Here is a 72089-nt window from a genome sequence, read left to right on the forward strand (position 1 = left end):
AATCTTGCTAAAATCTTTTATAAACCGCCTATAAAATCCCGTGTGACCCAAAAATGATCTAATATCTTTAACACAAGCAGGATAAGGCAAAGAAGATATAACCTCAATCTTAGCTTTATCAACTTCAATTCCCTTTTTAGAAATCAAATGTCCTAACACTATCCCTTCATTGACCATAAAATGACACTTTTCGAAGTTTAAAATCAAATTCTTTTCAATGCATCTTTTTAAAACTTTTTCAAGACTAGCAAGACAATCATCAAAAGAACCACCATAAACAATAAAATCATCCATAAAGACTTCCATACATTCCTCTAAGAAATCACAGAATATAGCCATCATACAACATTGGAAAGTCCCTGGAGCATTACATAACCCAAAAGGCATCCTACGATAGGCAAAGGTACCAAAAGGACATGTGAAAGTAGTTTTATCTTGGTCCTTTGGTGCAATAGGTACTTAAAAGTGAATAGTCCTCATACGGATGTTTCATTGCTTTATACATGTTAAAAGAAACTTTATTATCACCCACCTCCATAGTTATGGTGCCCTCTTTCATGCTAATCATGGTATTAGCAGTCCTTAAGAAAGGTCGACCAAGGATGAGTGTAGTATCATTCACACGTTCAGAAGACATGTCAAGCACATAAAAATCAGCAGGAAACACCAATCCCTTAACTTAGACTAAACTGTCTTCAATAATGCCTTCAGGATACCTAATAGTCCTATCAGCTAGTTGGAGCACAACAGTGGTAGACTTAAGAGTCTTGACTCCTAGAGATGTGTATACGGACTTAGGCATGACATTAATGGCTGCACCTAGATCTAACAAGGCTCCCCCTATAGTAACCTTTCCTATAGTGTAAGGGATAGTGAAAGATCCAGGGTCTTGACACTTTACAGGAATTTAGGGTTTAAACAAAGCAGACACATTAGAGGGTAATTGGACTCTTTCATTAGGTTTAAATCTCCTCTTTTGAGTACATAATTCTTTTAAGACCTTAGCATACTTAGGAATCTTTTTAATCAGGTCAAGCAAGGGTATATTCACTTCTACCTTCCTAAATGTCTCAAGCAACTCATGATCTTGCCTCTCCTTACCCATTTTCACATTTTTCAAATAAGCATTAGGGAAAGGTAGTTCATTGATGTTTACCTCCTTACCTTCCTTGCTTGAGGCTCCATGATTGCTTGGCTCAGATTCCACAGTTATCCCCTTACCATCATGTTCTTTTAAGGTTTCTTTCAGCTTTCAGACTGCTTCTCCTTTGAAGGTACTTGTGGCAGCTCATCACACAAGATCTCCTCATCTATAACTTCATCCTCCTCTTCTTTGAATTTCACTTGCTTGCCACTCCTAAGGGTAATAGCATTCAAGCCCTCAGGATTGATAATAGTGTTCGAGGGGATTGCGCCACTGCTCCTTGCTTGTTGCTCACTCATGTTGTTGGATAACTGAGTTACATAGGAGTTAATGTTCTCAGATTTAGTCTCCCATTGCTCCATCCTCTTTTCCAAAGCACTAAATCTAACATCATTCTTGGATGAGTCTTGTTGAATTAGTGAAGCTAAGGAGTTGAACTGAGTAGCGTTAGCAGCCCTTTCTTCCTTCATTAAGGCCATTATATTTTGTAGGAGTTGATTAGTTTCATCCTTAGGTGGGACAATTAGGGCTTGAGATTGGTTTTGGAACTGGTTTGAAGATGGACCAGCTCCTCCACTCTTCTGAAATCTGTTTGGAGGTCTACTATCATCATTCCTCTAGCCCAATCGAGGGTTTGCCTTCCATCCCTCGTTGTAAGTATTGGAGTAGGGGTCCCACTTTTGATTTGGACGGCCTTGGAAGACTGCAGACACTTCCTCATAGCGGTCTAGATAAACGCTAGAAATATGTATGACTGATCCACATGTTTCACAACTAGGCGCTGTAATGTCCATAGGAGCGGATGGGCAATGCACACTCATATTCTTCAATTCAGCAGTGATCAAAGACAATTAAGATGTCACTTTACTTCCCAAAGAATCTACTTTTGATTCTAAAACGTCCATTCTCCTACTATGCACCGAAGCAGCTCCCACCTCATGCACTCCTTTAGTATCTCTCACACCATGTTGTTGATGATTCAGGGCCATCTTCTTTATCAAATCCCAAGCCTCCTCAGCAGTGGAGTCTATCAAAGATCCTCCCGATGCAGCATCCAATATACCCTTCTCTTGGTTCTTCAACCCATCATAGAAGTACTGCACCAATTGTTCATCCGGAATTTGATGATGTGGGCATCTTAAAAGTAGGTCCTGAAATCTATTCCAGTAATCATAGAGAGATTCTTCATAGTCTTGCTTGGTAGAATAAATCTCCTTTCTCATTGATGAAGTACAAGAAGCCGAAAAGTATTTCTCTAAAAATGCCTTCCTTAAGTTCCCCTAACTGTGGTATGCATCAGCTACATGTCTTAGGAGGCTCATGTACCATTCCCTAGCTTTTCCTTCCAAGGATAGATAAAAAACCTTCCATAGCACTTGGTCCAATGATGCTCCCACAGGCTTCATACTTTGACAAATCATAGAAAGAGATTGCAGATGGAGGTATGGGTCTTCTCCTGTCAAGCCATGAAATTTGGGAAGAGAGTTAATCAATAAACCTTTAATCTCAAAGTTAACTTTAAAATTTGGACAAGCCACAGTAAAAGGGTCAAAATTTACATCAGAAGTTGTGGCTTCCCTAATTGTTCTTCTCCTAGGGTTTCCATTATTTTCTCTTACTCTCTCTTATTCTCCATTCCCTCCATTGCCTCCATTCCTCACTTGATTAGCAATGGGGTTAGGATTAGGTTGGTTAGGTGGTAAATCAACCATTATCTCTTGATCAATAGGCTCACTCTCACTACTAGATAGGCTAGATTCCACAGAAATATTCTCTTGCTCAATCACCAACTCACTTGTCCCTTCAATTCTTTTCTCTCTTCTTATCTCTCTGAGTCTTCTCTCAATCTCAGGATTATAGGGCACAAGTTTTGTTTTCCGTGGCATGCAAGATAAAAGTCACAAGAGAAAGAGCAAACAAAATTGACTTGCAGCACTGAAAGAGAGCCTTTCTTATCGTTCGCCTTGGGGTTCTCAATCAAAAATAAATCCAAGCTAAGCAGTATAATGCAAACTCGGGTCGTTTCACTTTTGGGAGCCTTTATTAATTACCTAAGCTAGACTAAATGTCATGCAATGCAATGAAATGGGGTTTTGGGTTTTTAAGATTAAAATGAATGGAGCCTAAACTATATGCAATGAAACAAAACTAAGATACTATATTTTTGATGTTTTAAGATAATAATGATGGAATGGAAATGAATGATAGGAAGTCTCTTGAAAATGGTTTTGATAGCAATCATAGTTCACTTAAAATATTGGGAATTTCACAAATCATTAGGTTTTCTTAATAAGAACCTCATTAACTCAATGAGTCCAAAGCTTACATTAATGAACTCATTAATGTAAACTTTGTTTAGCTTCCCTAATGTGTAAATTGGAATGATAATGCAATTGGCTTAATGAAACACACAATCAACTCAATACCCAACACAACTATGCAAGATAGGTGAGAATCATGAGAGAGACATTAAGCATATATGCAACTACATATATTTAAGCTCATAATTCAACATCCATCAATCCAAAATACAAAAGATAACCAGTAACCACTGATTACAGAATTAATCAAAGTATCTAACTAAGAAATTACAATTCCTAAACCTAGGAAATCATAAATGCCTAGCTAAAAACTGAAGATTAAAACTAAACTCCCCTTTGAAGCTCAAGAACTCATGCTACACACTATTCTTCAAGAGTTGATAAACCCTAGCCCTCCATAGCTTCAAGAAAAGCTCCAACTGAAGTGAATCCGTTGGCCATGGTAGCTGGGAGTGGAAGGAAATGAGATGAAATAAAGAAAAGGTGAAGGAAATGGATGAGGAAGAAGATGGAGAGGCAAGAGGATGGGAGAATAGAGGTGTTGTAGGAGATGGAATGGAGTGTATGGTCGAAAATAGGGTTTCTAAGGGTTTTAGGGGTCCATCTAGGTCGGATCATATGATTAGAAGCTCTATTTTCGCGTTCTGATCCGGATCTGGCGTTGCTGATACGAAGAGTTCGCCGCGGCGAAGCATGCCCGAGACGAGCTCCGCCTAATCTTGTGATTTCGCCGCGGCGAAGCTGTAAGTTGGCCGCGGCGAACTCTGCCCGAGAGACTACTGGTGAGATTTCAATTTGGCGCCGCGGCGAACTCTATTAGTGCTGATACTCTGATCTTGTGTTGTGTCATCCTTTGGTCTTTGATCTTGGCTCCAATTCTCAATTGTCCTACAATAAAAAGCAACAATTTGAAGCATCAATTGTCCTAGAAATCAACTGAATACAATTAATAACCAATTATGACAATTTTAACCTAAAAAAGACACTAACTCAAAGCAAGGACTCTTAATCTAAATTAAGCACAATTATCATCAAAAGGAGCCAAAATCTATGATAAATACCCTTAAAATGATATGAAATAACATAGAATAATTGGGCTAAATCAAGCACACAAAGTCAACTAAAAGCATGCAATGTGATGAATGCAAGTGTATGGATAAGTATGCAAGTGTATGGGTGAGTATGAGAGTATATGGGTGAGTATGAGTATGTATGCACAGAAAAAGAAGCAAAAAGTGTAAGTTTTAAAATTTTCCAGAAGAGTTCGCCACGGCGAAAGCAGAGGTTGGCCGCGGCGAAGGTTGACAGAGGTGACCAGATATCTGATTGTAGGGAGTTGGCTGCGGCGAAAGCAAATGTTTGCCGCGGCGAAGGTATCCTGAGAGGAATCCTTTGGTTTTTCAAATAGTTGGCCACGGCGAAGGAGAAAGTTGGCCGCGGCAAAGTGTTACAGAACGCTTATCAGATACTGGACTCTACTGATGCAACGAGAGACATGCTGAAAATCAAGAAAATCAGTATATTTGTTTGTATTTCCAAAAATCTTGATGCTATGCAAGATGAAAACCTATACTATGAACAAATATGCAACTAAACTACCTAAGATGCTACCCAAAAAGATCAAAACTTCAATTGACAATCAATTAGCACAAGCTAACCTAGAGAACCAATTTCTTGGCTCCCCGGTAACGGCACCACTTGAAGAGAGCCTTTTGTCGTTCGCTTTGGGGTTCTCACTCAAAAATAATTCCAAGCTATGCAATATAATGCAAACTCGGGTCGTTTCTCGCTTGGGAGCCTAAATTAATTACCTAAGTTAGATTAAATGCTATGCAAAGTAATGAAAAGGGGCTTTTGGGTTTTTAACATTTAAATGAAATGCCTAAACTGAATGCACTGAAAACAAACCTAAGATACTATGTTTTTGGAGTTTTTAAGATAATAATGATGTAATGGAAATGATTGATAGGAAATCTCTTGAAACTGGTTTTGATGCAACCATAGTTCACTTAAATTTTGGGAGTTTCACAAATCATTAGGTTTTCTTAATAAGAACCTCATTAACTCAATGAGTCCAAAGCCTTCATTAATGAACTCATTAATGAAAACTTTGTTTAGCTTCCCTAATGTGTAAATTTGGAATGATCATGCAATTAGCTTAATGTAACACACAATCAACTCAGTACCCAAACACAACCATGCAAGATAGGAGAGAATAATGAGAGTTATAATAAGCATATATGCAACTACATATATTTAAGCTCATAGTTCAACATCAATCAATCCAAATTACAAATGATAATCAGTAACCACTGATTACAGAATTAATCAAAGTGCCTAACTAAGACTTTACAACTCCTATACCTAGGAAATTATAAACACATAGCTAGAAACTAAAGATTAAAACTAAAACTCCCCTTTGAAGCTTGGGAACTCATTCTACTCCACCATCTTCAAGAGTTGAAAAGCTTAGCTCATCATAGCCTTGGAATCAGCTCCAACCAAAGGTAGATCTTCAGCCATAACAGTAAGGATATGAAGGAAATGAAAATGGATGAAGAAGAAATACAGGAAAAATTGGAAGGTAAAGGAGATGGAGATGGAGGATTAGGGTTTTTGTGGGAGAGATGAGAGAAGATGATGATAGAAACGTAGGTGGTGGCTGAATAATAAGGGTCTGACCTCACCATACCCAAAATAGGGTTTCTAACTCGAAAATTACGTGTATGGGTCGGTTCCTAGGGGTGGGTAGGGCAGAATTTCCCGAAATGGTCAGGTCTGAAATTTACTGATACAAGGGGTTCGCCGCGGTGAACCATGGCAGAGAGCTTTGCTTCGACAGACGATGTTCGCCACGACAAAAGCAGAAGTGTGCCGCGGCAAACTGAGGCAGAGGATCCTCTCTTGCTTCTTGTGCCTTGAGTTCTTCAATTCTGGCCCCAATCTCTAGTGTCCTACAATAAAAAGCAACAAATTGAAGTATCAATTGTCCTAGAAATCAATTGAATACAATTAATAACCAATTATGACAATTTTATCCTCAAAAAGACACTAACTTAAAGTAAGGACTCTTAATCTAAATTAAGCACAATTATCATTAAAAAGGGCCAGAAAATACCACAAAATCATGGATAATGTAATGAAAAGATAATAATATCTTGAGCTTAATCAATAGGCATCCCGAACGTCAGAATCCCCGAGCCACCAACAATTCGAATACCACAGGTAACACCTCTTACTACTTGACTTAAACATAATCGGTAGATCCGGGCAAGGGATTGGAAAATTTTAAAGTTATTTTCTGCTACATGTCTTTCAATTCCTTACAAAGATGCCCTCCAAAAAATTGACATTGTCCACTGGTGCTTTTTCTGTCTATCTTATATCCTCTATGATCTGTATCTGAGTATCCCATTAGATATTCTGCTCCCCTTTTTGGATACCAGATTCCTAAATTCTGAGTTCCTACAAGATATCTGAGAATTCTCTTGACAGCTTCTTCATGTGACTCTTTTGGAGCTGATTGATATCTTGCGCACATTCCCACACTGAATTGAATATCTAGTCTACTAGCAGTGAGATATAGTAATGAGCCGATCATTCCTTTGTATCTAGTCAGATTCATGTCCTTGCTGTCTTCATCTGCATCTAGCGAGATGGTTGAGCTCATAGGAGTCTTTACACTTTTGGCATTTTCTAATCCATATTTCTTTAATAACTCCTTCAAATATTTCGTCTGGGATATAAATATGCCGTTTTTCTTCTGCTTGATTTGTAATCCCAGAAAGAAATTTAGCTCTCCCATCATTGACATTTTGAATTCTCCCTGCATTAGCTTAGCAAACTCTCGGTAAAGATCTTTATTAGTAGCACAAAAAATAATATCGTCCACATAAATTTGAACAATCAAAAGATCTTTCTTATTTCTTTTAATAAAAAGTGTGGCATCCACTTTGCCTCATTCAAATCCTTTTTCTATCAGAAAATTGCTAAGTCATTCATACCATGCTCTAGGAGCTTGCTTTAAACCATACAAAGCTTTTTTCAGTTTGTAAACGTGATCAGGAAAGTTTGAATCTTCAAAGCCAGGAGGTTGTTTGATAAAAACTTCTTCTAAAATATATCCGTTCAAAAATGCACTTTTAACATCCATTTGATAGAGTTTGAAATCTTTAATGCAACCAAAGGCTAAGAGTACTCGTACAGCTTCCAGTCTGGCTACTGGAGCATATGTTTTTTCATAATCAATACCTTCTTCTTGATTATAACCTTTAGCAACCAATCTGGCTTTGTTTCTGACGATTTGTGCAAACTCATCGAGCTTATTTTTGAATACCCATTTGGTGCCTATGACCGGATGATCATTAGGTCTAGGTACCAATTCCCAAACTTGATTTCTCTCAAATTGGTTAAGCTCTTCCTACATTGCAACTATCCAGAATTCGTCAGATAGTGCCTCGTCAACATTGGTAGGTTCAATGTGAGATATGAATGCAGAGAAACGCACTTCATTGAACACTTATCTCCGGGTTTTGACCCCTTAATTGACTTTACCAATGACTTGTTCCAGTGGATGATCTCGGTTATGTCTCCAAGCCTTAGGCTGCTCTAAATTTTCTTGTGAAGAGGGTTCATTTAGATCATTCCTATTTTCTGAAAAGGTTTCTGAGGATAATTTGTTTGAAGACTTGTTCAAATCCAGTTTTTGAAAATTTTGAACGATCTCAGTATCATCATCTAGGGGTTTTGAAATTGGTTCGGTTTCAGCAAACACAACATGAATTGATTCCTCAATTGTAAAAGTACATTTGTTGAAAACCTTATAAGCTTTACTAGGATTAGAGTAACCAAGAAATAGACCTTCATCAGCTTTAGGATCGAATTTACCCAAGTTTTCTTTGTTGTTGTTGTGAATGTAGCACTTACTCCCTAAGATCCTTAAATGAGCCAAGTTAAGTACCTGCATTCAGAGAGTTAACGAACAATATTCGATCATATTATCGATAAATGGTTGATCGATAATGTGATCGATAAATGATGACAAAATCAAAGTGCAGAACGAGTAAAGTGTATTACTATTTATCGGAGTCTTTATCGATAACTGATTTATCGATCATGTGATTGATAAATACACCTCAGATTTGGTTGTCTTATTTGTTTTATGTTTGATTAATCTACATTATCAATCAAGTGATCAATAATTCACAGTAAACTTCTATAACCTCTACGTTAACAATGATCGATCATTTTATCGATCAGTGGATTATCGAACAGCTTATCGATCAAAATATCAGTTATGTTACCTGTTTACACTGTCAATTTACCTGACAGCTTATCGATAAACACTTGATCGATCAGATGATCGATCAACACACTGAACCACTTTTATCTTACTTTGTTATCATCAAAACCATAATCCTAACATCCAAAAATAAGCTACTTTTGCATATAAGTCAATTACAAAAGCAGCACATCCAAACAATGAATTTTACTCAAATAAGCCAGTAACCTTAGTTACACACTTTCCCAGGCGCTTTTGGCTTCTCCAATAACAATCCAAACATGCCCCAAATGGTTGTAAGGTTGTACTAATTTATAAAATTAGTCTGGCAACCAAAAGGCCAGTGGAATGGCCTTAATAAACTAAAAAGCCGATTATGCCGGTAAAAGGGCATTTTAGTAAATGATTTTTATGCAAGGCTTAAAGGAAGTGTTATGACTTGAGAAAATTCATAGATATAACCTAGAGTTAAAGAGAATTTATGGAGTATACAGAAGAATTTTCTGAGCTCCGAAAGGCCATAAAGAAAGTCAAAGAAACGTGGGCTAAATAAAGTAGGAGGAAACTTAGGGAACAAGTTTGATCCAATGGCTATGATCTAATCTCCCTTCTCCTCCACCACTTTTATGACACCTAGCACCTTCTAGAAGAATGAGGTAAGGATGACGCAAGAAGATGATGCAATGATGATGTAAAAGTCAACTTAAAGTTCCGAAAGTGCCCTTACCCTTTCTATTAGCCACCAAGGGCATTTTGGTGCATTCAAGCCAAAGTTTTGTCTATAAATACCCCACCTTGGAAGAGCATTTTGGTACCCAATTGTAGAGGAAAACTCTGCTAAAATTTAGAGAGAGAAACATAGAGGTGAAGGCCAAGAGGAAGGAACAAGATTCAAGCTTCAAGATCAAGGTATGTGATGGTTATAGCATCTACCTTGATGCCTATTTTGAATAAGTTACTCTTTGTATCTGATTCTGAAATTTGGCATGATTAAAGTACACTCTGTAATCTTTAAATCCATGGGTAGAACGCCTCATTTGGATATGTGTACGATTTATGGTGATTTTTCAAAGTTAGGGTTTGAAATCTGCAGACAGTGTTTAACCTTTGGGAGAGTAACAAATTCCGTACAATTCTTGTACTGTTCAGCATAGAATTGGTTCCTAAAACTATTTTTACTTTAAAGAGAACTTAAGGAAATTTCAGTGAGACTCAGAACCACTAAGTTCTGATTTTTTTAGAATTAATTATGAATTTTCAAAGTTGAGCAAAAATTCTGGAATTTCTGTGTGGACAGTACCCGTGACGCAAAATTTTTAGATTTGATCTTCTTGAATCTAAGACCATCTAAAGTGGTCGTAATTGACAAGAAATGGATCTTAAGGATGGGAAATGATGAGATTTAAAAGCTAGAAAGAAAACCCTAAAACCAAGAGAAAGGGTTGAGGTTCAAGAGAGCTAGTTTTGAACATTATGTAATCTCTTGGTCCTAATAGATTGTGTGATCATTATGACTATGTTTAGGACCTTGAAACATCTAAGAGGATGTTTGGTGATGTTGACCGAATGCCCACATGGTTGGAAAGTCAAGGGAGTCAAAGGAAAAGTAAGAGGAAAGCTTGAGGTGCAAGGTAATGAACTTACCTATTGTCATTGTGTGATGTTGTATGGTTGTGCGTTGCTGTGTACATGTTATTTAAATGTTATTGTGACATGTTTTAGCTACTATAATTGCTAATTCATGATGAGTAGATTATGTCTCCATGGCCATGCATTAAGAAGTTAGCTTGGAGCATGCTAATATGTCACTAATTAACAAGAGAATAAACAAGTTGTGTGTAGTGCATTAGCCTCCATTTAGCATGGTTAATATGGTATTGTTTGCTATTGAGATTCCCCTGAATCTCACCCCTCCCTAACCAACCATTTAGGTTAATCAATGATGGGCAATAATGGCACAAGAAGCAAGGAGAAGAAAGTGGAGAATTCTTGATGTTAATGAATAAGGTTAATGCTCAATGTGTAATTCTCTTATTTTGTAAATTATGTGTATGCATGCCAAGGATGCCATGTGTAACGTCCTGAGTTTTTATCGAGTTTTAATAGCCTCTTTTTAGTTAATTTTGAGGTTAGATTAGTGATTTAACCTTGATCTTAGTGTTTGGTTTGGGATTAAAGTGAGTTGGAGGAGTAGGTGAACAAATCCTTAGAAGGGTTTGTTCGCCGCAGCGAAGCCAGAGGGATTGCGTGGCAAAGTTATTCAAGTGACCGAGGTTTCTCTCTCGGGAAGGTCTCACCACGGTGAAGTTAGGGCATGCCGTGGCGAAGGTTTTTTGGGCGAGCGAGAGTTTCCTCTCGAGAAGCTTTCGCCACTGCGAATATTAGAGTTCACCGCGGCGAAGTCAGGTTTTCAGGCGAGTAATCCCTCTCGGGATTAGTTCACCACGACGAAGGGGGTCGAATCTATATAGTCACGGGGAGGTCAAATGTGCGAAAAATAGAAAATATGAAGGAAGAGAGAGAGGCTCTACTAGGGTTTTGAATTTTTGGCTTCGAGGGGGCATTTCTAAGGGTCCATTGCCTCAAGTAAGTGATTTTAACGTCTAATCTACTTTCTTTCTTGGAATTTTAAGGATTTATGGTAAAACCCTAGAGTTTTCTAGGTTATGATGGAATTGCGGGTTTTGACCGATTGTTTTGAGTTTAATTGATTGCTTTAGGTTAGTCTAAGTATCTAATTGGTGTAGTTTTCTTGGATTTGAAGAACTTTGAGTTTTTGAAGTTAGGGTTTTTGGAAATGGGAGGTTTGTGATTGAGGATGATAATGTAGAGGTTGATTTTGAGTTTTATGAATTGGGTTATGTTAAGGAGGGTTAAATTGGATGCTTAATCGGTTTAGAATGTTGTTAAGACTTCGATTGTTCAAATGGGATGTTTGGGTGTTAAAATTCCTATAGTGGGTCCTTGAGGTTATGAATTTTAATTGATGTTTGGAAAGGGATTAAGGTTTTAATGGATTTTCATGACCTTGGGAATGTTGCCTTGATGGTTATACCCTTTTGAATTGGGTAGAGTTTTGGTTGGAGCTAGGAATTTTGTGTCCCCAAGTGTTGTTTTGGGCCACATTATTAGTTTGAAAGCTAATACGTGGTGGTTGTGTGTTTGTCTGCTTGTGTAGAGCTATTTTGAGTCTTTAGTACACAGGACATCGTGATGGTTTGTTATTCCTTGCTCAGGCAAGAGGTAACCACTTTCCAATCCTTTGTACATGATTTTGTGGTATTGTGAGTGGATTTATGTTTTGTGCTCCGAGTAACAAATTGTGTTCAAATTTGTATGTTGTATATCAAAGGAAAACCATCTTATGGGGTTTCAATTGATATTGAATGAATCCTGAACTTGTGAAAGATATGTCACTGAAAGAAGTTAATCATGAAATGATCATTTACTCTTTGATTACGGTTTGAGCATGATGCATGAATTGGGAATTGGTGAGAGATTGGTTGTTACTACCACGTGGTAAGGCCTCCATTAATGCATGATGGTTGGCTCTTTACGTCCCCCATAGTGAAGGATAGGCCTTTTGGCTCATTATGTCCCCCAGAGTGAGAGATAGGCCTTTATGACTCCTTACATCCCCCATAGTGAGGGATAGGCCGGGTTCGGCTCTTGAAAATCCCCTAAAGTGAGGGATATGGTTGATGGGATTGCATTATTGCACTTGCATGATTTGTTGTGGCTATCGTGTATAATATTATTTATTGTACCTTGAATTGGAAAGGTTGGTTACTGGGACGTTTGTCTCACCTCATGGTTTACAATGTTTTCAAGTGAAGGTTCTAGGCGTGTGCCATCGGGAAGAGATGCAGAGGCTTGAGCTTGGTTAGCTTTAAGCCTCTAGCCTTTGTATATGTATGGCTAGTTGTATATTGCCACATTTTGGGTCCTCTGGAAATATTTTGATTGTTGGGTTTATTGTAAACTGGAGGAAGTGTTATCTCTTCTTTTTTGGTTGGCCAGAGGCCATTTCTAGTGTCTTATGGAACTTTGATTTACTTTACGGGAAACCATTTGGATGGGCTGATGTTGATGTCTTTTGTTACCCGGGCCGGAGGCTCGAAGGCCTAGTGGATGTTATTGAACGATTTAGTTGCATGCAACGGAGTTTGGGTTTGACTCGAGTTTGAATGTTAATTTCTAAAATTACGCAAATTTCTTTCTACTATGGTAGTTTATTGTAATAGCTTTCCTTTTCTACCATAGTAGTAATTTTATGACGAGTTTATAATGTTTTGAGGTTAAGAGTTTTACACCATGTATTTAATTATAATGCTTATGGCATGTATTAAAATGTATGAGAATGAATGGGAAAGAGTAAGCCCATGTTATGTATGCCAAAGAAATAAAAAAGAATTAAAGTAAAGAGATGTTAAGAGATAAAACGTAGGTCCTGGAGCAGTGATTTTGTAGCTCCAGTTTGACCTATCAAATGAATGAGTTAAGCCATGAGCTTTCGCAGACTTATATTAGACATCCCAAGCTTTAAAATGAGAGGTAGATCACCTCAATTCGACATGGACATAAGGAGATACGAATTTCCAAAGTTGAGGCACAGAATCTGGAAGTTCCAGATTTTACCAAATGAATAGTAATCTTTATTGATTAAACTGTACAAATTGGGCAAGGATAAGTCCAATTGGATGTTTTTTCCTTAAAGAGCTTTCAAAGATCTTTACGTAGAATTTTAGAATACCTTAATACGATTTTTATGGAATTAGTTATGAATTTTTGAAGTTTGACCTGTAATCTGGAACTTAAATAGTGAATAGTAACCCGAGTAATTATGTTGAAATTTTAAATCCACGAGCTTATGTCGTGATCTACTTGAACCATAACGCTTACGAATGTGTACTCTAAGGGGTTAAAGGCAGGACATTTCATTTAAAATGGAAAATGGTGTAGGATAAACCTAAAGAACAAGTGTTGGAAGCATTAGAATCCAAGTTGTAATTTTTGGATAATGAACCCTTTTGGTTTGGCCAAGCTAAAATTGGAAGAAGGAATTTTCTTTCCTTAAATCCAAGTACATATTTGGATTCTACATGAAAAATCATGTAGGAATGAACTAAGAAAGAATTTTGAAGGCTTAAGGAAACAAAGCTCAAAAATTAAAGATCAAAGGTTAAAGCTTTAAAAGGCAAGGGTTTAATTGAGTTTTGTTATTGATTTTTGATATGATTTGGTTGGTAATGTTGCTGCCCCTTTCATGGTTTTGATGTTAGGGTTTATTAATTGTGGAGAAGAGGAAGAAGATCAAAGAATCATAGAAGCTTTTGGATTAATGTAGTGGGATTTAATTAGCCACTGATGTTAACTTTGCATTGTTATTTATGGCATGAATGCTTGCTATTATATGGTTGAACTATGATGTTTGTGACATGATTGCTCCTTGCATTTTGTTGCCTTGGCTATTGCATGTTGACGTTGCCTATTTGATTGAGCTCAAGATATTATTATCTTTTCATCTCATTATCCATGATTTTGTGACACTTTCTGGCCCTTTTTAATGATAATTGTGCTTAATTTAGAGTTAGAGTCCTTACTTTAAGTTAGTGTCATTTTGAGGATTAAATTGTCATAATTGGTTGTTAATTGGATTCAATTGATTTCTAGGACAATTGATACTTCAATTTGTTGCTTTTTTATTGTAGGACACTAAAGATTGGGGTCCGAATTGAAGAACTCAAGGCAAAAAGAAGCAGGAAAGGACCCTCTGCCTAAGTTCGCCGCGGCAAACGTCTTCCTTCACCGCGGCGAAAATCATCTGTTGAAGCAAGGCTCTCTGCCATGTTTCGCCGCGGTGAACCTCTCGTAGCAGCAATTCTCAGACCCGACCATTTCGGGAAATTTTAACCTACCCATCCCCAGAAACCGACCCATGCACGTAAGTTTCGGCTTAGAAACCCTATTTTGGGTATGATGAGAGGAGGGAATCTGATATTCAGCCTCCACCTACGTCTCTTTCATCTTCTTCTCTCATCTCCACCTCAGAAACCCTAATTCCATTTCCATTTCTTCCATCTGCTGCTGCCATGGCTGAAGAACAATACCTAGTTGGAGTTGATTCAAGAGTTATGACGAGCTAAGCTTCTCAACTCTTGAATATGGTGGAAGAAGCATGAGTTCCAAGAGCTTCAAAGGGGAGTTAGCTTCATCTACAAGTTCTAGTTCTTTATTTATGAATTTCTAGGTCTTAGGATATGTAAATTTGGGCTGAACTATTTTGATTATGGTTGTAATCAATTCTGGATGATTATTTTGTGTATTGGATTAGTTAATGTTGAATTTGAGCTTCAATATATGTGGTTACATATATGTTTCTATGCAATTCTTTTGATACTCTCTGTCTTGCATGGTATTGTGTGATTGTTGAGTTGATCTAGGCTTGCATTTAACCAAGTGCATTAATTAATCTTAATACACACACTAAGTGAGCTTAATAGGATCTTATGAAATGGGTGCCATTGATTAAGATCCTAGACTTAAAGAGTTCTTTAAGGTTTTTCATTTAGAAAACTTAGTGATTTCTACTCCCAAAATTATTTTGAACTATGATTGCTTCAAAGCTGTATTCAAGAGATTACATATCATTAACTTCACTACATTACTATTATCTTAGAAAAATCCAAAAACATAGTAACTTAGATTTGAATTAATTGCATTTAGTTTTGGCATTTCATTAATTGTTAAAAACCCAAAAACCCCCTTTTTCATTACTCTGCATAGCATTAGTTTAACCTAGATATCTAACTAAGGCTCCAAAAAGAGAACGACCCGAGTTTGCATTACTGCATAGCTTGGATAAATTTTTGAGCGAAAACCTCTAAGCGAACGATAAGAAAGGCTCTCTTTCACTATTATAAAAAGATTAGTTCTCCTATAATAGCTAATGTTAAAGTGCTTTATAATAATACATGGTGATGTTTTGGTTGATTGATCTTGTTACTGTGATTTCATTGAAATCTCATCCCCCATATGTACCCTACCATTTTAGGGGCTGAATCACAAAAAGGGAAGTTGCAAATTCAAAGGTAATTGTGGTGGTGAACCATAAGGAAACAATTATATTTTGGTTTTGTAAATCTATAATGATGGGATGCTATATGTCATATCCAGTAATATGGTAATTAGGAATAAGGATATTCCTAAACATTTAAGGGCCAAAAAGAATAAGAAGAAATAGAAGATTTATGGTGGAAAATAATTATTATGATTTTCCAAGTCAATTATGTAAAGTTTGAGTAATTAAGAAAAATTGGTCAAAAATAATTATGAAAACATATTTCCAGGTCTCAGAAAATTAAGAAAAAATAAGAACAATGTTCCTTGAGAATTATATGAGGTTATATAATTGGTTTTATGACCAAATTACCCTTGAAAAGGTTATAAAGGAATTTAAGGGTGATTTAGGCTAATTTGAGGCCTTTTATTTGGAAAATTCCAAATAAATATTTAGAAGGAAAATAAAATTCCAAGAAAATTTCTATGATGTCCTAAGGAATTATAAGAGATTATGGGATTAAAAGGTGACCCTCAGATATCCAAGAATTTTTCTAATTATTTAGAGAAGTGAAAAAATCAATAATGAGAAGGAAAATAGTTTTCCTTTTTATTCAATTAATGGAAAATTGAGTTTGAGCTAAAGAGGGCATCTTGGGAAGAAAAAAATGAGAAGAATAAATTATGGATCTGATAGAAAATAATTATAGAGACTAGAGTGCTGTAATTATATAAAAGAAATTAAACTCGGAGTAAAAGTGCACCGATAAAGTGAAGACTAGAGTCTTGCACTTTACTTGGCTCACAAGTTGCCACTTGTCAAGCCATCAATAGAGAGGATTTAAAGTTGCCAAGTGTCAAGCCTTGATTAGAGGAGGAATTCTTAGGTACTCTGGGAGTACCAACTAATCTAAACACAACCCAATAGAAACATTCCAGCTCATAATTTTAATCACATGTTAGCTTACTCATTTTTATTAATTTTTCGTTTTAAAAAGTAAAATTGCCTTAGGAATGTTGATTTCCGCTACTGCCCTCTTTCTCTCTCTTTCTCAAACTGTCCTTCCTCCCATCTCCTCCCTTTTTTTACAGATATCGCTAGTGGAGATTTCAAAACTGAGGAGAGCAAGGAAGAAGGGTTGGGAAATGATCAAGTTCGAGTTTGATTTGTCTAGGAAGATTCAAAATCTGCAGCTGGGAAACTTTGGCTACTGTCTTCGATAACCATCTGGATGGGAAAAGAGCATAGACCATTAGCGATGGAGAGTAAAATCTTCTTCATGTCGGCTTGAACTCGCCCTCGTCGACGGTGCCGTTGCCGTGGACGACAAACTTCTTGAAGATGGAGTTGTAGAGATGAGACTAAAGAAGTTTTAACTTGGGGAACCGAGACTATCATTCCTCTCATATTACTACTACCCTACTCATATACTATTTCTCCTTACCATGCTTGAGAACCTGTTCTATTTCTTAAAGAATGGAAGGATATGGGTTTTGCTCAATGCCATATCTTGCCTTGCATTACTAAAGAATGAACATGGAAGCAAGAAAAAAAAATCTATCAATGGGTTCAAATGTGTAACGTTTTCGTCGTCGCTGGTGGAGAATTGCCGGCGGCGGCGTGGTATGATGAGAAAATGAGAGGAGGAAGGGAGAGTTTAAGAAGGAATGAAGGGAAAGGGATTAGAGAGAAAGGGGTAGTAATGGAAACCAAGTTAGTTCTTTTTTTTAAAACAAGAAATAATGGAAATGAAGAGGATGACATGTAGATTAAAATTATATGAGCTGGCTCATTTCTAATGGGTAGAGTTTAAATTACCTAGTACTCTCGGAGTACCTAAGAATTCCTCTGATTAGAGAGGATCTTGACTTTTGAGATTAATTTCCTTTGGCATTAAGATAATTAAGAGAGAGGTTTTAAGACTAAATAGGGAGGTGACACATGGCATAGCAATTAATTGTGGTAGTTGGGTGGTTGAGATATTTGTTTGAGCTTTTAATGAGCTCTTCCTCCCCTAAATTCAGATGTGAGGTTTGGCCAAGAAGGAAAATGAGAGAGCAAGAGTGATCTTTGAGTGAGTTCAAAGAGAAAGCAAGCAACTTAGATCAAGAAAGCTTGGAGTTAAGGTTAGTAGTTGATATTATGTTGTTCCTTGCTTGATTCTCTTGATTTTGATGGTTGAAAGATTTCATTCTTGCCTCTTGTTGGTGCTGGCCGAATTGGTTAATGTTAGGGGAGCGAAGTTTTGAAGTTAAATATAGCTAGAACACTATGATTTCAGATAGTTTCAAGTGGTTCCAAGTAGTTATATGTTGTTTTGAAAAGCTTTTCTTGGTTGAATCTTGAGGAGTAGGGTTCGGCCACTTCAGGAACTATGAGTGAGGATGAGATTTTCAAAGTTTGGATGCTTCCATGATGTTCAAAACGGGGAATGGTATAGGATAAACATGAAGAACAAGTGTTGGAAGCATTAAAATCAAAGTTGTGATTTGTGGAAAAACCTATACCCCTATTCAATAAACTTGGTTATTGAGGAAGGAATTTTCTTTTCTTAAATCCAAGCCCATATTTGGATTCTACATTAAAAATCATGTAGGAATGGGTTAAGAGAGAATTTTTAGGGTTAAGGAAACAAACTCTAAAAATTCAAAGAATAAAGATGGAAGCTTTAAGGGGTTTAGGAGTTACTTGGGCTATGTTGTTAATTTTTATGTGAAATGGTTGGTAATCTTGCTGCCCTTTTGTGATTTATCATGTTAGGGTTCATTAATTGTGAAGAAGAAGAAGAAGGTCAAAGAATCAAAGAGCATTAGATTAAGATAATGGGATTTAATTAACCATTAATGTTAACTTTGCATTGTTATTTATGGCATGAATGCTTGCTATTATATGTTTGAACTATGATGTTTGTGATATGTTGCTCCTTGCATTTGTTGCCATGGCCTTGCATGTTGAGGTTGCCTATTTATAAGAAGATTAGTTCTTCTATGATAGCTAATGTGAAATGCTTTATAATGATGCATGTTGATGTTTTGGTTGATTGATCTTGCTATTAGGATTTCATTGAAATCTCATCCCCCATATGTAACCTAACATTTTAGGGGCTGAATCATCAAAAGGGAGGCTGCAAATCCAAGGATAAATATGGTGATGAACCATGAGGAAACAATTACATTATGGTTATGTATAAGTATGAATGTTGGTGCTATAATCCCTAAGTAGGACGCCAAATTAGAGCCACATTTTTATTAAGTTCCTGAACGAATTTCTACACAAAATTTGGTAATTTTGAAGTTCATATCATGAGCTTCAAATCAATGGGCAGCACGTTAAAATTAGCCAACTATACAATTTTTAGTGATTTTTCAAAGTTAAGGTTCAAAATCTGGAAAAAGATTTTTACTAAAAGGATAGAGGTGGTTTTCACAAAAACCTGACACTTTCTGAAATGGAAGTGTTCATAAGATTATTTTTTCCTGAAATAGCATTCAAAGGGCTTTCTACAAAAATTTTGAACTATTCCATTTTGAGTTTTCTAGATTAAGTTATGATTTTTCGAAGTTGGACCAGAAAACTAGATTTTACCAAATGAATAGTAAAAATCCAAAAAGTAGCGTCCTCAACGTCCTAAATGAGATTTTTGAGCCCAAGACCATCCAATGTGGTCTAAAATGCCTCAAAATAAATTCTAAACCATACTAGAAGTAAGGTGTAACATTTTTAGTATCAGAGCGAAGGTTCTGGCATAGGATAGAACGTTCTACTTAGATAATATGTCAGTTGAAGGAAAATGTGACTATTCATTCATTGGATAGTTTTGGTCCCTATGATATAGGAAAGGAGTAGAATGACTTGTTGTGGCTACAATAGTGACTCAGAGGGTTCAATTAACTAGAGGAGACAAGGAGAACGTTTCCCTCAATGGTTTGATGAGGACGAGGACTACATCCTTATAGTAGACTTCTACTATTATACCTTATAGGAGAGTAACCCTCCGCCCAACATAGCCACAATTGCTTCTAATGACCCTCAGAGGATTGAGGTCATTGAAATATCTAATGATAACGGAGCTGGACTTAATGAAGTGAAACTACTTCTAATCATGAAAGAATTCCACACCATAGAGGACTTAGCTAGGGATTTTAGGGAGAGAGGCTGGTACCTTAAGCTCGATGAGAACCAGTATGCCCACTTGTACCTGAGATATCTGGAGGATATCTAAAAGCTCTACTATTATGTGACTAGGGAAGATGCTACCCTAGAGATGATGGACTGGACATTAGCATTACTTAAAGTACTCCCTAGGACTCGGCTTTGGAAAAATGGTGTGAGAGACATTTGTAATCACATGGATAGTACTAGCTTTAATGACCTCATAGATGCCCTCAATATCTCTATAAGGAATATCTTTTCTTGAAGTTAAGATATGAAAGACTAGATCCTAACAATGACAGACATGCTCCCCATTCACACCCTTATGGCAGAATGAGTTTTGTCACCTGGATTAGTTATTGGGATCTAATGTTGAGGATTGGATCCAGAGCCTTGAGGACTTCGCTATTTCCCATTTTGTGTAGTCAGTTGAACCTTCGTAGTACTGATGTAGGACTTGTTTTGGTACAACTAACCATAATAGGTTAGTCTAGCATATTGATTGCTACGTATGTTTTCAAGATGGCTATGTATGTTTGAACTATATTGCTATGACTGGTGATTAATGCTTGAATGATGCATGATAAATGCATATGTTGTTAAATGAAATCCAAGTATGTTGCTTATTTGTTGTTTCTTTGTTACGCTATTCGTTTAGTGAGAGCGATGGTTAGAACTCAACGAAACCCTTCGCCAGAGAGACCCTCAGGACATGACACAAGGGTCCCTCTCGATCTATTACAGTTAATTCTGGATCGCTTAGAACGGCAGCAGAAGACCACCAAGGAATTGAGGGCGGCACAAGCTTGCTAGGAACAAGAAAGAGACGCCGCCATAGCTATAACGGTAGCAACGGCAGTGGCTAACCTCAATAGGAGGCAGCTAGAAGAAGAAATTTTCGCAGCTCAAGCATCAGAACTGTTTCCTAGACCAGCAATACCGACAGTTGACCCTGATAGCATCCAGTAATGGATGACCCATTTTTGCAAGCACAATCCGCGATTGACGTCCAAGCAGCAGAAGACTGGATTAACCGCTTAGAAAAGATTTTCAAAGTTTTGGACTGTCTGACTAAGTGGAGAGCCCAAATGGCGATCTACAAGGTAGAAAAGGACGCCGACGATTGGTGGAAGAACACCGAACTCATTCTTAATGTTTGGAACATGAAAGTGACATGGGAAGTATTCCTGGAGCAGTTTTACGAGAAGTACTTCCCGAGGTCAATCAGGGACAAAAAGGAAACGGAATTCTTAACCGTGAACCAGAAGGATAGCGAGCCATTTGACGAGTATTTAGTTAAGTTTATCTGTCTCTCTTACTACTCCAGTTATATGTGTTACTGGGATGATGAGAAGTGGATGACTGAGAAAATGATCAGAGGACTGAGGCAGTCCTTAAGGGAGATGATTGCTCCTAAGCAGTTTGAGTATTTCAACAATGCAGTTAAGGCCTGTCGAATTACAGAGAACAACTTGAACCATCATTTGATAGTTAAGTCTACTCCCAAGTCGAAGAAGGGAGATCAGGGTGGCACCTCTTCTAATGCGAACAGGAAGAGGAAGAGGTCATAGGACAATCGAAAGAGTAAGAAAGGAGGTAAGCCCCCAAATGGCAAGGAATGCCCAACCTGCGGTTAGAATCACGGTGACAGACCGTGCATGGCTGGGCGAAACAATTGCTATACTTATGGCAAGCCCGGACACTTCTCAAGAGAATGCCCACAGAATACAGGGAAGGCAAGGCCGCGTACCCAAGGATGAGTATTTGCCATCACAGGGGAAGAAACCTGGAAGTCACCGGAAATGATCTAAGGTCCGATCATTATTAACAACTCCCCAGTGATTGCAATGTTTAATTTGGGTGCTAGTCATTTTCTTGTCTTGTATATTTGCTCTAAAAGACCTGGCTTGATTATGAATACGTTGCCATATAACATGCATGTGTCCACCCTAATACACTATGGGGTAGTAGATCTGATATGTATGCCTCCTATGAAATTGATGTGGTAATTGGATTGAATTAGTTGTCGTCCCATAATGGCAAGGATAAAACCCTGATCCTACCCCTAAGAGAAATAGAGTTAAATCTGGAAGTCAAGTTAAACTTCGTAACGGAAGCCCAGACGGGCAATGGTACGATGAATGAAGCTAAGTAAGACTAGCAGACGTTAAGAGAAAAGTATGTTTTGTTATGATGAGCCAAGGGAATTGGTGGTGATGAGCGAATACAGAAGTGATTACCAGAGAAGGTGGTTACTCTCATCATTACAAACAAAGATCCTGTCACGATGAACAAACACAATAACTCTCAGATGTTGAGGTGGTATCTCAACGAGACATAATGACTCTCAGAGGTCGTAGGAAGTAAGATTAGTAAAGGTCAGAAAGAGAGAGGCAGCCACTATTTAGGGTTATCAGATTCCCTCTCAAGAGGAAGAGTAATGATGAGGAGTTGAACAAGATAGTTATGGGTTGAATCTATACACCACTAAGAAGATGTAGTAGCCACCTAAGCTGGATAAACTCTTACAGCCTCGTTAGGGCTGGCGTACCATGATAGAGTAGCTACCTCAAGTCCGGGAATAGACAAATAGGAACTTGGGGATAGTGAAGTCAAGATGGATAGCCCTAGTGAAATTTCTTAAGAATTAATAAGAAGGAAAAGAGACAGATAGCTGTGTAGTGAACTAGCTTAAGAGGTTGGCATGTTCCCATTGATGTTAAGAGATACTTAGTCACTTGGGGTTTAGGTTGAGAGGCACCTTTTGTTAAAGGATAAGGTCTTGGCTAGGAGTCTTCTTAGAGAAAGTGGGAATTGGTCCTCCGAGTCAGAATTGATGTTGTTCTTGATGGAGCAAGATACCCTATCCGAGCGGGAAAGGGAAGCAGCCGAGGCAAGGCAAGCAAAGTGACTTCACCCAATGGAAGCATGACTAGCTAAGAACAAAGCTAGGCTTCGATGTACCTGAGCTTAGCAAAGTACTAGAGCAAGTAGAAAGAAGAAGAACCTTATAAGTCCTCTCCCTATGACTTCCAGAATCAACTGCGAACAGAAAGAGAGGCTCCGTCTTGTAGGGATAAGATGTCCGGATGGCATGCTACGGACATAGCAACCAGTAAGAGCTTGCACTCCTTACATTAAAGACCAGGCATTATGCATATTAGAGTATGCTCATACTAAAAAGTAAAGTAGAAGATAGAGCAGTTGCATAAGTCCTCTCTCTGTACAGTTCTAAAATAGTAAGAGACGGTAAGAGCAGCTGGAAGAGTAAGAGAACTCCTAAGACAGATTGGCTTAGGCGCCTAAAGAGACAAATAGTTGGCCTGGGGAATTGATATGAGGCCTAAGAGAATGGTATTAGTTTTGGAATAGTTTTGGGAAATTATCAGTTAGGTGACCAATTGAGTGGAGGTGACTTACTTAGTCCTATGGTCTAAAGTCTCTTAGAGATCTGGTACCTCTTTGGGAAGATGAAAACTAGGGATAAGTTAAAGATATGGAAACCTCCTTCAGTTGTAAACTAGTACTGAGAGAGTACCTATGACCTCCTTCCAGATAACCTTATCATTAATTAGGCTAAGCTTAATTTCTTTCCGATTAACATATGAAAGCCAAAGTTAGAAGAATTAGAGCAGTAAGACCTGAACAAGAGGTATTCAAGCTTGCTCCAGAAATGGGAAAAACCCTTTGTGATACAGAGATAGACTAAGTATTGACGGGCAGATCCTTAAGATGAGGCTAGAGTCAAGAAGGAACTAAGACAGTAGAGTACTAGGGTTAAGCCTATTAGAATCAGCGCCTCAAATTCCCATCAGCACTGTTCAGTTAAGCGCGCTCGACCAAGAGTAGCCCAAACAAGGTGACCCTGAGAAGTAATGTAAGAGGGTGCAAAAGCCAGAAATGTTAGCCATTTTGGTAAGAATGCACTAAGTCCAGCGAAAGTAGAAGATAAAGTTAATAAAGCTATTAAGCTACTTAGTGTCCCAAGCAGTATTGTTTCGAATTGAGACTTGAGACTTACTCAAGGTTTTAGAGGTCCTTACTGAAAGAAATGGACACTACTCCTAGACTTAGTACAGCCCACCATCCATAGATGGATGGACAGGCAAAGAGAACGATACAGATGTTAGGAGATATGCTATAAGAATATGTGCTTGATTCGGCGGTAATTAGGATACATATTTACCGTTAACTAAATTTGCTTAAAATGATAGTTTTCATTCAAGTATCCAAATGGCGCCATACGAAACACTCTACGGGAGGAAGTGTATATCTCCATTGTGCCAACAGAGGTCGATGAAAGAAGTATGTATGGTCCTGATAAAGTGAATCAGACTTCCCAGCAAATTAAAGCTACTCAGTAAAGACTCCTAATGGTTCAAAGTAGACAAAAGAGCTACGCAAATACTAGAAGGAGACCATTAGAGTTGAGATTGAGGACCATGTTTTCCCTTAAAGTGTCACCAATGACAGAAGTTGGTCGATCCATAAAGATTAAGAAATTGAGTCCGAAATATGTTGGACCATTTCAAATTTTGTCCAAGGTTAGACCAGTAGCTTATAAGTGGCCCTTCTCCTAAATTTGAGTCAAATTCATGATATCTTCTATGTCTCCCAATTGAAGTATAATCCAGACCCGACACATGTCATAAGATATGATGACATTGTGCTCTGAGACAATCTGTCTTTTAAGATAGACCAGAGTGAATCATTGATCAAAAGGTCAAACAGCTGAGGAATAAGACAATTTTGCAGGTCAAAGTAGTCTGGGAAGAAGCTATATAGGAGACGGAGACTGAAATGAAGGGAAAGTGTCCCGAGCGTTTCCATTAAGATACGCTTTAAATTTTAAGGATGAAATTTATTTTGGGGGGAGAAATGTCACATCTAGTAATATGGCAATCAGAAATAAGGATATTCCTAAACATTTAAGGGCCAAAAAAGATAAGGAGAAATAGAAGATTTATGGTGGAAAATAATTATTATGATTTTCCAAGTCAATTATGTAAAGTTTGACTAATTAAGGAAAATTGGTAAAAATAATTATGAAAAAATATTTCCAAGTCTTAGAAAATTAAGAAAAAATAAGGACAATGTTCCTTGAGAATTATATGAGGTTATATAATTGGTTTTATGACCAAATTACCCTTGAAAAAGTTATAAAGGAATTTAAGGATGATTTAGGCTAATTTGAGGCCTTTTATTTAGAAAATTCCAAATAAGTATTTGGAAGGAGAATAAAATTCTAAAAAAATTCCTATGATATTCTAAGGAATTATAAGAGATTATGGGATTAAAAGGTAACCCTCAGATATCTAAAATTTTTCCTAATTATTTGGAGAAGTGGAAAAATCAATATGAGAAGGAAAATAGTTTTCCTTTTTATTCAATTAATGAAAAATTAAGTTTGAGCTAAAGAGGGCATTTTGGGAAGAGAAAAATGAGAAGAACAAATTATGGATCTGATAGAAAATAATTACAGAGACTAGAGTATTGTAATTATACAAAAGAAATTAAACTCGGAGTAAAAGTGCACCGGTAAAGTGAAGACTAGAGTCTTGCACTTTACTTGGCTCACAAGTTACCACTTGTAGAGCCACCAATGGAGAGGATTTAAAGTTGCTAAGTGTCAAGTCTTGATTAGAGAGGATCTTGACTTTTGAGATTAATTTCATTTGGTACTAAGATAATTAAGAGAGAGGTTTCAAGACTAAATAGGGAGGTGACACATGGCATAGCAATTAATTGTGGTAGTTGGGTAGTTGAGATATTTGTTTGAGCTTTTAATGAGCTCTTCCTCCCCTAAATTCAGATATGAGGTTCGACCAAGAAGGAAAATGAGAGAGCAAGAGTGATCTTTGAGTGAGTTCAAGGAGAAAGCAAGCAACTTGGATCAAGAAAGCTTGGAGTTAAGGTTAATAGTTGATATTATGTTGTTCCTTACTTGATTCTCTTGAGTTTGCTGGTTGAAAAATTTCATTCTTGCCTCTTGTTGTTTTGACAAGTTTTTCTAGGTTGAATCTTGAGGATTAGGGTTCAGCCACTTCAAGAACTATGAGCTAGGATGAGATTTTCAAAGTTTGGATGCTTCCATGATGCTCAAAACGGGGAATGGTATAGGATAAACCTAAAGAACAAGTGTTGGAAGCATTAAAATCAAAGTTGTGATTTTTGGAAAAACCTATACCCCTATTCGGCCAACTTGGTTCTTAAGGAAGGAATTTTCTTTGCTTAAATCCAAGCCTATATTTGGATTCTACATGAAAAATCATGTAGGAATAGGTCAAGAGAGAATTTTTAGGGTTAAGGAAACAAATTCTAAAAATTCAAAGAACAAAGATGGAAGCTTTGAGGGGTTTAGGAGTTACTTGGGCTATGTTGTTAATTTTTATGTGAAATGGTTGGTAATCTTGCAGCCATTTTGTGATTTATCATGTTAGGGTTCGTTAATTATGGAAAAGGGGAAGAAGGTCAAAGAATCAAAGAGCACTGGATTAAGGTAGTGGGATTTAATTAGCCAGTAATGTTAACTTTGCATTGTTATTGATGGCATGAATGCTTGCTATTATATGGTTGAGCTAAGATATTTGTAATACGGTTGCTCCTTGCATTTGTTGCCATGGCCTTGCATGTTGAGGTTGCCTATTTATAAGAAGATTAGTTCTCCTATGATAGCTAATGTGAAATGCTTTATAATGATGCATGTTGATGTTTTGGTTGATTGATCTTGCTACTGGGATTTCATTGAAATCTCATCCCCCATATGTAACCTAACATTTTAGGAGCTGAATTATCAAAAGGGAGGCTGCAAATCCAAGGATAAATATGGTGATGAACCATGAGGAAACGATTACATTATGGTTATGTATAAGTATGAATGTTGGTGCTGTAATCCCTAAGGAGGATGCCAAATTAGAGCCACATTTTTATTAAGTTCCTGAACAAATTTCTTCACATAATTTGGTATGTTTAAAGTTCACATCATGAGCTTCAAAGCAATAGGCAACACGTTAAAAATATTTTTGGTGATTTTTCAAAGTTAAGGTTCAAAATTTGAAAAAAGATTTTTACCAAAAGGACAGAGGTGGTTTTCACATAACCCTGATACTTTCTCAAATGGAAGTGGTTCATAAGATTATTTTTCCTTGAAAGAGCATTCAAAGAGCTTTCTACAGAATTTTGAACTACTCCATTTCGAGTTTTCTAGATTAAGTTATGATTTTTCGGAGTCGGACCAGAAACTGAATTTTTACCAAATGAATAGTAAAAATCTAAAAAGTAGCATCCTCAACGTCCTAAATGAGATTTTTGAGCCAAGACCATCCAATGTGGTCTAAAATGCCTCAGAATAAATTCTAAACCGTGCTAGAAGTAAGGTGTAACACTGTAACCCTAAGTAGGACGCTAACTTGGAGCTATATTTTGATTATGTTCCTGAATGAATTTCTTGATGACATTTGGTATGCTTAAAGTTCACATCATGAGCTTCAATTTGATAGGAAGTACGTTAAAAATGGCCAACTGTGTGATTTTTGGTGATTTTTCAAAGTTAAGGTTCAAAATCTAAAAAAAGGGTTTTTACCAAATGATAGAGTTGACTTTCACAACAATCTGGGACTTTCTCATAAGGAATTAATTTCCAAGATTATTTTTTCTTGAAGGAGCATTCAAAGAGCTTTCCACAAAATTTTGAACCACTTTGTTTTGATTTTTCTAGATTAAGTTATGATTTTCCGAAGTTGGGCTAGAAATCTGGAACATACAAAATGAACAATAAAAATCCGAAAAGTAGCGTCCTCAACGTCCTAAATGAGATATTTGAGCCCAAGACCATCCAATGTAGTCTAAAATGGTTCCAAATAAACTCTAAGTCATTCTAGTAGTAAGGTGTAATAGGCCAACATCATTTCAAGGGAAGGAATGTGTTTTTGTTAAATCTGATTTGATATTTGGATTCTACATGAAAAATTATGTAGTAATAGACCAAGAGATTGATGGAAACAAAGGAAATAATTATGTCAAAAATCAAGAAAAAAAGGATTTAATTGAATTCAAGGTTGAACATTAATGTTTATGCTTGGATTATTGATAATTTGGAATGTGTCTATGCATAAATTGATAGGCATTGTGCAAGAGAATAAGGAGGAACCCAAAGGAATCAAAGAGGCTGAAAATCTTTGACTAAAAAGAGGTAGCATGGAATTCACAATTTTTATTGTTAACTTGCCTGGTTACATAATATGATTACTTGAATATATGCTATGTTGTATTTGAGATTATTTGATGAAAATGACATGTTAGTTTATTGCATTGTATGCCTTGGCAACATGCATTAACATGTTATTTATGAGTGGATTGTGATGATATTTGCATGGCATAGAATATTTATGAATCTATTTGTGACCTACCTTGCATGTTTGACATTATTAATGTAATTTCTTGCTACTGAAATTTCTATGAAATCTCATTCCTTTATGTTCAAATATTCACCAACTAGGAGTTAGATCAAGGAAGGAGAAAGGAAAGGAAATCACCTTGGAAGATGATTGAATTTAATGCCCTTGAAATTATATTTTGGGATTAATTAGTGAGTTCTGGATACCAGTGAGTATTTTTTTTCTAAAGATGATGTTAAGAACTTTAAGTAGAACTTAGAACCATCTTATTTTGATTTTTTCAAAATTAGTTATGAATTTTCAAAGTTTGGCCTTTACAAGGGTTACTAAGAATAGTAACATGAATTTAAGAAAACTTAAGGTCCAAATTTTTCCAACTTAAGGCCACAAGAAATGATCCAAAATAGTTCCAATTGAGTTAAAATGAGGTTTAAAAGTAAGGTGTGACAGGAGGTGCAAGAATTAATTTTACAATATTTATTACTAAAATCTTATCGGTAAAGCCCTATTTCGGAGAAAATTTAAAATAAATAGTTAGAGGTTGAGATAAATTTTGAAAATTTTCAGGGAGCTTACCTATATTAAAAAGGAGTTTTTGATAGAGTGAAATGAATTTTTGGAGGTCCAAAACTGTTTTTGAAAATAGTAACTAAAATAGTGAGCTTTGGTTAGAAATTGATAATTGTGATTGGGCCACACTTCTTTCTTTTTAAATCAGATTTGGGCTTCATATTGGGCTAAGAGGGCCAAGAAATTTTGTTCAAGTCATGGCCCAACAATTAAAGAGGATTAAGCCCAATTCAAGCTCAAAAACCAAAGGAAAAATCAAGAAGGACACTTGTTTTGATCTGAAAATTTGAGGCATTTGATGAAAAATCAAGATTTTGGCGCCATAATGAAGAGGGAGAGGGTCAGATTTTTTGCTCTATAAATGCCCCCTAGATAGACACTAAATTCAGCCAAAATTGGAAAATAGTGGGGAAATTTTGTCCAAGTGAATTCTCAACTCCAAATAGCACCTAACACCCTCCAAATTCAATGAAAATTATCAAGTTTCAAGCTAGGATCCATTAAGGTATGTCTAAACTTATTTTTTATTAGATTGAAGGGTGGTTTTGATTGAAATTTCATGACAAACTCTAAGGTGCCATGCTGTGGAATTTTGGCCTGATTGAGGAAGCATTAGGAAAGGATATAAACCATGAATATGAACTTGGAATTACATGTCTAATTGATGTTTGGATTGGGTTTTGGAAGAAAATCAAAGTTAGGGTTTATATAGACCCTATTCGGCCACTATGGTTTCTTGAAGTTAGGGATTGTTTCAATGTGATTTGATGATTCCAATAATTTTAAAAGGTGCTTTTGCGTAGGGAAAAATCAAGGAAAAGTATTTAAAATCATTGGAATCAAAAATAAAAATTTTGAAATTCAATACTAACCCATTCGGCCAAGTCAAGATGAAAGGGAGTGAATGTGATTTTGTTAAATCTGATTTGATATTTGGATTTTACATGAAAAATTACATAGGAATGGCCCAAGAGATTGATTGAAACAAATAGGAAGTAATTATGTCAAAAATCAAGGAAAAAAAGGGGGTTTAATTGAGTTTATTATCAAGCATTAGTGTTTATGCTTAGATTATTGGTAATTTGGAAAATGTTTGTGCTTGGAATGATAGGCACTTTGCAAGAAATCAAGGAAGAGCATAATATTGCCAAAGAGGCTGAATTGATTAAGCAATCAAAAGGTGGCATTGAACTTATAATTTGATTGCTTTCTTGCTTGTTTAAATTTGTTTATGTGGTTTGATTCATGTTGCCATGATGTGATTGAGCAAATTATATGATTATGCATGGAATGCTATATTAAACATGCCTTGGCAATATGTATGGAAGAATGGTATAATGGCTTGTATGATTGCTCTCTTTCCATGGCAATTAATTTGTACATGAAAAGATGCATGAACATGTTATTTGTCACACCTTACTATCGGATCCATTTAGGGTTTAATTAAAACTATTTTAGACCACATTGGATGGTCTTGGGCTCAAAAATCTATGAAAAACACTAATTTTCGGATTTTTACTGTTCATCGGGGTAAAAATCCAGTTTTCTGGCCCAACTTCAAAAATTCATAACTTAATCTAGAAAAATCAAAATGGAGTGGTTCAAAATTCTAATTAAATTTCTTTAAGTTCTCTTTCAAGGAAAAATAATCTTATGATCCAATTCCTTAGGAAAAAGCATCAGGTTTTTCTGAAATTCACCTTTGTCTATTTGGCAAAAATCCTTTCCCAGATTTTGAACCTTAATTTTGAAAAATCATTAAAAATTGTATACGTGACCATTTTTAACGTGCTGCCTATCAATTTGAAGATCAGGACGTCAATTCTAAGCATACTAAATTTCGTGCAGGAATTCATTCGATAACTAAATAAAACGTGGCTCTAAACTGACGTCCTGCTTAGGGATTACAGCACCAACCATTGATATTTATACATAACCAAATGTCCACGAATTTTATGGCAAAACACCATACTTTAGCCTCCAATCTATAGCTTGCTCATAGTAGTTTCAGGCCCTAAAATGTTAGATTATACTTGGGGGATAAGATTTTAAGAAATCCCAGTAGCAAGATCAATCAACCAAAACATTAACATGCATCAATTACAAGCATTCCAACCATTTGCTATTAATAGGGAACTACTTTACCTCATACAAGTAGCACTCTAATATGAAATAGCCAAGGCACATAAAGCAAGGAGTATAGCTACACAATCATCATCATCATCATCATTTAGTTCAACCACATAATAACACATGAAATTGCATAGCAATCAATGCAACATTCAACATTAAGGTCAATTAAATCTTACTACCTTAATCCAATGCTCTTTGATTTTCTTGTTCTTCCTTCTTGCTTCCACAAATTCCAAACCCTAACATGGCAATCCACAAAAAGGGCAACAACAATCATCAACCATTCCTCATAAAAGCCAATAACATAACTCAAATAACTCCTAAACCCTTTAAAGCTTTCATCTTTGTTCTTGAGTTTTTAGAGTTGGTTTCCTTAAATCTTAAAAATTTCCTCTTGACTCCTTCCTACATAATTTTTCATGTAGATTCCAAATATCTACTTAGATTTAACAAAATAAAATCCCTTCTTTCAGCTTCAGCTTGGCCGAACCATTAGGGTTCAAAATCCAAAAATTGCAACTTTGATTCTATGGCTTCCAACACTTGTTCTTTAGGTTTACCCTAAACCATTTTTCATTTTGAACACAATGGAAGCCTCAAAACTTTGAAAAACATATCCTAGGGTTCATATCTAGCTTTGGTCAAAAATAACACTCAAGGAAATAACCATGAAAAATGCTTCAAAACTAACTATAATCACTTGCAAACACTAGAATCTAACTTGTGTTGTTGTGTCTTAGCAAGTGTGAGGAACGAAACTCCCTTCCCCTTTTATTATTCAGTTTGGCCAACCATTAGAGAGAGAGGGGACAGATTTTTCAACCATAAAAGAATAGGAAACAAGGCAAGAACACATCTAGAACTAAGAACTCACCTTGAATCCTTGATTGAATGACCAAAGTTGATGCCTTTCTCTTGGTTTTCCTTCAAAGCTCTTCCTTTTTCCTCTCTAACTCTCCTTGGCCAAAACTTGGATCAGATTAAGGGGAGGAGAAGCTCATTCAATGCACACAAAATATCCCATCTACCAACATTAATGAGAAGCCAAGTGTCAAGTGCCTACTTAGTCTTGCATTTTTCCTTTTAATTAACTTAATGACAATTGAAATTAATTTCAAAAGTCAAGATCCTCTCCATTGATAGCTTGACACTTGGAAAGCTCTAATTACCATCCATCAAAGGCTTGACAAGTGGCAACTTATAGGCCAAGTAAAGTGCAAGACTTAGCTTCTTGCTTTATCGGTGCACTTTTACTCCGGGTTTAACTTCTTTTCTATAATTACAGTACTCTGGCCTCGGTAATTATTTTCTATTAGATCCATAAATTATTCTCCTCATTTTTATCTTCCCAAATTTCCCTCTTTGTCTCAAATTTAATTTCCCAATAATTAAATAAAAAGAAAAAACTAATTTCCTTTCCTTTAGTGATTTTTCCACTTCTTAGGGGAATTGGAAAAAATCCTGGATACTTGAGGGTCTTCTTTTAATTTCATAATCTCTTATAATTCCTTGGGATATCATAGAAATTTTCTTGGGATTTTATCCTCCTTAAAAATATTTATTTGGAATTTTCCAAATAAAGGACCTTAAACTAGCTTAAATCGCCCTTAAATTTTTTTGTAATTTCTCTAAGGGTAATTTGGTCATAAAACCAATTTTATAATCCCATATAATTCTCAAGGAACATTTTCCTTATTTTTCCTTAATTTTCCAAGACTTGGCAATATTTTTCCATAATTATTTTTGACCAATTTTCCTTAATTAGTCAAATTTCCATAAATGGGCTTGGAAAATTATAATAATCATTTTCCACCAAAATTCTTCTATTTCTCCTTGTCACTTTTGATCCTTAATTATTTAGGAATATTCCTTATTCCTAATTATCATATTACCGAATGTGACATTATTCACATGATACCATAGCACATTTTTACATAGCATGATTGCATGATAATTATGGTTCATTGCTATTGAGATTTCCATGAAATCTCATTCTTTTATGTTCAAATATTCATCAATTAGGGTTAGATCAAGCAAAGACAAAGGGAAGGAGATCATTTTGGGAGAGAATTGACTGTTATGCCTCTTTGAAACAATGTTTGTAACTCTTATGAATTATTGTAATTATGATGGATGTTTGTATTAATGATAAAAAAATGATACGTATGTGAATATTCGATCAAGGAATCATGTCTTAATATGGCCTAAGTGACTAGAATGGTTATATGGATTGAAAGGGAAAGAATAACCAAGAATGGTAATTTAGGAGGATAAAAGTTGACTTTTTGAACGTGAAGTTTGACCAATAAAATTTTGTGTAGTTTTTTCAGTCTTGAGCTGAAAGTTGGCAAGATTATAGATCTTATTCTTAGCTTTAAAAAAAGTGGTACTTTATTAAATTTGGAGTTTTGTACAAAAAGTTATGCCCTTCCAAAGTTGGACATAAATCCTGAAAAATTGAAAAATGACTATATGAACAGTACCATTTTGCACGAAATCTGGGATTAATTGGTGAATTCTGAATGCTAATGAGTATTTTTCTCTTAACGATGGCACTAAGAGCTTTAAGTAGAATTTAGAACCACGTCATTTTGATTTTTCTAAAATTAGTTATGAATTTTCAAAGTTTGGCCTTTATTAGGGTTATAATGAATAGTAACATGAATTTATGAAATCTTAAAGTTCAAAATTTTCCAACTTAAGGCCATAAGAAATGGTTCTAAATAGTTCCAATTGAGGTAAAATAAAGTCTAAAAGTAAGGTGTGATAACGGTTTAAGCGAATCATGAAATAAGCTTGTAGATTGAAAATTTATATTTTGTTCTCGGGTTACTATTTACTGTTTAAATTTCATATTACAAGTCCGTTTTCAAAAATTCATAACTAATTCTATGAAAATTGTACTGAGTTGGTTCAAAATGTACACATCCAACTAAAGCAAACTACCCATGCTTTTAAAGCTTGGAATGTGTACTATATGATCACTAAAATTCGTGATCAGATTCTATTACATCCCACCAAATTTAACCGTGGGAATGTGAATAATAAACTAGACAAGGGGTCAAATGGTAAAATAGACTCAGAGGTGAAACAACTTTTTAGTTGAGATCTAACTTGTTAGTAGCAATTTCACCCAAAAGGAGGGTGAATTGGGTGATATATAAAAATTTAACGTAATAAAATAAATGACCAAATAAAACAATGGAGATAAGTTTAGAAGGATTTCACTAAGGATGAACAGAAGAAGAATGACACAAGAGTTTATACTAGTTCGGTCACAACCACTTGACCTACATCCAGTCCTCAGAGTGCCTTTGAGTTTTTCACTAAATCGCCAAGATTGAACGGGCTCTTGGTGCCTCAGTACAACAATTGAGTCACTCTCAATCACTCTCCCTTACTACCTGTAAGGTTACAATCCTCTCAAGAGTCCACACTCTTGAGTCACTCACAGATTTGAGTAAACAGAATTTCAAACTCTCTCATAGAGTATATATGATAAACACTGAAGTTCAGAATGCAAAAACAGAGTAATAAATGTGAGGATTGATTTGCACAGATGGTAGCTCGGTTCATTCAATACTTCATTCAATGTTCTTTACACCATTTATAGTTGGAGACTTTTAGTTTTCCGTTAAACACAAGAGCTTGTAGCCGTTGGAGTATCGATTGCTTGTGTTCAGCAGTTATAACAATTGGTCATAATAAATGCTTCTGACAAAGTAGGTTGAACTTATAATATATCCGTTGTGCTTCATAATCTGTAAAAGTTTCTTGGTAAAAGTGTAAGTTTTCTTCTCAAGTAATTAGGAATGAATATCAGAAGAAATGATGATTCTTGGATTTAATGCAATAAATGAAAATCATAGAATCAACGATCAGACTATCATAAAGTAGAAAGAATCAACTGATCGAAGTCTTGATCGATAAGGTTGTCAATTAATCGAAAGGGAATCAGACTTAAAAGAAGTGAACATTTATCAAAGTCATTATGGATTAACTATTTATGGAACAAATGTTCGATAAATGATAAAGTATAGTCAACACGAAGATATATATGATAACCAGCCAAGAATCTTGCAAACTTAAGACATGTGCTTTTTCAGTTTTTATAAGAATATAAGATAATTTAAGAAGGCTGAGAAAGGCTTGAAGATAAGATATAAATATACTTCCTGAAAGACCATTTGTAAAGAACAGTTTAAAAGAAATATGTTTGCAATTTATGGAATAGCTGTTTGATAAATCATTTATCGAACAGATTATCGATAATTTAAGTAACTGTGTAAAGGTACTTTGAACTATGTTAATATGAAACGTTATCAATAAAAATTTGATCGAACAAGTTATCTCTAAAATAGTTCAAAAGGACTCAAATCCCAGAAAAACATGACATTGATCAATTAAGTGATCGATAATTAAATTATCAATTAAATGATCGATCATTGTCAGTGGAAACATGATTTTTAAAAGGAGACTTGATCGAATAGCTGATCGAACAACCAAAGAAGTTTTGTGAAGCAATGTTAGAACAACTTATCGATAAGTGGTTGATCGACGAGGTGATTGATAAACTATAAATTAGGGTTATTCACGGGACGGATCAAGACCGGGACAGGCCCGTCCCGGTTCCGTCCTGATAAACAGTAATGGGACAGAAAATCCATCCCGTGTCCCGGCCCATCCCGGGGTTGTCCCGGTCCCGATCGGGACGAGACGAATATGGGACGGGACCGGGACGTCCCGAAGTTTTTTTTTATATTTATTTTTTAAAATTGTTTTAATAAAACCTGATTTTTTTAATTATATTTTTTGGGTTTAAACCTTATAAAAACATCTTTTTTATTTTCTTTTTATTTGTTTGGGCACTCTTAAACAAAACCTCAAAATATTACATATAATAGTCATTAAAAACTCTAAACAAAAGCTTTTAACACAATAAAAACTTGCTAAAAATTCTAATCATCAATAATCTCAAATCATTAACAAATATAAAAACTATAAATAAATATATCCATAGTTCCATACAATAGTATCAAATCTTAAAAAAAAATATGAAAAAAATGATATTATATAAATAGGATAAAAAATTAAAAAAAAAGGAACCGGGACGGGACGACTCCTTTTTTGTCCCGTCCTGAAAAATTTTGGGACGGATCCGTCCCGTCCCAATAAGACCGGGACCGGAACGGGCCGACTGGGATGTGCCGGCCTTGAACACCCCTACTATAAATCATTTCAAACAGTAAGTGAGTCAAAGAGATTTACCAATTATCTAGGTCATTATTGATTACCTCTTAATCAATGAAGTGATCGATTAACCCTTTGTCAAAAGTGAAGAAGTTAACCTCTCTTAACTGACAGCTTATCGATTATTGAATTATCCATCAAGTGATCTATAACTTCCTGAAAGCCCTTATATTGAAACAGTTTTATAGATGATCGAACAAGTGATTTGACCAAGTTTTACTATATTAATTTATGTCTAATTGTATGTTTTTAGAGGAATTAATTGTTTTAAAATGCATGTTTTGATATGAATTGTAATAATTTATAACTATGAGTTTGATTTCTTATTAAGCACTTTGTAAGGGTAAAATTGTCAAATTGTGCATCATTTTAATCAATCGTCATCTACAAAATTGAATTGGATATTACATGTTAAACCTTACTATCGAATCAACTTAGGATTCACTTAGAATCATTTTAGATCACATTGGATGGCCTTGGGCTCATATTTATCCCAAAAACACTGATTTTCGGATTTTTATTGTTCATTGGGTAAAAATCCAGTTTTCTGGCCCAACTTCAAAAATTCATAACTTAATTTAGAAAAGTTGAAATGGAGTGGTTCAAAATTATATAAAAAGATATTTGAATGCTTTTTCAAGAAAAATTGTGAACCAATTCTATTTGAAAAAGTGTTAGGTTTTTGTGGAAGTCAGCTCTGTCCATTTGGCAAAAACCCTTTTTCAGGATTCTGAACCTTAACTTTGAAAAATCATTAAAAATAGTATAGTTGGCCATTTTTAACTTTCTGCCTATTGATTTGAAGCTCATGACGTGAACTTTAAGCATACCAAATTTTGTGAAGAAATTCGTTCGGGAAATTAATCAAAACATGGCTCTAATTTGGTGTCCTGCTTAGGGATTACAGCACTAACCATACATACTTATACATAACCAAATATAAATGTTTCCTCATGGTTCATCACCATATTTATCCTTGAATTGGAAGCCTCCCTTTTGATGATTTATTCCCTAAAATATTAGGTTACATATGGGGAATGAGATTTCAATGAAATCCCAGTAGTAAGACCAATCAACCAAAACATCAACATGCATCAATTACAAGCACTCCAACCTTTTGCTATTAATAGGGAACTACTTTACCTCATACATATAGTAACATGCAATAGTCAAGGTACATAAAGCAAGGAGTATAGCTACATAATCATCATCATCATCATCATCATTTAGCTCAACCACATAATAACACATGAAATTGCATAGCAATCAATGCAACACTCTACATTAAGGTTAATTAAATCTTACTACCTTATTCCAAATGCTCTTGATTCTTTGACCTTTTCTTGCTTCCACAAATGCCAAACCCTAACATGGCAATCCATAAAAAGGGCAGCAAGAATCATCAACCATTCCACATAAAAATCAACAACGTGACTCAAGGAGAACCTTTGTCCCTTAAAGCTTCCACCTTTGTTCTTTAAATTTTAGAGTTTGGTTTCCATAAACCCTGAAAATTCCTTCTTGACTCAATCCTACATGATTTTTCATGTAGATTCCAAATATCTACTTAGATTTAAGAAAATAAAACTCCCTCTTCCAGTTTCAGTTTGGCCGAACCACTATGGTTCATTTTCTAAAAATTACAACTTTAGCTCTAATGCTTCCAACCTTTGTTCTTTATATTTATCCTACACCATTTTCCATTTTGGAACACAATGGAAGCTTCAAAACTTTGAAAAAAAAATCCTAAGGTTCAGTTTTGGTCTTGGCCGAACAGTACCGTTTGAGAAGCATCAAAGAAATCTCTTCAAATCAACATCCAATCACTTGAAACCATCTTAAATCAGTGTTCTAACTATGTTTTGCAACAAAACTTCCCTCCCCTAACATTAACCAATTCGGCCAGCACCAAACAAAGAGAAAAACCAGAAATTTCAACCATTCAACTCTAAGAGAATCAAGCAAGGAATGACATAGAATCATCTACTAACCTTAACTCCAAGCTTACTTACCCAAAGTGGTTGATTTCTTCTTGTTTCCACTTCAAACTCTCTTTTTTCTCTCTTCTTTCTTCCTTGGCCAAATGGTGATCTGAAAATGAGGGGAGGAGTGTGTTGATCAAGGCCAAAAATATCTTACCAACTAACATTAATGAGATGCCATGTGTCACTTACCCATTTAATCTTGTAACCTCTCACTTAATTAACTTAATGCCAATTAAAATTAATTTCAAAAGTCAAGATCCTCTCCATTGGTGGCTTAACACTTGGCAACTTTAAATCCTCTCTATTGGTGGCTTGACAAGTGGCAACTTGTGAGCCAAGTAAAGTGCAAGACTCTAATCTACACTTTATCAGTGTACTTTTACTTCGGGTTTAACTTCTTTTCTATAATTACAGTACTCTAGCCTCTGTAATTATTTTTTGTCAAATCCATAAATTATTCTCCTCATTTTTCTCTTTCTAAAATGCCCTCTTTATCTCAAACTCAATTTTCCATTAACTAAATAAAAAGAAAAACTATTTTCCTTCTCATTATTGATTTTTCCACTTGTCCAAATAATTAGGAAAAATCTTGGATATTTGAGGGTCTCTTTTTAATCCCATAATTTCTTATAATTCCTTGGGATATCATAGGAATTTTCTTGGGATTTTATTCTCCTTCCTAATATTTATTTGGAATTTTCCAAATAAAAAGCCTTAAACTAGCTTAAATCACCCTTAAATTCCTTTGTAATTTCTCTAAGGGTAATTTGGTCATAAAACCAATTTTATAATCCCACATAACTCTCAAGGAACATTTTTCTTATTTTTCCTTACTTTTCCAAGACTTGGTAATATTTTTTCATAGTTATTTTTGACCAATTTTCCTTAATTAGTCAAACTTTTCATAATCGACTTGGAAAACTATAATAATTATTTTCCACCATAAATATTCTATTTCTCCTTATCCTTTTTGGCCCTTGAATATTTAAAAATATTCTTATTCCTAATTGCCATATTACTGGATGTGACATTACAAGTGCTTAATTTGATTTTCATGTCAAGGGTCAAGTGAAAAATATCTCTCCAAAGGACCTAAGTTTAAGGAAATTGCAGTTAAGGCCTAACAGATTGCAGGAATTCCAGGAAAGGGCCAACTAAATGCAGTTGTTCATTTTGATTGGTTGGTCACGACGAAAGGGAAGTTTAGTCGTGACGAAAAGGACGTTGACACAAAATCAGGTTTTAAACCTCAGATTGCGATTTTGGGAAGAGGAATGCATGAGCCAACTGCCATTCATAGTCTAGACACTCCCATTTTCGTCTCCTAGGGTTATTCAAGGGTTCTTGATGTTCCCCCACTGATTCCTACCCAATTCCACCTCATTCCATCAGTTTTCTACATCATTCATCATCCACCTTCATCTGCTTTGGCTGGTGTTGTGATTTCAGAGCTTGGAGGAGCTGTTTCTGAAATCATAAGAGGCTAGAACATTTTGCTTTGAGGAGTTTTGATGAAGACCTAAGCTTGGGACTTATTTGGGGAGTTTTACTTCATCTTTCCCATTACTTTAATAGCATTTCAGTTGTTCTTGGTTAGAATTTATGTGTTGTTGTTAAAGCTGAACTTCAATGATATGATCTTTTCATTTTGGATTAGATTCTGAGCATTTATGCCTTGGTATTTGTATTGTAATGAGAATTCTATATTTAATCTTGTGAATTTGATTGGTGTTCAATCGAAATTTGATTTTGATTAAGTGTGGTGCCTTGCTAGCATAATTGGTTATTGTGTTCAAGTTGTTATTACCATTGCATCAATCTCACCAAGTGTGCATTTGTGAGGGTGGTTACTTTTGTTGTGAATCTTTGGGTCAAAGGTTTCTTTAGCACACTAATTTCCCTAAGTTTGGAAGGTTTTCTAAACTAGCTAAGTTTGGTTTTCAAGTAAACTCCAACCATAATTTGAAGTGATGAAGGCTTAATCAATTCTCCAAGGAGCATTCTTATCAATTAAGTTTACAAACTATCCATTTGATTGCTTTCTTTCATTACTATTTTAATTCATTTCAAAAAGACCAAAAAGACTTCATCTTATTTACATCTAGATTTCATTGCAACTCAATTTAGTTTTATAACCCCCCAATTTTATCCTTTTCATATGGTTTTGTCACTTAAATTACATAGGAACATTTCAGGCTTCTCAAAGTAAACACGACTCGGATTGTGCCACTGTTGTGCATTCCTATCCTGAACTAAATTGTTTTAAGAGCCCATAACGACTAAGGCTTCATCAACAGGTGATCGATAAACCTATTTATCTAGCAAGTTATCTAACAAAGTGAATTATTTAACACGTGATCGATAAAACTTAACAGTTTTTGAACTCAAAACGTATAATCAATTATCTTACACATATTCGATTAACCAATGATCAAACACTTGATCGATTAATATAACAATTATGTAGAGAAACTTAATTACTCTTTTTATTATCATCAAAACCTTAAATCTAACATTGTCCCCTTTTTTGATGATGAAAAAACATGAGACAAAAAACATGACTTAATTCACAGAAAAATTAATTAATTATTAGAATAGATTTCGCAGAATAGAATCAGGAACTAAAAAACTGAACTAATAAACTTGGAAACTAAATAACTAGTAAATAACTAATATTTATTCATGAAAGAAGTTAATATTTAAGCAACAAAATAGAAGTTAAACAACAAAATAGAAAAACAATACAGAAATTAAAACTAATCTAAGTCAGAATTCTTCTCCCCTTTCTTATCAACATCAGATGGGAAAGAGGAAGAACTAGGAAGAAAGGGGGTGGTAAAAGGAATAGGAAGAGGAGGCAGTTGAGGAATGGGAGAGAGAGCTTGAGAGATAGGTGGGAGTGGTTCAGGTTGAGGTTGAGGCTGAGGATCTGAGATGATGGCAAGAGAGGTAGAGGAAGGAAGAATGGGTGAGTCAGAAGGGGAAGTGGAGAAAATGGTGATTGGAGTTGGATCTGAGGTGGGTGTTGGTTCAGTGAATGGGGTAAGGTTGTATGAGAAAACAGGTCCTCACAAGTGAATGAGGTTTTAGGTGCAGAAAAGTTGGTAGAGAGTAAGGTAACCAGGCTCCTGAGCTCCTTAAGTTCCCTGTCTACTGCGTTAAATCTTAGGGAGACTTCATTTTCTAATACTGCCATAGCCTGTTAACAAAGATCCAAAACAGTGTACAGTCCTTCAAATTTCTTATCAGAAATTTCTCTATATTCCTTGGCAGTGGCATATGGTCTTTTCTCAAACCCCTGAAGCTCACTTTGAAATAGTCCTTGGATGGTGTTTCCATAAAGGAAGGTACAGATGTTTGAGTAGGGTCTGCAGAGGACTGGGCTTCATCTTGACCTCTTAAGACACTAGCAGCTGGCTGTTTCTCTTTCCCTTTATCTGCCTTCTTTTGTGCTGGGTAGAAGGGTATTGGAATCCTCATCTTATTTAATTGAGTGATTCCAAAGATGGGTATTTGCTCTTTGGTTTCTCCAGGCTCCAGATGTACAATGTTATGCACCTGGAGAAAGTATGAAGCCAGTTGGGGATAAGGAATAGGGGTAGACTTGGATTTAAAGAATGTAAAATTCTTCACCTCACTATAAATTAACCCACCAGTATTGATCTTCTCCGCACTTATAATCCTTGCCAGTAGGATATAATTATCTTGAATTAGATGAGAGAAGCTCCTAGACTTATTCACCATACTTCTGGAGTAAATATAGTAGATTATTCTATAATAATCGCACATTTAACTCAGTGGAAAGCTTAGTTCTCTAGGGTATGCATAACTCTGTATTAGGATCTTGTAAGCCTTCACTGCATTCATATCAAGCCCTTTGACATGATCTTGAGTTCCTAGAAGCTCATTTATTTTAGCTGGGTCCAAAGTGATGGTTTTGCCTCTAAGTTTAGTAGATATGCAGCTCCTTACCATATTGCCCTCTTCATCATATTCTTCTATTACCTCCATGTTGCAGTAGAATCTCCTGGCTACTTCAGGACAGTAATACTCTCTGATGCTTAACCAATTAGAGTAGTATTCCATTAGGTCAGATAGATCCAATTGAGTTTTCTCATTGGTTTTCAAACTATTTAAGTCTACAGACACCACTGGGCAGAACTTTCTAGTGGCAAAATCTGTCTTATATATATTTATCCATATTGACATCCTTGTCCAGTTTTCCAATCATAAATTCTCTAAAAGATTAAGGAGGGTTACCCTGAGTAGGAGTTTGACGAGATACCCCTTCACTGGCCCTCTATTTCTTCTGTCTCGGCTGCTTGGGTACCCAAATTTTCAAAGCCATGTCCACAGCTTTTTGAACTGATACTTCTTCATTAGACTCAGTTTCTGATTCTTCAGAAACCGCAGGAAGCTTGGATTTAGACTAAGTTTGCCTTTTACTCAGTATTAGCTGAGACGAGCTCTGTGTGTCTCTTTCTCTGATCTTGAGTATCCCACTTCTCTATGGTTTTTCTTGCCTAACCTTCAGTCTATACTTTGTCTTAGTAGTCGAAGGTGTAGTCTCTTTGCATTGGACTTGTTTTTCAGAACTTTCTTCTCAACTAGAACCTGGTTGTTTGACTCTGGCCATTTTCGGTGTAGTATGGAATTGCACAGAAATGTTCAGGTTATTTTTTAGCAAGAAAGGAATTGAGTGATCGAAAAAAGTGTTAGAAAAGTGATTTTAGAAGGAATTTAAAGAGAAATTTTAAAGGAATAGGAGTGATTTTGACCGTTGCTAAAAACAAGGACAACGATTATCGAGTTAGGATTCTATAACTGACGAGGGAATTTCAAATCCCTACACTTAAAACACTAAGAATTATCGATCAGGTTATTGATTAAGGCATGATCGATTAGTTGATCGATAATATTGAAGAACAATAAGAACACTATGAACAGTTATGGAACACATTATCAAACAAGCATTAATCAAACAAGTGATCGATAAGTTACAGTTAGAAACTATACCTACTCATGTTGATCGATAAATCAATGATCAATCAAGTGATCGATCAACCTTACCTTTTAAGCTGCTTTCCTCTATTCACGAGCTTTTGTCTCAGATGATGGATCATGTGCTTGATAATTTGGATTATCAAACACGTTATCCATAATTTGCTAATTTTCATTCTCCGTGGGTTTCTACATGCTTTAGTAATCGATAATTTGATCCATAAATGCTATTATCGATTAGGTGATCGATAAATAGAGCATTTCTCAAAACATAATTATCAATATCTTTATCGAATATTCTCTCCTTTGTTTACCTTTGTTTTTCAGCATCAAAACAGAGTTTCCTGCAAAACAAATTTCTATCCACTCCGATGCTTAAGTTAGCTTTCTAATCATTAAAACATTAAATTTAAATACTCAAAATAAAGAGATAATGTAGGATTTCTTACAACTCATTGGGATGTACAATTCCCAATTCTCTTATGAAGTAATTGAACTTCTATTGGTCTAGGGGCTTTGTAAAGATATCTGCGATTTGATATTTAGTAGCAATGAATTCTACCTTCACGTCTTTCTTTTGAACATGATCCTGAATAAAGTGATGTCGAACATCAATATGCTTGGTTTAGGCATGATGAACAGGATTCTTCGATAGACTGATTGTGCTCGTGTTGTCACATAGGATTGGGATCTCCTTTAATTTGATTCCCAAATCTTGCAATTGCTGTTTTAACCATAGTATCTGAGCACAACAGCTTGTAGTGGCAACATATTCTGATTCTGTAGAAGATATGGCCACAGTGTTTTGTTTCTTGCTTGACCATGAAACCAGACAGCCTCCGAGGAATTGGCATTGTCCACTAGTGCTTTTTCTGCCTGTTTTGTAACCTCCATGATCAGCATCTGAGTATCCCATTAGATATTCTGCTCCTCTCTTTGGATACCATATTCCCAGATTAGGTGTTCCAACAAGATATCTAAGTATTCTCTTGACGGCTTCTTAATGTGATTTCTTGGGAGCTAATTGATATCTGGCACACATCCCTATGCTGAATGAATATCTAGTCTGTTTGCTGTAAGGTAGAGTAGTGATCCAATTATTCCTCTATACTTAGTCAAATTCACATCTTTGCCCTTCTCGTCCGCATCTAGAGATATAGTCGAGCTTATTGGAGTATTCACACTCTTTGCCTATTCCAAACCATATTTCTTTAGAAGTTCCTTCAGATACTTCATTTGGGATATGAATATCCCATTCTTTCTTTATTTGATTTGTAATCCGAGGAAGAAATTCAATTCTCCCATCATTGACATTTCAAACTCTCCTTGCATTAACTTAGCAAATTCTTGGCAAAGATTTTTCATTAGTAGCACCGAATATAATATCATCTACATAAATTTGACATATTAAGAGTTCCTTCTTATTTCTTTTGATAAAGAGTATTGCATCAACCTTGACTCTTTCAAAACCTTTTTCTATCAAGAAATTGTTAAGACGTTCATACCAAGCTCTAGGTGCCTGTTTCAATCCATATAAAGCCTTTTTCAATTTGTAGACATGATCCAGAAGATTTGGATCTTCAAATCCAGGAGGTTGTTCAATGAAAACTTTTTCCATAATATAACATTTTAAAAAGGCACTTTTAACATCCATTTGATACAATTTAAAATCCTTTATACAGGCAAAGGCTAAGAGTACTCGCATGGCTTCCAATCTAGCTACTGGAGCATATGTTTCCTCGTAATCAATACCTTCTTTATTGAGCTTATTCTTGAATACCTATTTGGGGCCTATGACTAGGTGGTCATTAGGTCGAGGTACTAAGGTCCAAACTTGATTCCTCTCAAATTGGTTTAGCTCTTCTTGCATTGCTGCTATCCAAAATTTATCGGATAGAGCTTCATCAACATTGGTTGGTTCAATATTTGAGATAAATGTAGAAAAATGCACTTATTGAACACTTGTCTCTGGGTTTTGACCCCTTCATTGACTTCACCAATGACTTGTTCTGGAGGGTGGTCTTTGTTATGTCTCCAAGCCTTAGGTTAATCTAGATTATCTTGAGAAAACGTTTCAATTGGATCATCTTTATTTTCATCATTTTCTATAGAAGGCATTTTGTTGAAAGACTTGTTTAGACTCAATTTTTCAAACTCTGAACAATCTCATTGTCATCATCTAGAGGTTTTGAAATCAACTTAGTTTTAGCAAAGACAATGTGAATTGATTCTTCAATAGTAAAAGTTATTTTATTAAAAACTCTATAGACTTTACTACGGTTAAAGTAACCCAAAAATAAACCTTCATCAGCTTTAGGATTAAATTTACCAAGATTTTCTTTGTTGTTGTTGTGGATGTAGCATTTACTTCCAAAGATCTTTAGATGAGCCAGTGATGCAACCCTGTCGTTGGACTGTCAAATAAAACTAGGCTAAATGCAATATAGTAGTACTAACCTAGATGTCGATCTCTTGAGGAGACTATGGATGTCTTAGTAATCTATCACAAATATCAAATTAACCAAGTATGATGTATGAAGTATTGTATAACCAGTAACTATAACAAAATGTAAGCAAAACTATTTAAACTCTTTGTAATTTCTGTATTGAATGAATGAAGTAAATGCAATGTATGAATTATCCTTAATGGTCAAGTCCACCAATCATCCTAATTCCTCTCTTGATTGAGTTCAGTTTCTTTATTAGACTCGGTTTATGGAGACCTTCTACAAACAGTGAATTCAATGAGCTAGAACCCTAGCTCATCAAACTCACCTAAATGCCTAATATGGATTATGTTCTGTAAAAGGTATTTTACTCTCTTAATTAACAATGTTAGCACCCTAATTGGTCAATCAAGAGATTCAAACACTTGAGAAGAAAGAATTAATATAACAGAAGGAAATATCAATTCAGTTAATCAATTTAAGTGCAGAATACAATCCAAATCTCAGTCTCAATGTAAAACAACCAAATGACACCTCTTTACAATCACAAATCACAGATCTAAACCATAGAAACTGCAATCTATGAATGTAAAGAGTAAAACTAAGATTAAGGTAGAAGAAACTCCCAATTGCAGCTCCAGGAACTTAGATTGGCTTCATTGAATACCAAGGAATGAAGATCTAAACTCTCATGACTGAAATCACAGCTTCACCAAGCTCTGCAACTTCCACGGCCATAGCAGCAATGATATGAAGGGAAATAGAGGAGAATAATCGATGGAAATGGAAGAATTGGGATAGAAATAGTGGATTGATGATGGAGAATGATAGGGAGATGAAGAGAGATGAAGTGAGAGCATTCTGGACGGAGAAAACAAAGCCAAAATGGAAAAATCGCTCAATCCCCCAACTGGTGTGCGTTCTGGAATTAAATCTGGAAATTTCACATATTCGTTGCGACCAGTGAAGCTGTTTGTCGCGACTAATGTCACACCTTACTTATATAATACCTTAGCATTCCTTTAGAGCCATTTCAAACCACTTTGGATGGTCTAAAACTTAAAAACTTTAATTTGGACGTTAATTTTCGGAAAATTACTGTTCACTGTCCAGTTTTCAAAATATAGGTCCAACTTTGAAAAATCATAACTAATTCTAGAAAAATTGTATGGAGGTGTTCCAAAATTCTACGGAAAGCTCTTTCAATGGTATTTAAGAGAAAAATATTCAATTGGACTTATTCTTGCCCAATTCGTACAGTTTATTGGATTAAGATTACTATTTGTTTGGTAAAATCTGGACTCTCCAGATTCTGTGCCTTAAATTTGAAAATTCATATCTCTTCATATACACATCCAAATGAGGTGATTTACCACTCATTTTAAAGCTTGGGATGTGCACTATAAGTATACCAAATTTCGTAGCTTATCTCATTCATATGATAGGTCAAACTGAAGCTCGAAACTAACTGTCCCATGACCTACGTTTTATCCCTTAACATCTCTTTACTTTAGTTCTTTTTATTTCTTTGGCATACCTAACATGGGCTTACTTTTTCCCATTCATGCTCATACATTCCTATACACACCATAAGCTTTATAATTAAATACATGGCTGAAAGAGAGCCTTTCTTATCGTTCGCTTAGAGGTTCTCGCTCAAAAATTTATCCAAGCTATGCAATAATGTAAACTCGGATCGTCCTCTTTTGGGAGCCTTAGTTAGTTATCTAGGTTAGACTAAGTAGTATGCAGAGTAATGAAAAGGGGGTTTTTTGGGTTTTTAACATTTAATGAAATGCCAAAACTAAATGCAATTAAATCAAATCTAAGTTACTATGTTTTTGGATTTTTTCTAAGAGAGTAGTAATGTAGTGGAAATTAATGATATGTAATCTCTTGAATATGGCTTTGAAGCAATCATAGTTCAAAATAATTTTTGGGAGTAGAAATCACCAAGTTTTCTAAATGAAAAACCTTAAAGAACTCTTTAAGTCTAGGATCTTAATCAATGGCACCCATTTCATAAGATCCTATTAAGCTCACTTAGTGTGTGTATTAGGATTAATTAATGCACTTGGTTAAATGCAAGCCTAGATTAACTCAACAATCACACAATACCATGCAAGAAAGAGAAGATCAAAAGAATTGCATAGAAACATATATGTAACCACATATATTGAAGCTCAAATTCAACATTAACTAATCCAATACACAAGATAATCATCCAGAATTGATTACAACCATAATCAAAATAGTTCAGCCCAAATTTACAAATCCTAAGACCTAGAAATTCATAAATAAAGAACTAGAACTTATAGATGAAGCTAACTCCCCTTTGAAGCTCTTGGAACTCATGCTTCTTCCACCATATTCAAGAGTTGAGAAGCTTAGCTCGTCATAACTCTTGAATCAACTCCAACTAGGTATTGTTCTTCAGCCATGGCAGTAGCAGATGGAAGAAATGGAAATGGAATTAGGATTTCTGAGGGGGAGATGAGAGAAGAAGAAGAAAGAGACGTAGGTGGAGGCTCAATAATGATAGTCTGATCTCATCATACCTAAAATAGGGTTTCTAACCCGAAACTTGCGTGCATGGGTCGGTTTCTGGGGATGGGTAGGTCAAAATTTCCCGAAATGGTCGGGTCTGAGATTTGCTGCTACAAGATGTTCGCCGCGGCGAAACATGGCAGAGAGCCTTGCTTCAACAGATGATTTTCGCCGTGGCGAAGTCAGATGTGTGCCGCGGCGAACTTAGGCAGAGGATCCTTTCCTGCTTCTTGTGCCTTAAGTTCTTCAATTCTGGCCCCAATCTTTAGTGTCCTACAATAAAAAAGCAACAAATTAAAGTATCAATTGTCCTAGAAATCAATTGAATCCAATTAATGACCAATTATGACAATTTAATCCTCAAAATGACACTAACTTAAAGTAAGAACTCTAAATCTAAATTAAGCACAATTATCATTAAAAAGGGCCAGAAAATATCACAAAATCATAGATAATGAGATGAAAATATAATAATATCTAGAGGTCAATCAAATTCCTCCACACTTAGACCTTTGTACTCCTGGACAAAGCTCAAGAATAATTCAAAGTGACACTAGCACAAAGAGAAACACTACCATACTTAAAGATGAAAGCAAAAGATTAGAAAGAAACTCTCACAGGGTTGACATCAATAAACAAGGATATGCTAAGAAAATGAGCATAATGGATAATTAACTCAAAAGATTGATCAAGAAAGATCTAACTCACGGATAAGTGTTTCATTCTTAACTCACTTGTTTTAGGGTTATTTCACTCCAAGTCTACTAAATCCAATTTCTACCATAGGCTTGTAATAATTCTACCTCTCCACCACAGGAAGCAAACTTTGTAAATCAAGAGGACTTTTAAGGTTTAGAACTTGAATGAAGGCCAAGTGAAAGGAATGGAATGAGAATGAAACTGAAAATGAGTACAAGCGTACAAATTATTAAGACAGAATTAATCTAAATAAAAGCAAGGGAAGAAGCTACTTAGTTTTTATTCTATAATTTTTATATCTTTATCTTTTTTTTTTTGAATGAAGTAGCTTCTTCTTCTTCTTCTTCTTCTTCTTCTTTTTGTGATGAACTATAAGATAATTGCATGCATGTACTCAAAATGAAGGCTCAAAGGGGTTCACAATGGTGAAATGAGTGGGCTTGTGTTTGGGAAACGGGGGTTTGAAATCGAATGCCTCTATCATATTTACAAAAATTGATTCACTAAGCTTCGATTAAGAATTAAAACAAGTTCTAGAGAAATATGAAATAAGTAGATTCACTCAATTTAATAACTTTAGGCCCAAAGATCCTTCCAACAAGGTTAAAATCTCAATTAATCAATCTCAAGGGTTAACAACCATATAGTCATGATTTCAAAGCATATCATCATTTACTATCTGTCAAAACATGAGAATAACTAGCCTAAGTTCATCCCTCGTTTAAAAGCATGGAAAATTTTCTAAAAGCACTAGTACAATTTGAATTTTTCTAATAATTTTAAAAAGGATGCAGGAGTATGAAGAATCTAAGCCAGGAAAAATTCTGAAAACTAGTTGAAATTGCAAAGAATTAATTATTTGAATAATATTTTTTTTTTTAAAGAAAGGTGATCGTCGCGGCTAACTATTGCGGTTGCCGCGGCGAAACATGGCAGAGACGAAATCTAGGGAAAGGGTATGCCTTCGTCGCTGCGAAACATAAGTTGGCCGTGGCGAAAGTATCCCGAGAGAAAATTAATCGTGAAAGAAAAGGGGGCTTCGCCGCGGTGAAGGGTAATGTTGCCACGGCGAAGGTTGGCAGAAACGAAAAATCCTGTGCAATTTCAACTTTTCAGCAACTAAACTCAAAATATTCACAATTCAACCACTTTATAAGTTCAAAAACACCTCAAAATCAAATAGATGCATGGATGCATGAGAAATATTTGCTAGAATCCACAATAAGTCCCTCCCCCACACTTAATCACAACATTGTCCTCAAGGTGAGAATCAATCACAGCAAATACCAGAAATAAAGCAGGGGGAAAATAAAGCAGAGATCATAACAAACCAATTAAGAAACATCCATCTAAACAAGTTCAAGACTAAGGAGCACACTAAAGGTTCAGAAATATCCAGCCTCAAAACAAATGAAACAAAAGAACAAACGAAAACAACAGAAACACAAAGACGAAAAACTAAAGCTGCTGCTCAGGATCATCTGCCCTGGATCCTGATGGTCCTGCACCTGATGTGCCTGCTTCGTCCATACCCCTACTGCTCTGTGGCTCCTCCTCCTCAGCCGGTAAGGCAAAGTTCAACCGGTCTGTGATCAATGCATCAATATGGTGGCGGTATCGACGATCTCGGTCATACAAAGCATCACGATCCTTTTGCCGCTTAAGCTCCCGGAGGAGTGTAAGGTGACTGGTTGGGGAGGCTCAGGAGCATCTTGGCCTTCCTCGGCTGGCTCAGCAGCTGCCTAGCCTGCACTAACATCGTAAACAGGGTGGATAGGTGGGTGGGGTCCAAGAGTGGGCTGTTTGAGGCGCTCATACCGGAATAGAGGTGCAGGTTCGAAATAGCTGTCATTATTAAATGAAGGAACTCTGCACTTGCGAAAAATGTCAGAGACAAGGTGGGAAAAGATGATGCTATTGGTGACTTTTTTGGTGTTGACGGAATCGTGGAGGGCGGATTGGATAATTTTAGCTACATTGAAAGTTTTTCTGGTCATGAGGAGAAAAACAATAAGGGCTTGGCGTTTAGGGAGGTTCTGGAGATGGGAAGTGGGCAAGATGTTATTACAGACCAAGTGTAGCCACGGCCTTACCTCAGGCCGAAAATCAGAACGTTTCAAGTATAGCTCAGCAGTGCGGGGACGATGCCAAGTGGCACCATCCCGGCATAGGGTCTGGACAATTTCATCATAAGGATAATTATCGCGATAATGTGAGTATTGGGAATGACGGACTTCAGGAAGCCGGTAGTGGTTGGCTATGTTATAAATAGTGAAGGAATAATTCACAAGGTGGTCGCGGAAGGGAATGGATAGCATGCCATGAAGGCGGGCGTAGGTGTAAAAGTGGCGGACGAAGACATCATTACCCATTGCTAGTGGGCGAACCAATTCAAGCATTTGGGATTCCTGGAGTCTTTGCACAAAGGGGTGGTCGGATGGTTCAAGGGGAAAGGGTCTCTCCTTAAGGAGGGGGCGCTTGTTGCCACACCTTACTTATATAGTACCTTAGCAATCATTTAGAACCATTCCAAACCACTTTGGATGGTCTTAAACTTGAAAATTTCAATTTGGACGTTAATTTTCGAAAAATTACTGTTCACTGTCTAGTTTTCAGATTACAGGTCCAACTTTGGAAAATCATAACTAATTCTAGAAAAATCGTATGGAGGTGTTCCAAAATTCTACGGAAAGCTCTTTAAATTCTATTTAAGGGAAAAATATTCAACTGAACTCATACTCACTGAAAACGTACAGTTTATTGGATTAAAATTACTATTCATTTGGTAAAATCTGGACTTTCCAGATTCTATGCCTTAACTTCGAAAATTCATATCTCATTGTATACACATCCAAATGATGTGATTTACCACTTATTTTAAAGCTTGGGATATGCACTATAAGTCTGCCAAATCTCGTGATTTAAATCATTCATTTGATAGGTCAAACTGAAGCTTGAAATTAACTGCTTCAGGACCTACGTTTTATCCCTTAACATCTCTTTACTTTAATTCTTTTTATTTCTTTGACATACATAGCATGGGCTTAATCTTTCTCATTCATACTCATATACTTTCATTCATGCCATAAACATCCTAAGCATATACATTGAAGTAATGGCATTCATAACATAACTTACAACATAGGAGAATTATACATTGAATAATAATATCAATCATTAGCATTAATAATTCTCCACTTCTTCTCATTGCTTCTCATGCCATTAGTGCCCATCATTGATTGACCTAAATGGTTGGTTAGGGAGGGGGTGAGATTCGGGGGAATCTCAGTAGCAAACAATACCATATTAATCACGCTAAATGGATGCTCATGCACTACACGCAACTTGTTTATTCTCTTGTTAATTAGTGACATACTAGCATGCTCAAAGCTAACTTCTTGATGCATGGCCATGGAGACATAATCTACTCATCATGAATAGCAATTACAGCAGCTAAAACATGTCACAACAACATGCAAATAACATGTACACGGCAACACACAAGCATACCACATCAAGCAATGACAATAGGTAAGTTCACTACCTTGCACCTCAAGCCTTCCTCTTACTTTTCCTTTGACTCCCTTGACTTTCCAACCATGTTAGCTTTTGGTCAACATCATCAAACATCCTCTTGGATGTTCCAAAGGTCCTAAACATAGTCATAATGATCATACAATCTATTAGGACCACTAGATTACATAAAGTTCAAAGCTAGCTCTCTTGAACCTCAACCCTTTCTCTTAGTCTTAGGGTTTTCTTTCTAGCTTTTCTAACATAAATCTCATCATTTCCATCCTTATGATCCATTTCTTGTCAATTAGGACCACTTTAGATGGCTTTAGATTCAAGAATATCAAATCTGGAAATTTTGGTTCGCGGGTACTGTTCACGCAGAATCTCCAGAATTTTTGCTCAAATTTCAAAATTCATAATTAAATCTAGAAAACTCCAAATTGAGTGCTTCCAAGTCTCACTGAAACCTAATTAAGTTAAATTTAAAGGAAAAATAGTTTCAGGAACCAATACTACGCAGAACAGTACCAGAATTGTATGGAACTCAACAATCTCCCAAAAGTTCAACACTGTTTCCATATTTCAAACCCTAACTTTGAAAAATCATCATAAATCATACACATATCCAAATGAAGTGTTCTACCCATGGATTTAAAGCTCACAGAGTGTACTTTAAGAATGAAAAATTTCAGAATCAGATGCTACAGCCACCACATACCTTGATCTTGAAGCTTGAACTTTGTTCCTTCTTCTTGGCCTTCACCCCTACGTTTTTCTCTCTAAATTTTGGCAGAGTTTCTCCTCTTAAACTCATGTTGGCTGAAAATATGAAGGGGAAGAGGCTCTATTTATAGCCAAAAAGTTGGCTTGAATGGACCAAAATGCCCTTCGTGGCTAATAGAAAGGGTAAGGGCAAATTTGGAAGTTCAAGTGGACTTTTGCATCATCATTGCATCATCTTATTACATCATGCTTACCTCAACCTTCTAGAAGATGCCAAGTGTCATGAAAGTGGTGGAGGAGATGGGAGATTAGATCCTAACCGTTGGATCAAACTTGTTTCATAAGCTTCCTCTGAATTTACTTGGCCCACGTTTCTCCGGCTTTCTTTAAGGCCTTTCGGAGCTCAGAAAATTGTTCTGTCTACTTTATAAATTCCCTTTAATTCTAGAGAATATCTATGAATTTTCTTAGGCCATAACACTTCCTTTAAACCTTGCATAAAAATTCATTTACCAAAATGCCCTTTTATCGGCAAAACCGGCTCTTTAATTTATTAAAGCCACTCCACTGGCCTTTTGGTTGCAGGACTAATTTTATAAATTAGTACAACCTTTTAACCATTTAACCTCATTTTTGTATACATTTTTGAGGTCTCTTGCTATTTTAAATAATTACCTCACATGGTATACTTTTTACCGGTAATAACCTCATAAATTCCGTTGAAGCTGCCTTAGGGGTATTTTCATCTTTTCTCTTCATAGAAGAGCCTTAGAATATTATTTCCCATTTTCTAGGATTTTCTTGGAATTCTCTGCGTACTCTTCCATTTTTACCCTTGTTGGTCATAACTTTCTGAATTTACAGTTTAGTCCCTTCTTGGACTTAGCTTCATATAATCCTCTCTTTGAGGCTTCTAGCTTAACCTTTGGCTTGTATCTAGTCTCTTTTCTCTTTTTGGGCCTTTGAGACTTTACCGGAGCCTCTAACCTTAATTATACCCGAGCCCCTAAAAACTTTTACTTTGCAGTGTAGTCCCTGAAACTGCTTTAACTTCCTTTTTCATCTTTGGGACTTCTGCTAAAAAGGGGTCTGATAGCCTATCTAATTCAGGCTATTACTTGTACTTCTAGGCCTAAAACTTTGGATGTTACAATTCTCCCCCTCTCAAAAAATTTCGTCCTCGAAATTTCGGGTCAAACCTCTATTTTACCCTTAATGAGAGGTTACCTGAGGGGAGTATCCCTACTTATACTTAACTCTGGCCTTTTCAACTTTTCATTATACCTCATTTCCATGTTTCCACCTTGGCTTCATACTTACATAACTCGTCATTCTAAACTTTTCTGTCATTCATATGAGCATGGCCCTTGCTTTTAAGCATTTGGTCACCACTACTCACATTCTTCTGATACTTTAGGCTCATTCTTTCACAATAATACCATGATAGTGTGCCTGTCTTCATGGTATTTTACAATACCATGGCATTTCAGGTTCTCTTAATACAGCCTTTATCCATTCTTTGCTGTATACCCTGTTATTCCTCTTTACTTTAAGGGTATATCTCCTTTCTTTCCTTCATTGACTAGAACAGAATTGAGCCTAGTCTAACCGACAATAGACATGTCTAGAACAATTCAAGGGTACTCTCTCTATATTAGTCCACCACTGAAGGAGATTTCAATATTTTAAACTCATCTCTAGTCATCGTCTTCCCAAAGAGGTACTGTACTCTTACCCTTATGGCTCAGCTACTTTCTCTTAGGCTTGGTCTACTATGACCTCGAGAGCTACTGCGCTCTACCGTAAGCCTCTTTAAGATCCACTATGACCCTGGAATACTATCATCAATCTGAGCCATCTTAGGATCTCTAGGAGACTCTAGACCATAGAGTTGAGTAATAAAATACATCACCTCCACTTAGCTAGTAACTTGACTAATTATTCCCCAAGACTAATCACAGGTATCAGTATTGTCTTCTTAGGCCTTACTCAATCCTTTCTGTCAACTCCTGAAATTCTTAGCCTTTCCCTATTTCTTTAGCCCTTCATTTTAGCTTCCTTAAGTCACTTTCCTTTCTTTGTGCCTTTCGAATCCCTAGGCACTGGCTCATCTCTAGAGCCCATTAACTTGCTATTATATCAATGCCAGCCTACCTTGTCTTAGGACTTTGTAGTCTTCGCTATCTCTTAATAGTTTGGACAGCATCAGGAGAGGACTTATATCATCACATTCTCATTATCCTTTAGTATTCCATAGTACCCTACTAAGCTCGAGAAGCATCTGTTTGCATATCACACTTCTGTTGTCTTAACCAGTTTCACTCTCTCTCTCTGGGGTATGGTCCTCCTGTGCCTTGTCTCAGCTACTTCTGCTTTTCTTGTGGGAGGACAGATTGCTTTAACTGGAGCATCGTCAACTCAACCACTTGCTTTCTGTTTCATTCCCTCAGAGGATAGCTTACTCTTACTAGAGCAGCGTCACTCTGATCCAGAGAACCACTTCCCAATCTTAGAGAGGTACTTCATGGTCAAGACTTTCCTCATGCAATCTCGGCCATGGTACATTCCTCGAATACCATATCTCTATCAAAGAGAGCCTCTCTACTTACTCAATCTTATAAGCAGTGGCATCTATCTATAGGAATCTCATTTCTTAGATTCCTTAATGGCCTAATTGCCATGGTTGCACACTCTGGGATACCTTAGGGATATAAAAGAATATTATTTTAGTCCCTGACATAATCACATATCTAAGTATCATTAAGCTCTAGGTATCACAAGGAACTTGCTTATCTCTCTTTATTCATTAGTCCTCAACGCAACCATCCACTATCATGTTCTTATTCCTTTCCTTTCATCTCTATCCTCAAGAGAAATCTTGCCTCACTTTACTCTTTCTAAATTTCTTTACCTCTTGACCAATTATTCTTATGGTCAGATATTGATCACCATACCCTCATCACATCACATCACATAGTAAATGGTTAATCACCTTGTTGTGCGGTATCTAGGTCTGGCACTTAGGTCATCATTGACCCTTTATTCGTTGTCATCTAATCTTTGTCCCTCTTGGTTCACTATCTCTTAGGGATTTCTAACTCTATTCAGGGATTCGAACAAATCTCAAAACATCTCATTTTGTTACCATGCCTCTATCGAGGTCATATCGATTACTTAAGGTACATGTTGATATTCAGTTCCCTTACTAGGGCATTGACTTATACCTCTGACTGGCTTATTGTATCCTTAACCATTTGTTTCTATGGTCAAATGCTAATCATAAAGTGACCATACTACACAGGAGGCACTGATCATTAAAACATCTCCACTGTGTGACCTTCCAGTCAGACACCTTTAACTAATTACCCGAGGCTTAGGTTATCACCCTGCTTCCCTATTAGGGTCTAGACTCCTATTCTTTAATGGCTTACCATACTCTTAGCCATTACCCTCTGGAGATGTCTTTCAACTTTAACTCATTTCCTGGTCAAGCTCTCTTAGCCCAACCATTCCTCTCCTGAGGGGGAGTCTCATAGCAGCAACTACCTGTCTCTCAGGTTACTCTCTGTCATTTCTTACTTCTCTTCTATATCTATTTCCCCTGAAGAAAACACCTCACTATCATAATCTCAATTGGACCAATCCTAGTCACCGGTTACTTTTCTAATTAGGTTTTCTCTCACACCGGGCTTTGTTTGAACCAATACTCTGCTTACACGTTAGTCAGGACCTCTACAAGAACTTCCCAACAGTTACTTATCATTGGGTTACTTTCGCCTAAGCACGCTTACCTGAATAGTGCTGATAGGTACGAACCCTAGTACCTTGCTATCTTAGGCCCTTCTTATTCTATCTTTAGTTATATCTGTTCAGCTTACATTCTTGTCTCTCTCCTTATCTTAAGGATTTACCTGTCAATACTCAGTCTGTCTCTGTGTCACAAGGGTTCTTCCTGTATCTAGAGCTAGCCTGAATGTCTCTTTTTCCAGGTCTTATGGCTCCAACTCCTATAACTTTGGCTTTCCTCTATTAATCGGAAGGAAATTGAATCCAGCTTAATTAATGATAAGGTTATCTGGAAGGAAATCATGGGTACTCTCTCAGTACTGGTTTACAACTGAAGGAGGTTTCCACATCCTCAACTTGTCCTTGGTCTTCATCTTCCCAAATAGGTACCAGTCTCTAGGAGACTTAGACCATAGGACTAAGTGAAGTCATCTCTACTCAGTTGGTCACCATACTAATAATTCCCCAAAAACTGTTCCAAGAACCAATACCATTTCTTAAACCTCCTATCAATTCCCCAGGCTACCTATTTGTCTCTTAGGTGCCTAAGCCAATCTGTCTTAGGAGTTCTCTTACTCCTCTAGCTGCTCTTACCTTCTCTTGCTACTTTAGAACAGTACAGAGAGAGGACTTATGCAACTTCTCTTTACTCTGCTTTATCGTTCAGTATGAGCATACTCTAACATGCATGTCTGGCATTTTAATGCAAGGAGTGTAAGCTCTTACTGATTGCTATGCCCGTAGCATGCCAACCGGACATCTTATCCCTACAAGAGGGAGCCTCTTTTCTATTCGCAGCTGTTTCTGAAAGTTATAGGGAGAGGACTTTTGAGATTCTTTTTCTTTCTATTTGCCCTTCTTTGCTAAGCTCAGGGACATTGAACCCTAGCTTTATTCTTGCCTAGTCATGCTTCTATTGGGAAATGTCAACTCTACTTGCCTTGCCTCAGCTGCTCCCCTTTCCTGCTCGGATAGGGCATTTTGCTCCATCTTGAGCAACATCAATTCTAACTTGAAGGACCAATTCCCATTTTCTTTAGGAAGATTCCTGGCCAAGAACTTATCCCTTGGAAAGGGTGCCTCTCGACCTAAACCCCACGTGATTGAGTATCTCTTAACATCATCGGGAACATGCCAATCTCATAATGCTAGTTCCCCGCATGGCTATCTGTCTCATTCTCACCTCTTTCTCTTCTTTTTAAACCCTAAGAATTCTACTAGGGTTATCTACCTTGACTTCACTATCTCCATGTTCCTATTTATCTATTCAGGAACTTGAGATAGCTACTCTATCATAGTGCCCCATCTCTAACGAGGCTTTAAGAGTTTGCTCAGCTTAAGTGGCCACTACACCCTCTTAGCGGTGTACTGACTCAACCCCTAACTATCTTGTTCAACTCATCATTACTCTTCCTCTTGAGGGGGAATCTGATAGCTTTTAAATAGTGGCTACTACTCTCTCTTTGAGCTCTATCAGTCTTACTCTCAGGGACCTCACAGTCTATCAAGTCGTGCCAAGATACCACCTCAGCATCTGAGAGTCACTATCTCTATTCGTCATTATCAGAATTCTTGTTCACCACCACTTTCTTTGGTTCATCATGACGAAACATACTTTCTCTTACTTCTGTTAGTTTTACTTAGCTTTGTTCATCGTAACCTCAACTGCTGCCTGAAGGACTTCCATGTCCTAGCCTCACTGTAATCCCCAACTTATAGACCTTGTCATTAGGTAATCAAAGTTTACTAGGGAAAAATGCAGCAAGTGAGGCACTACCTAGGTCATTCTTCACAAGGAGCCTTAAATTGTATTTCAATTCTTAACAATTCACTTTTAATTATCAAATTACCAAGATGAGAGCTTGAGTTCAGAAAAAGAGAAATCAAAACAAGAAACAAATCTAATGAAAGGTAAATTGCAAAGAAAGATTCAGATAAGAGATAGTAGTTCCCCTAGCAATTTATCCAACCTTCCTTGTTCAATCTTATAATTTGAAGTCTCTTAGTGTCAATTAAATGGATAGATTCAGCTACTGCTCAAATCTCTCTTTGGAAATTCAGCTACTCATACTCTGGATTAGGGTAGAAACAGCAAGAATTGATGGAAGATCCATGATTGATCGGTGGAAATTGATGAAATTAGACGAAAATGGAAGAGAGAAATGAGAGAGGGCGGAGAGAGCAAGAAAATCGCGTTGGAGGGAGAATGAGCAACTGAAATCTGATGCCTCCGTTAAAGCGCACGACTTCAGCTTTTAAATCTGGAAATTTTGGTCATCTGCCGCGGCGCCTCCGTCAATCCGCCGCAGCGCCTGTCCTGTACGGCGTCATTTTGATTAATGATCCTGAGCTTCATGAAAACCTCCGTCCGCCGTGGCGCCTTAGTCCATCCGCCGCGGCGCTTTTCACCGAGAGTACCATTGGAAATCTGCCGCGGTGCCTTCCCAAATCAGCCGTGGTGCCTCAAACAGAATGGCAAAAATGCTACTGAAACTTCCTGAAATTCATACCAAAGCAGGGATCAAAAGTACACACATATAAAATCATATAAAAACATGTAAAAACACTTGCAAAACCTCATAATTCTTCTCACCAACTCTTATGCACAATGGAAGCTAATTATGCCCAAAGTATGTAAATATAGATCGCAAAAGTATGTGTTTAGGGCTAGAAATGTATGCAAATAATGAGACTTATCAACTCCCCCACACTTAGCTTTTGCACTCCTGGGCAATTCAAGTCTAAACTTATTGTGAAAGAGAAGGATGAGAGAAAGGAATAAGCAAGCTCAAAAGTTCAGGTTACAATTGCAACCAACAATGATTCTTCAACCAATATCCATCCATGGAACATTCTAATGCAAGAAATCAAGCAATGATATGTAATTTAATCCAAGTGAATAAGATATAGAGGACCACACAAGGGAATTAGTGTATCACTCAACTCACAAGTATCAAAGGTTCTTCTACTCAATTCACTTATTCAAATGCTCTACCATATGCTTGTAATAGCTCTACCTCTCCACCACTTAAATACATGAGTACTCAAGAATCAAGAGGACTTTTGTGGCTTGTAATGTAAGGGATGGGAAGAAATGCACAAGGATGCATAGAAGGATAGAGATAATATGTGAATCAATGTGTAGAATTCAATAGCATTAGTAATATTCAATTGAGGATTTAACTTCTTGATCTTGAAGTCTAAAGCTATAAAGGTGCTTTTATTCCCACTTTCTTTTCTTTTCTTGCCTTTTCATTTCTTTTCAACTTTTCTATTCTCTTTCTCTCTTTTTTTTTTCTTTTCTTTCTTTTACATTCGCATGTTTCTTCTTTTCTTTGTTGTTTTTTTTTTTAAAGTTCAAGTATGCATCTCCTCATATCAATCCATCAATTGAATCCATCAAAATGCTAGTGAATTCTAAAAGGAATTAATGAAATGAAATATGCATCCTTGTAGGAAAGAGGTTTTATAAATGAGAGTGAAATGAATGGAAAAATTCAGCTAAAAGGCTCAAATGGGTAACAAGGGATAAATCATGCAGGGGTTGGCCATTTGGTCTAAGTAGCTAATTTGAATGAATGCCTCAATCATGTTCAAGAATACTAATGTTGCATGTGGTCTTGATTAAGAACTAAGACAAGTTCTAGAGAGCATAAGAAACAAGTGAATGCACACATCAGAAATGAATATAAAGGCTCAAAGAATCCTTCCAACTAGGCTTTATCTTCTATATTCATTCACTTCAGGTAAAGAACACATCATGCTTAATCTCTATGCATTAGAAAATTTCACTTCAGGATATTTAATTTCCAAATCAAATCAGTCACAAATGTAACATTAGAATTCTTGAAGCAAGCTTAAACCTTCAAAAATTTTTTTTTTGAAAACTGAGGTTCTACAAAAGACACAGAACACACAAAAACACAACATTCACTCCCCCACACTTGATCCTTGCATTGCCCTCAATGCAAATTTGAACAAAAGATAGCAAGGAAAATTGGTAAGGGAAGGAATGGAAAGAAACAACAGAACACTTCAAAACAAACTAAAAACAACCTATGCTTACTACTAGTTATGCCCTCCCCCACACTTGTTCAAAAATGGAGTTCAAGAATGATAATCAAATAACCACAGACTAAGGTATGTAAGGAAGGGGACAACCTGAGATTATGGTGGATCAAAATTTTCCTTATAGATTTTGAGCAGGTGGCCATTGACCTTGAAAGTCTTACTGCTCTTCTCATCTAGCAGCTCTATCATGCCAAATTTGTGAACTTTAGTGACCAAGTATGGTCCTTCCCATCGAGTGCTCAGCTTCCCAGGTTTAAATGTGAATCGTGCTTTGTACAGCAACACTTTATCTCCAACCTTGAAAGTCTTCCTTAAAATTTGCTTGTCATGAATCATCTTTGTCTTCTCCTTATAGAACCTGGAATTCTCATATGCTTCAAGTCTCAACTCTTCAAGTTCCTGTAATTGCAATAATCTTTCCATACCGGCAGAATCAAAATCAAGGTTACATGCTTTTACAGCCCAAAGAGACTTATGTTCAATCTCAACCGGTAGGTGACACATCTTACCATAAACCAATCTATAAGGAGACATGCCTATTGGGGTTTTAAATGCAGTTCTATATGCCCACAAAGCATCATATAATCTGGCACTCCAATCCTTCCTAGATGGTTTAACTATTCGTTCCAACACCTTCTTGATTTCTCTATTTGCATTTTTAGCTTGCCCATTACTTTGGGGATGATAAGGTGTGGATGTCTTATGTGTTACACCATACTTAGTGAATAATCCTTGTAGCAATTTATTACAAAAATGAGTGCCATTATCACTAACTACTGCTCTAGGAATGCCAAATCTAGAAAAGATGTTATTTTTCAGAAATTTTGAAACAGTAGCAGCATTATTCTTTTTGGTTGCTATGGCCTCTACCCATCTTGAAAGATAATCAACTGCAAGAAGAATGTATGTAAAACCCATAGAAGGAAGAAAGGGGCCCATAAAATCAATACCCCATACTTCAAACACCTCACAAAAAAGCATTGGGTGTTGGGGTAATTCATGTCTCTTAGTTAGGCTACCAAATCTTTGACAAATGTCACAATTCTTGCAATACTCATAAGAGTCTTTAAAGAGTGATGGCCAATACAAACCAGCTTCCAATATTTTTCTTGCAGTCTTGTTAGCACTAAAATGACCTCCACAAGTTTGAGAGTGGCAAGCATGCAGTATGTCTTGAAATTCTTCATTTGGTACACATCTTCGAATGATTTGGTCGCTGCATACCTTCCAAAGGATTGGAGGATCCCAAATTTAGTGTTTAGACTCACTCTTAATCTTCTGCATCTGAAAATGAGACAACGAAGGGGGAATTAGACCAGCAACTAAAAAGTTGACCATGTGACAATACCAAGGTTCCATGAGAGACAAGGCAGAAACAGAACAATCCTTAAACTCATCATAAACAAGATCTGAATCAATTACTCCCCTTGTAGTTTCTGGTAAGCGACTTAGATGGTCAGCCACCACATTTTCTGCTCCAGGTTTGTCTTTGATGTCAATGTCAAACTCTTGGATCAACAACATCCACCTTAAGAGCCTCGGTTTGGATTGTGGCTTGCTGAAAAGATACTTGACAGCAGAATGATCAGTGAAAACAGTAACCTTAGAGTTAATTAGGTAAGGTCTAAACTTGTCTAATGCAAAAACAATAGAAAAGAGCTCCTTTTCAGTAGTTGTGTAATTAGTTTGAGCCTTATCTAGAGTCTTTGAAGCATAAGCAATAACTTTGGAAGCCTTACCATCCTTTTGTCCCAAAACTGCTCCCACCGTATTGTTAGAGGCATCACAACACAATTCAAATGGTAAATTCCAATTAGGGCAAGTCAAAATAGGTGGAGAAATCAATCTGGATTTAATCTCATCAAAAGACATCTTACACTCATCAGTGAAATCAAAGGAAGCATCTTTTTGCAGCAATTTGGACATTGGGAAAGACACTTTACTAAAATCTTTTATGAACCTTCTATAAAATCCAGCATGGCCTAGGAAAGATCTAAGCTCCTTAAGATTTGTTGGATAGGGTGGAGATGAAATTACTTCAACTTTTGCTTTGTCTACCTCTATTCCCTTTTCAGAAATTAGGTGACCTAGAACTATTCCTTGCTGAACCATAAAGTGGCATTTTTCAAAATTTAGGATAAGGTCCTTTTCAACACATTTAGATAGAGCTTTTTCCAAGTTCACTAGGCATTCATCAAAATTATTTCCATAGATGGTAAAGTCATCCATAAACACCTCAATCCCATTCTCTAGCAAATCACTAAATATGGATAGCATACACCTTTGGAATGTGCCCGGTGCATTACATAGTCCAAATGGCATTCTTCTATATGCAAATGTGCCAAAGGGACAAGTGAATGTAGTCTTCTCTTGATCTTGAGGTGCAATGGGAACCTGAAAATAGCCACTGAAACCATCAAGGAAACAATAGTGAGATTTACAAGCTAATCTTTCAAGCATTTGATCTATAAAGGGTAGAGGAGAATGATCTTTTCTTGTAGAATCATTAAGCTTCCTATAATCAATGTAAACACGCCAAGAATTCTGGATTCTAGTGGGGATTAATTCATTTTTTTCATTCCTAATCACAGTGATCCCACTTTTCTTAGGAACAACTTGAACTGGACTTACCCACTCACTATCTGAAATAGGGTATATGATACCAGCACTAAGCAGCTTTGTTACTTCCTTTTTAACAACATCAAGTATGAGTGGGTTAAGTCTTCTTTAGGTTGTCTTATGGGTTTTGCATTTTCATTTAACAATATTCTATGAGTGCAAATTGAAGCATTAATACCGGAATATCTGCTAAAGACACCCAATTGCACCTTTATACCTTTTCAAAACAGTAAGTAATTGAGATTCTTCAATATCAGTTAAAGAGTTAGAGATTATCACCGGGAGTCTTTCATTTTCAGCTAAAAATGCATATTTCAGTGTTGATGGCAAGGGTTTAAGCTCCAATTCAGGAGGTTGAACTACTGAGGGTATCAGTTTCTTGAGCTCCAAGGTAGTGCAATTTTTTCCAGATTGCTTCAAGGCTTCAATACCAAAAATTGCAGTTGTACATTCATCCTCATGTGAGTAACTCTCCTTAGTTGGTCCCTGCAACAATGCATTTAAAACATTTGTAAATCCATGTGAAAACTCAAAGTTAGATGCAGAATAATCTTGAGGAATTCCAATTTCAGAAGTAAAATTAGATTGCAAAAGTGCACTCCCTATGCTGCATATTTTAGCAAATTTGGTTGGTGTCATGCTTAATCTCCTAGGGTTGGGAGTAGCTGCACTTCGCATAATTTCCAAGAGGTGTTTCAATCCTGCATGGTTAAAGAAATTAAGATCAAGTGACTTGTAAATAGAATTGGAATACAAAATGTGATAAGAATTTAAAGACAAATCCTGTTGTTCAGAAGGTTCAGCTGCATGCTCCTTGAAAGGAGGTTCATCCATGAGACTTGGGCTGGCCTTGCAATCATGAGTCTTGTGCCCTTCACCTTCCCTTTCTTGTATAGGAGTTGATTCACTCTCTTGTGCTGTTGAGAAATCTACAAGCAATCTTTTTGCAAGTTGTTCATCACTTGACAGTGTGGAATTAGCATCAATGGAAGACTTAATGGATGAAACTGAAGACAACTCACTCCAAGTGGAAAGCCAGCCATCAATTTTAGAATCAATGCTAGGCACATCATCAAGGTGTGAAGAAAAAGAAGATGAAGGAGAATATATGGAGGAGAAAGAGACGAAAGAATCTTCAGTATCATCATTGCTATCATGCTCAAAAATAGATTCACACTCATTTTCAAGTGACACATCAATCATATTAAGCCCTAACAGAGAATAATCCTCATGTGGATGTTTCATCATCTCATACATGTTAAATTGAATTTCTTGTCCACCAAATTCCATTTTTATAATCCCATCCTTCATACAAATCATGGTGTTGGCGGTTCTTAGAAATGGTCTACCCAAAATCAATGTGCTTTCACTTATGGCCTCATTAGTCATATCTAACACATAAAAATCAGCAGGAAATACAAGGTCTTTTACTTGAACCAAAATGTCTTCTAAGATTCCCTTGGGATTCCTAATAGACTTATCAGCTAGTTGCACTAGACACTTGTAGGTTTCATGATTTCAACTCCCAAAGCATAATAAACAGAACTTGGCATCACATTAATAGCAGCACCCAAATCTAGCAAAGCTTTAGAAATATGAAACTTACCAATTTGACAAGGAATGGAGAAAGCTCCTGGATCTTGGCATTTCACAGGTAATTGAGCTTTAAAAAGGGCTGAAACATTAGGGCCAACTTGCACCAATTCATTAGTTTTAAACTTTCTTTTGTTAGTGCAAATGTCTTTTAAGAATTTTGCATATTCAGGCACTTTCTTCAACAAATCTAGCAGAGGAATGTTAATTTCTACTTTACTAAAGAAATCTAAAACTTCTTTTTTGCTTTTCTTTTGCAACCTTCTGCCCAAACATAAAAGCTTTAGGAAAAGGTAGATCTTTCAAGCTTACCTCCTTACCTTGACTTCCCGGTTTGTTGCTCTTGTGAGAATCTTCAACTTTCTCTTGCTCAATCTTTCCATTGTCCTGGTTATGCTCTGAAATTCTTGAATAAGATTGCCCCAAGTCCTCTCTTAATGGTGCTTCATGGATTCCTTCATTATCCTGAATTAAAGAGCTTGCTTCATTTGTGCAACCTTCAGTAGCTACACTTCTAAATTCAGCTTCTTTTCTTCCTTGCAGAAGTTGCTTCTCTCTTAAGCTTTCAGATTCCACATTTGGTGATGTCTTTTGCTGGACACAGCTCCTTTTAGTGCAATGATCTTCTTCCAAGTCAGATTCTACATCATTTTCATTGAATGTCACTTTTCTTCCACTCCTCAAATTTATGGCATTCAATGACTTGGGATTAATCACAGTATTGGAGGGCAAAGCTCTGCTTGTTTTTGCTTGAAAACTGCTGAAATTATCTGAAATTTGGGTAACAAAGTTAGCCAAATTTGCAGTCTTGGTCTCCCATTGTTCAACCCTATTCTCTATAGCAGCCATTCTTGCATCAGATGCAGTGGTATGCTTATCAATTCTGTCCATTTGAGATGCCATAGCACTGAGATTAGCATTCATACTGTTCATGCTTTTCAACAAAAGGGACATGTCATCATTCCTTGAATTACCAACTTCTTGAGTAGTTTGGGATGGAACCATAGCTTGTTCTGAATGTTGACGTTGCTGGAACCTATTCTGCATGAATCACTCCTTGTTGTTCTCTCCTCCTCCCCATCTAAAATTGGGATGATCCTTCCATCCTTCGTTATAAGTGTTGGAGAAAGGGTTCCTTTGCTGATATTGACCGGATCTTTGTTGATACATGGCTGACACTTCTTCAAATTGAGAAGGGCAAGATTCAGTACAATGCATCATAGAACCACAGGAGTCACAAGAGGGAGCTACCAAGGCTTGAGATGTTCCCATAGCACCACATTGTTTAGTTGACAAGAGTTGCTCCATCCTAGTCATTCTCTTGTCCATCCTTTCTGATAAGGCAGCAAATTGAGAGTCAAAGTTAGTAGGATTTGACCTCAAAATTTCATTGACAGATTGGTTATCCCTTGTGCTGAATTGCTGATTGTTGTTAGCCATCTTCTCCAATAATTCCCAAGCATTGTGAGGAGTCAAATCAAACAGTGAACCATAGGCTGCAGCATCTATTGTGTTCTTGTGATGAGATAGCAAGCCCTCATAGAAATATTGGACTAGGTTAGACTTGCTGATTTGATGATTTGGACATTTAGAAAGCATGGCTAGAAATCTTGTCCAATACTCATACAAGGTTTCTCTACTATCTTGTTGAACTCCATAGATAGCCTTCCTCAATTTAGATGTCCTTGATACAGGAAAGTATTTCTCTAAAAAGGCCTTCTTAAGTTGTTCCCATGTGAGTGTTGTGAAGTGCTGAGGTAGGCTTTGCAACCATTCTTTGGCATTTCCTTCTAATGTGAAGTGGAAAGCTCTCCTTAGCACATCTTCCAATTGAGCACCATGGGGCTTCATAGAGGAACAAACCGCATACATATTCTGAAGGTGTCTATATGGATCATCCCATGCAAGACCAAGGAATCTTGATAAGGCATTAATCAAGGTACCTTTAAGTTCAAAATCAGCTTCAAAGTTATAAAAACCACATGGATCACAGTTCACACTTGAGTTATTAATTTCTCTAATGCTCCTATTCTCCTCATCTCTATTCAATTGAGGATTAGTATTATGGAGAACATTTTCAGCTTGCCGTTCATTTTGAGGTCTATTTGTAGCATCACCTCTCTCAGTTTGAGTATTGTTATTATTTTGATCCATCACAAAATGATTGTCTATAAACCCTCCTAAAGTAGGTTCAGATTCTGAGGAAGAACAAGATTCAACTTGAGGAAGAGAGTCACTCACTATAGGTTGCTTACTAGACTCAGCTATTTGTTTGGTTTTCTTGATTTGCCTAAGAGTTCTATTGATTTCCCAATCAAAAGGTAAAAGACCCTTATCCTGGGACATGCAACTAAAGAACACTAGAATAGACTAATAGAATAAATGTGAAAAAGCAATTAGACAAAAGACAGAAGTCAAAGAGAGAACAAAAAGTTAAGAGGGAATCAGGTGAAATCCGCTGCGGCCCCTTCACATATCCGCCGCGGCCTCTATTACAGAGACGGCTACCGAGCTGAAAATGGACAGGCGCTGCGGCCTCTGGTGCAATCCGCCGCGGCGCTTGTTGCAGAATTGATTCTGTGAAAGGCGCTGCGGCGCCTGATGATATTCGCCGCGGCGCCTGATGATATCCGCCGCGGCGCCTGGTACTGATAAACCAGATGGACGAATTCTGCAGCAGCTTCTGACACTGTTCACACCTTCACTCCTGTAAATTGAACCCCTTAACACAATGGTATTAGTTTGTCAACAAGAAAAACATCTTAAAAGCATAAAAACAACCAACCATCATTAGGTTAAATGGAAGAACAATTAAAAGGGAAAAGGTTGCTACAGCAAGGATTCAAACAATTCACAGCCTACCCAATTGTGTTAACTCCTTGACAACCTATGGAATGAATTTGGAACACAGCAATAAGGGAAACTACTCAACAACAAAGCACAAAAGTGAAAATGCAACACAACTCAAAAACACTAAAGCTACTTTTTCTGAAGTTTTGGGTTTTCAAACATAAAAATTTTCTTGGCACACCAGTGAATTGCTCAGAACCTCAACAAGTAAGGCTCCCCGGCAACAGCGCCAATTTGATAGACCTTGTCGTTAGGTAATCAAAGTTTACTAGGGAAAAATAGCAAGTGAGGCACTACCTAGGTCATTCTTCACAAGGAGCCTTAAATTGTATTTCAATTCTTAACAATTCACTTTTAATTATCAAATTACCAAGATGAGAGCTTGAGTTCAGAAAAAGAGAAATCAAAACAAGAAACAAATCTAATGAAAGGTAAATTGCAAAGAAAGATTCAGATAAGAGATAGTAGTTCCCCTAGCAATTTATCCAACCTTCCTTGTTCAATCTTATAATTTGGAGTCTCTTAGTGTCAATTAAATGGATAGATTCAGCTACTGCTCAAATCTCTCTTAACATAGATTAGGAACAACTGTCTTACTAGATTCATTGTTTTGATCTAGGAAAAGGAAAATCAATTGACAAGAACACTTGAGAAGCAAGTTGCAATTCTCTAAGAATGACCACAACTGTGAATCATCAATATATTCAACCAAAATTCAGATTTACAGAACAACAGTCCAAGTAAAACAAATTAGATTTACAAATCAACAGAGAATCCTCTATTCAACTGAATTAAAGGACACAACTCACATCTGAATGTTCAATCAGATCTAAATTCCAAGAAACATAAATCTAATCACTCAACCTTCATTCTAATCACAATTGTTCAACTGAAACAAATGACTCTTAGAAGAGAAGGTAGAAAATAGATCTGAAATGACTCCCTGTTCAGCTCCATGAACTCAGGTCAGCTTCATTGCTAGAAGAACTTGGAAATTCAGCTACTCATACTCTGGATTAGGGTAGAAACAGCAAGAATTGATGGAAGATCCATGATTGATCGGTGGAAATTGATGAAATTGGACGAAAATGGAAGAGAGAAATGAGAGAGGGCGGAGAGAGCAAGAAAATCGTGTTGGAGGGAGAATGAGCAACTGAAATCTGATGCCTCCGTTGAAGCGCGCGACTTCAGCTTTTAAATCTGGAAATTTTGGTCATCTGCCGCGGCGCCTCTGTCAATCCGCCGCGGCGCCTGTCCTGTACGGCGTCGTTTTGATTAATGATCCTGAGCTTCATGAAAACCTCCGTCCGCCGTGGCGCCTTAGTCCATCCGCCGCGGCGCTTTTCACCGAGAGTACCATTGGAAATCTGCCGCGACGCCTTCCCAAATCAGCCGTGGCGCCTCAGACAGAATGGCAAAAATGCTACTGAAACTTCCTGAAATTCATACCAAAGCAAGGATCAAAAGTACACACATATAAAAAAGACATGTAAAAACACTTGCAAAACCTCATAATTCTTCTCACCAACTCTTATGCACAATGGAAGCTAATTATGCCCAAAGTATGTAAATATAGATCGCAAAAGTATGTGTTTAGGGCTAGAAATGTATGCAAATAATGAGACTTATCACCAACTAAGTCAACTACTTCCTTTCAAGCAATGAAGGAAGGGTCTGGCTCACAACTCTAGGCCATTAGCACCTTTGCTTTCCCTTATCCCCAGGGATTACCAGTGGCAGAAATTAATCTTTAGCTCTTCTGACTTTTTTATATCTATTTAGGAATCAAAGATAACTACTTTGATTGTGCTGCCTTAACCTTGTATCAAGGCTACAGTAATTGTATCTAACTTAGGTTGCCACTTGACCCTTTCTCTTCTAGGGTTTAGACTCATACCTCTATCTGACTTATGAGCCATTATCCCTTTCTCTTTAGAGGGAAGTCTCTTTATCTTTACACAGTGGCTACCTTCCTCTACGCATAACTTCTTATCATTATTTTATCTATACCTTTCTAACAGAGGATCCCAACTTCATTTAAAGATCCTTGTTACTTATTTTCCCTAGAGCATTCACCTCCAATCCATAACCTTAGTTGGACCTTAGCTAGTATTCCACTACTAGCTCTAACCTGAACTGGGCTTTTCTAAATTCTTGCAGATAGTTCTCTTCTTCCTATGCCAGAACCTTTGCTCTGATACCAAAAATGTCACACCTTACTTATATAGTACCTTAGCAGTCATTTAGAACCATTCCAAACCACTTTGGATGGTCTTAAACTTGAAAATTTCAATTTGGACGTTAATTTTCGAAAAATTACTGTTCACTGTCTAGTTTTCAGATTACAGGTCCAACTTTGGAAAATCATAACTAATTCTAGAAAAATCGTATGGAGGTGTTCCAAAATTCTACGGAAAGCTCTTTCAATGCTATTTAAGGGAAAAATATTCAACTGAACTCATACTCACTGAAAACGTACAGTTTATTGGATTAAAATTACTATTCATTTGGTAAAATCTGGACTTTCCAGATTCTGCGCCTTAACTTCGAAAATTCATATCTCATTGTATACACATCCAAATGATGTGATTTACCACTCATTTTAAAGATTGGGATATACACTATAAGTCTGCCAAATCTCGTGATTTAACTCATTCATTTGATAGGTCAAACTGAAGCTTGAAATTAACTGCTTCAGGACCTACGTTTTATCCCTTAACATCTCTTTACTTTAATTCTTTTTATTTCTTTGACATACATAGCATGGGCTTAATCTTTCTCATTCATACTCATATACTTTCATTCATGCCATAAACATCCTAAGCATATACATTGAAGTAATGGCATTCATAACATAACTTACAACATAGGAGAATTATACATTGAATAATAATATCAATCATTAGCATTAATAATTCTCCACTTCTTCTCATTGCTTCTCATGCCATTAGTGCCCATCATTGATTGACCTAAATGGTTGGTTAGGGAGGGGGTGAGATTCAGGGGAATCTCAGTAGCAAACAATACCATAGTAATCATGCTAAATGGATGCTCATGCACTACACGCAACTTGTTTATTCTCTTGTTAATTAGTGACATACTAGCATGCTCAAAGCTAACTTCTTGATGCATGGCCATGGAGACATAATCTACTCATCATGAATAGCAATTACAGCAGCTAAAACATGTCACAACAACATGCAAATAACATGTACACGGCACCACACAAGCATACCACATCAAGCAATGACAATAGGTAAGTTCACTACCTTGCACCTCAAGCCTTCCTCTTACTTTTCCTTTGACTCCCTTGACTTTCCAACCATGTTAGCTTTTGGTCAACATCATCAAACATTCTCTTGGATGTTCCAAAGGTCCTAAACATAGTCATAATGATCATACAATCTATTAGGACCACTAGATTACATAAAGTTCAAAGCTAGCTCTCTTGAACCTCAACCCTTTCTCTTAGTCTTAGGGTTTTCTTTCTAGCTATTCTAACATAAATCTCATCATTTCCCATCCTTATGATCCATTTCTTGTCAATTAGGACCACTTTAGATGGCTTTAGATTCAAGAATATCAAATCTGGAAATTTTGGTTCGCGGGTACTGTTCACGCAAAATCTCCAGAATTTTTACTCAAATTTCAAAATTCATAATTAAATCTAGAAAACTCCAAATTGAGTGCTTCCAAGTCTCACTGAAACCTAATTAAGTTAAATTTAAAGGAAAAATAGTTTCAGGAACCAATACTACGCAGAACAGTACCAGAATTGTACGGAACTCGACAATCTCCCAAAAGTTCAACACTGTTTCCATATTTCAAACCCTAACTTTGAAAAATCACCATAAATCGTACACGTATCCAAATGAAGTGTTCTACCCATGGATTTAAAGCTCACAGAGTGTACTTTAAGAATGAAAAATTTCAGAATCAGATGCT

The 72089-nt window shown here is 36.5% G+C and overlaps 1 protein-coding gene across 1 annotated transcript; it reads left to right on the forward strand.

Moving 5' to 3' along the window:
- Window positions 1-20926: 20926 nt before the first annotated feature.
- LOC114756624 (uncharacterized) lies at window positions 20927-39779 on the forward strand. The gene is made up of 2 exons (XM_028945568.1): window positions 20927-21448; window positions 39621-39779. The coding sequence occupies exons 1-2, from the start codon at window positions 20927-20929 to the stop codon at window positions 39777-39779; spliced, it is 681 nt and encodes a 226-aa protein (XP_028801401.1).
- The last annotated feature ends 32310 nt before the right edge of the window (window positions 39780-72089 follow it).

Source organism: Neltuma alba, unplaced genomic scaffold (genome assembly GCF_004799145.2).
Source record: "Neltuma alba isolate B1F8T4 unplaced genomic scaffold, ASM479914v2 tig00010441_pilon, whole genome shotgun sequence".
Taxonomy (NCBI): Eukaryota; Viridiplantae; Streptophyta; class Magnoliopsida; order Fabales; family Fabaceae; genus Neltuma; species Neltuma alba.

Excerpts from the sequence above, each read along its gene's own strand:
- LOC114756624 (XM_028945568.1), top strand. The coding sequence starts at position 20,927 with ATGGATGACCCATTTTTGCAAGCACAATCCGCGATTGACGTCCAAGCA. Across the intron at positions 21,449-39,620 it reads ACTTGAACCATCATTTGATA|GGTTATTCAAGGGTTCTTGA; the intron begins GTTAAGTCTACT and ends TTCGTCTCCTAG.